General features: G+C 31.8%; 2 protein-coding genes across 6 annotated transcripts; both read left to right on the forward strand.

Annotated features, from left to right (window-relative positions):
* The first annotated feature begins 11,104 nt into the window (after nt 1-11,104).
* Nucleotides 11,105-35,120, forward strand: LOC143044295 (uncharacterized). Its single transcript, XM_076216231.1, has 11 exons — nt 11,105-11,268; nt 14,987-15,208; nt 19,617-19,744; nt 23,397-23,571; nt 25,510-25,647; nt 26,700-26,870; nt 27,975-28,076; nt 30,998-31,069; nt 31,732-31,797; nt 32,596-32,674; nt 34,245-35,120. Exons 1-11 carry the CDS (start codon nt 11,208-11,210, stop codon nt 34,654-34,656), a joined length of 1,626 nt encoding a protein of 541 aa, XP_076072346.1. The 5' UTR covers nt 11,105-11,207; the 3' UTR covers nt 34,657-35,120.
* Nucleotides 35,121-44,383: 9,263 nt separating this feature from the next.
* LOC143044298 (uncharacterized) lies at nt 44,384-60,724 on the forward strand. Of its 5 annotated transcripts, none has more exons than XM_076216237.1 (7): nt 44,384-44,487; nt 45,254-45,357; nt 46,198-46,268; nt 46,872-47,228; nt 54,293-54,430; nt 57,383-57,466; nt 58,871-60,724. In XM_076216237.1, the coding sequence occupies exons 2-7, from the start codon at nt 45,341-45,343 to the stop codon at nt 60,100-60,102; spliced, it is 1,899 nt and encodes a 632-aa protein (XP_076072352.1). In that variant the 5' UTR covers nt 44,384-44,487; nt 45,254-45,340; the 3' UTR covers nt 60,103-60,724. The 5 variants fall into 5 exon arrangements, with proteins under 5 accessions (XP_076072352.1, XP_076072356.1, XP_076072354.1 ...); XM_076216241.1 differs by having other exon boundaries at nt 59,693-60,724; XM_076216238.1 differs by lacking the exon at nt 44,384-44,487 and having other exon boundaries at nt 44,553-45,357.
* Nucleotides 60,725-62,218: the final 1,494 nt, after the last annotated feature.

Consider the following 62,218-nt stretch of genomic DNA (forward strand, 5'->3'; position numbering starts at 1 on the left):
TGCCTTAATGGTTTATTAATACATTCATATTTGTTAAGTGTCAATAGACAATTGATATTGACATGCTAAAAAGTAAAATCACAAAAATACTGAACTTAGAGGAAGATCAATTGGGAAAGTCCATAATCACATGGCAAAATCAAATAACAAAACGCATAAAAAACGAATGGACAAAAACTGTCATATTCCTGACTTGGTACAGGCATTTTCAAATGTAGAAAATGGTGGATTAAACCTGGCTAACCAACTTTGTCCCTATGCTTGTCTACTTGGTCGTATATTGTTATGAGGCAAATTTCATACATAAGCTTCGAAACGATGTAAAAATCTGGCTATTCCCCCAAAATTCACTCATCTTTTGTTGTCATGTTGTAAGTCTAAGTTTAAACTTACATATAGTATCGTCCTTTGCTATATTCTTTCTCTTTATAACTCATGATTATGTCATGTCGAATTGTATTTGAATTAAATCTTCATCTGAGGGGAACATATACTTTAAAACAATGACATCAGAAATCGCAAAAAAATATTGCACAGTAAAATGACCATCTCTCAAAAAAACACAAAACAAATCAACAATAAAAGAGAGGCGCATGAGGACATTCAAATTCATAGAAAGAAAATAAAATTACAAAGTTGCTAAAATAAGAAAATGATCAACAGACAACCAACATAAGAATGTAAAGACTGAGGGAAGCAAACAGCAGGGATTGATCTCAAGTTCTCCGGATGGGTAAAGATATCTTGCTCCAATTCAGATCACATTTGAGGAAAAGGGGACGGGATTACAGTTACTTGTTTGGCTTTCTTTACTTTTTCATCTGAGCGTCACTGGTGTGTCTTATGTAGACGAAACTCACGTATGGCATTTATTTGTACTGTAGTCCTGCCATGTAATGTTGTCATTTTAGTGTTATATTTAACATTGCCATGAAAGCGCAAGGTTTGGCTAGTCACAAAACCAGGTTCAAACCACATTTTTTTTCTTATAATGTCCTGTACCAAGTCAGTAAAATGGCAATTGTTATCTTATAGTTCGTTTTGTTTTTTGTTGCACTTAAGTGTTTCTGTTGTTTCGTTGTTTTCCTCTTATAGTTGATGTGTTTACCTCAGTTTTAGTTTGTAACCAGGATTTGATTTCTCTCAATCGATTTATGACTTTCGAACAGCGGTATACTACTGTTGTGTTTATTTACGACAAATGGAAGATATAAGCTATCATGTGTGATATCTTCAGGAAACCGATTTTTTTAAAAAACACGTTCTTCAAATTAACAAATATGTTCTCCATCAAGAAATCAAGCTTCTCACTAATGTCAGTATCAGAGACAAGATACTTGGAATATCCGTTTCACAGATAATATCGTATATTTTCCTTATCCCGAAGCAACAATCCCATTCCCTTTTCCGACATTTGACTGGGTTCGTAATGACATGAGCAACATGACGGATGTCAATTGTGGAGCAAGCTCTTCTTACTCCTCCGGAGCACCCAAAGTCATCCCCCATTTTTTTTGGTAGTGTTCGTGTTGCTTAGTCCTTAGTTTTCTGTGTTGTGTCTTGTGTACTATTGTTTGTCTTTTCCTATGTTAAACAGCGTTGTGTGTTTATTTGGATCTATGAGTTTGACTGTCCCTCTGGTATCTTTGGCCCACTTTTGTGTTTACAGTGACCATTCCTTTTTGTTAAACAAAACATGACCAACTAATCGAATGTGCCTTACTAACTTTGAAGTACGGCTTAGATTTCTGATAACATTGATGTTAATAATGGCGCTAGAGGTTTCATGGAGTATTTGGGAAATCCAGAAATACAACGTTGTTTGTCAGGACACTATTGTAGTTTAGGTAGTTAGTAATGGAAGATCCAGTTCTTCATCTTTGGTTGACATCTTAAAGGAACATAAAACAAGGCTATGACTTCCTCCTTGGTATGTTATTGTGGATATAAGTTGAGTTTCAAAGCGAATTGTCGATATCCAATTCATGTCAATGTGTTTTAAACACAGATACGATGTTTATTTGCAGAGACTGGTCAAAATAGCACGACTTGGTAGAGTGAAAATGTATAACAGATTAGTCAAAACCATGTACACAAAAACCATTCCACTCGCCTTTCTAAATTCGGAGATCAGTATTTTTGTGATTAAATTTTTTCCATAAGCCAAACAATTCTTAGCCATGTTGTACACGGAAAAACAACAAGCACCTGATTTTTTGTGTAAAGTTAAAATGTCCTTGCTACTTCCAATATGTTTAAGAATGCATTCAAACACGACTACTGGTTGGATACGGTGGCTGAGGAAAAACAAAAATAGTTAGCACATTACATTATGTTACAGGTATTGCGTAGAATTGTTAAATACTCAATATGCCATGCTTGAATGACTATTTGATTCTTACTTATGTCGTACTTGACTTTCAGCCTATGACATCTGGACTATGTCATCTGGACTTTAGCTGGCCTGGTTAAAACGAAGAATTCCAAAATAACTATATTTTATTACAACTGAGATCTCATGGCAACTCTTATAATACAATTTCAAATAAATGCATACAATATATTTCACAATATATAGTTCATCCTACATAGATAATATTGTCAATCTGTAATATATGAAATGTTTCTTTTGTTTAACATAATACGCAAATATTTCTTTTCTGGAGATCAATCCTGCATCGGTACGATTTCAATATACATGAAACAACGAATATTTTCATTATGTTCTGTTGCGTTGTCAAGGTAAACCAAAGCGACAAACAAAGATTTCTCTAAACTTTGTTGAATATTAAATATAACCAAATAACAGAATTAATCTTTACTACGAATAAATTATGCTTCAAATTAACAAATCTCCTGTAAACAAATTCGCATGTAATAATGAATATTAATGAAATAAATAACATTTAGGGAATTAATGTTTACTGTACATTTTCACTTAAAAATCATCTATATTAATCGTAATGTAATAAACTAAAAACGCTCATTTTAAATAAATAAAATTAAATAAATAAAACTAAATTAAATAGTAAATGTGAAATGTAATTTTCATAAAAAGAAGGCTTTAAAATATTAAATATGAATTACCTGGTTAAAACGAAGAATTCCAAAATAACTATATTTTATTACAACTGAGATCTCATAGCAACTGACGAATAGCCCAAAACACTAGCTTAAAAAGGTCGTTGCTCACGTGCTTAGAGATCCCAGGTTTTCTTCGTTTTACCAATGAAAATTATCGTTACATAATTTCGTAGCTGACCACAACATTTTAATTGGTCACTCATAATTTTGTCTTGTCAACCAAGCTGACACTTTAATCTAAATTATTGATTTTCGTATACCTATGTTACGACAATCTATATAATTTTGACAATAGGCCTAATTGCCTACACTCTTTCTTTTATTCAAAATATAGCATGTATAATTAATGAATGAATAATTATCAATATTTGTCAAATATCTGTAAAATCTATTTTCTTCTAAATTGTCCACTTTTACAAATTCATTTTGAGAATAAAAAATAAAATATTTAAGAAAAGAAAGTTTGCAAAGCTGTTATATTTCTTATTTTGCAAATTCGGAATTTCAAAATATATCTATAACATCTCCCCTCTGCCTTAATTGGCTTTGACCCCAAAGCCACATAACATCAACTACAAATATAAGACATATAAGATTAGAAAATCAAGTTAATCAATTTTATATACACTCATAAAATATATATACATTGTCACAAATATAATGTTCTATTGTTTTCTGCTATTGTTGTGTAAGGTAGTATGCTCATTGAGCCACATTAATAGGTGCTGAATAAATGCCATTTATGTTTGAAAAAAATATCGTGAGTTTGCTGAATTTAAGCCAATATATAAGATACTTTAAAAACTCCTACTCTGCATTGCTGGACATGGGTATCGTGAAATCTGACATTTGACAATTTACTCACTTTTGTCAATACAATGTTATAAATACAGTGAGGTTTAATAGTAAAATAGGATGGACACAGAGGCAGAATAAGGACTGGTACTGTAACACATGTACTATCCACGGAATTTTTGTTTTGTTTTCTGAAAACAAATTTGAATTTGGTTCTACACGCAGTTTGCCAAAAAAAATCAACCAAACTAAACCAAAATAAAATAGTCAGTTGAATATTAGCATTGTTGCTCAAAATTATAGAACCAATGGCTCGGAAGGAAAAGCCGTCCCGGCTTGCAAAAATAAAAGAAGGTACAAACGCACATGTTGCTTTCTTTTGCACTGTAAAATAACAAGTGTTGCAGTAAACGTTCTTGCTTTTGAAACACAAAAATAAAAGAAAATTATCATATTATATACAAATAAATTAAACGAAAACGTAATTCAACGTTAGTCATGACTCTATGTAGGTCTTCGCTAAAAAAAAAAAACTGTTCACTATGTTTGTGTACTTTCTCTTTATGCTTTGGCTTTCAGTCTGTATCATTCAAGAAAATATTAACACAATAAAAAAAAAACTGTCATCAGTGAAAAGTTTCTAAGTGTCCTTTAACCTTAACATATAAAAAATGAAAAAAAAATGTGATGAGTTGTTATATGAGCATGCGTATACTCCTAGAACTATTAGACAACAGATATAAATCTGTCAAGGGTAACAAAACACCACAATTTTGAATAAATAATTTATGGTTTTTGAGAACAATCTAAAGTTCCTAAAAGATATAATCTCGAGAATAACACTATAAAAACAATTCAAAGACTTTAGCACTGGTGCAAAAGAAAAAAATGTGTATATGCTAATGTGCTTTATTATATTTTTTTCTTTTATTTCAAGGAATGAAAAATACTTTAATAGTTTTGTGTGACTAGTTTTGCCGTATGCATGTTTTTCTCTTTCGTTTAGCTCCTGTATTTGTATGTGTGCTGAAATATACTCTGATTAAATGTTCTGAAACATATTCCTCTGGTTCCCATGTGGGTTTTGAGCCGTCCGCCCATTTTACAAGGAAATGTCGTTTACCTTGTAAGCGCTTTAACTTCAAAAGTTTTTCCGCTTTATAAAACTGATGATCATCATTACCATCAGTGGTTTCATTCTCCCTATTTTGTGCTTGAGGCACATTCTCATCACCTTGATCATGCTGATCTACCCTATCAGCATTATTAGCTTGATTTTGTACCCCCTCATTGGGTTGCAGCTGATGATCTCTTGGATCCTTGAAAAGGATTATTTCTTTTGCATTGATCATCGATTTTACCTCTTTATTAATGCTGCACATTCTCAATTTGTATGTGTACTTTGGTCCCAACTCAGTTATGTAATAAGGCCCTTTGTACTTGTCTACCAATTTCGGTGAGCGACCGACGGGAACCACATGTTGCCGAAGTGAAACTAAATCCCTTACTTTAAATTGTGGAATTTTTGAATTTCGGTCGTATCGCTCTTTAGATTTTAACTGTTTTTCTAACATATTTTTAGTGGCAAGATCTTATGTGATCTTTAGATTTGATAGAACTTCTTCCATTTGAAGCTTGGCATCTGATGACAAATTCTGTTTAGGTGTAACAGAAGTGTCAAAAGGTAGATTCATTTCTCTACCAAACAGCAAATGAAAGGGAGAATTGCGTAAAGCCATTAAAATTCCGGGTAATTTATCGGGCCAATTATTTTGAGCCTTATCACAGTATGCTCTGAAAGACTTTATCAGAGTTGAGTTGCACCTTTCTACTAACCCATTTGTTTGAGGATGGTACGAGCTAGTATGATATCTTGTAACATCAAATATCTCACATAACGACAGACCTAAGTTATTCATGAAGCTTTTTCCACGATCACTAACCAAAAACCTTGCTGCACCAAATCTAGAGAAAACCTCTTTGAACAAGACCTTTGCAACTTCATAAGCCTCTTGTGCAAAATAAGAAATATATCACTTACTTCACCCCAGACGATAGTTGGAGAATATTTGATTATTTAAAAATTTAATTGTGCCACATACATCACAATTAAATCGAAATTATCTCAGAAATATTTTAATGTCTCATTCATTAATTTGTAACGTGAGTAACAAGGATAAGATTATTTAATTAACCTGTTTTGGCAAACTTTTTTTTTAAATTTCGGGTTCCCAATGTTTTTCAACTTCGCACGTTATTTTCCCACCATTACTTTACGTTATCTTGATCGTCTCCGATAATTCATTTCTAGAGGAAACGCAGGGGCGGATTCAGCCATTTGAAAAAGGGGGGTCCCAACCCAGGACAAAGGGGGGTTCCAACTATATGTCCCCATTCAAATGCATTGATCGTCCAAACAAAGGGGGTGTTCCAACCCTCCCGAACCCTCCCCCTGGATCCGCCACTGAAACGCGCGTAAACGACTTAGGTTATCTTAGTTTATTTTTTGTTTATTTTACTTGACGATTGTATTGCATGCACTCGTGGTCTGTCTCATATAATATGTGGGACAGTCATATTTTACATTTGACTATTAAAACGTTTTTAAAAGACAGTTTGTAAATAATGCATTTCTGACAGGAAACAAAAGACAATTTTACCGTTAAAATCGTTAAATGTGTTTGTTTAAAAACATTAAGTCAGAATTTTTCTGACGATCAAAATGAAGAAATCTTTTTCACTTTTTACGATACGTTATTCCTAACATGCATAAGATGATTGTGTAGAACCACTGATACCCGATTATTTTGAAGATAGCCTAATTGTACAAAAGGGACATCGTTGTCTGATAACTCACAAATGATATATGGGTTTAAAATAAGACTATTATTTGCGATTATGTGATAGCATATTTTTATACTCTGACATTTATTTTTTTTCTAACAGGTTGATATATTCATAAAATAATACAACACCTTTGATCTTTGTTTCATTTCCTGTCTATCTGCCAATATTTGTGTTAGTAAAGTGAAATGACATGAATCGCTTCATTGCATTTGTTCCTGGGAAGGTCAGAGATGGACCGGAAAATATCACTTATAAATAGTGAGCATAAAACTTCCTGGTTGTATGCATTTCTGATTTAATGGACGACAATAATATTTTGATATCTGAATGAGGACTAAACACATGTTTCGATTATGTTTGATGTTTTCTATTGTGTTATTCTTAACACCATTGTATATAGATTTGTAAATGGGGGTAAGTTTACAGAATTTCAATATTTACATATACTATATATGTAGGTTAAATCACCAAATATTTTTTTAATGGGATGGTTCATGTGATTGGTAAATATAAAAATGATATCAAATGGGTTTTATATCAGTTATCTATAGTATGTTTTCATACGGACAATCAATTGTGAACCTTCAAATATTATCTTGAAAAGATTAAATTTAGAAAAAAGATATAATAAGAAAATAGATATTTTTATGTAAATAGAATGTCATATCATGTACTTGATACTTGTATACAACATGGATTTTATTTAAATCCGTAATTTTTGGTTTGTTTCTAAAGTATTACGATCATACCTATACGATAGGAAAAGAGTTATATAAAGAAAAAAAATCTAAATATCAAAGCTATTGTAATCAAAGTTTTAAATTTCACAGACGTAGACTAGGAGGTTTCAAATACACGCCCTCGACATTTTCCTGATAAACTTCATAGTATCATCATTATATATATATTTTTAATGGACAAAACTCAAAGATTTGTCTACTGTTTCAATTCAAACCACAACATTTGTTTGGTTCTCTTTCGAAGTATACTTTTGTGCAATACATATAAATTGCACAAAAATATCTATATATTGTACAAACGTATATTTCGAAAGAGTACCGATTTAATTATTTGTTTTGAATTGAAACAGTAGACAAATCTTTGGGTTTTGTCCATTAAACGACCATACGTTCATTTGATTTCTAATAAAAGTATTATTTATAAAGTGCCTTATTTTAACATCTTACCTTTAATTAGTTTACGAACCAAAAAATCGACAATAAAATATGTAAGTGGTTTTTTTTTCAATACCAACCTCCTTATATATCAATAGTCATGATTTTAAAGTAAAATGACACAATAAACACTTAATTGTCTCTGTTCGTAAGAAAGTAATAGATGAACCGGAAAAACTCTTGTTACTACATTTCTATATTCAACATCCGTATAATGTATGAAAACATGTGAAACCGGAAGAAATAACTTGATCATTATTTGTGGATGACACACATTTCCAAAAATTATTGATGTTTTCTCTACCTTGATTCTTATTATTATTGTATACAGATATTCGAATGGGGGTAGGTAAACACTACACATATTCTATATTAATCTTATATCTTGTTTTTCTGTTTTGTTTTTCTTAAAGAGATAATACATGTGACAGGTAAACAATACATTGACATCAGTTGGTTTTAGCGTTATTTTAAGCCTGATTTATATGATGAACCTATCTATCTATATAACCTGGTTAGCAATCAAATGATAAGCGTCAGTTATTGTCCGAAAATGGTCATATTAAAGTAGTAGATGGAATCATAAAATAGATAATGGTATATTAATAAAATGCATAGGAAAATTTAAATGTCCTAGTTCAGATGCCGTTAAAATTAAACTCAACACCTTTTTAAACAACTTAAATTTTGTTTACTTTCGTAATTCTTTTTTGTTGAAGGTATTTTTGATTCAACCCATAAAATAGAGAGAGAAAAAATGTAGTAACTGCATAAACGGGTCGTTGCGAGTATGAATGTTTACAATGTGAAACATTCATTGTACACATGCATTATCCAGATTTAGGAAGGGTCCTTGTTACTTAGTCTTTGGTTTTTTATGTTGTGTCTTGTGTACTATATAATTTATATTATTTGTCTGTCTGTCTTTTAATTTTTAGCCATGGCGTTGTCAGTTTATTTACGATCAATGACATTGAATGTAACTCTGGTATCTTTTGCCCCTCTTTTGTGAAATATGGGTGTTTTTTTGAGATTTTTTATTGGATAATTTGTAACGAGACAAGCATGCAGACCAAATAAACTAGATCCATAACCGTTATGGAATGATTAAATCTTTCATAATGAATTCATTGTACAATTATTGAAGTTGGTCTCATATTTACCACTAAAGGAGTAGGTCCTCATTAAAAATGCCCCGATTCCAGCTTAAATATGAAAAATCTATCAAATATGCCAAAAAACGTCACTTTTCAGATGTTTTTTGTCAAGATTGAAAGTGGCCGCATCTGTATATATGTTATGTAATAACATTAAATACGACTTACATTTCAATATTATGAATGAACACGAATGCGGCCAATTTCATTTAAGACGAAAACCGTCTAAAATTTAACTAAAATGCTAAAATTGGGAAGATTTCAGTCATTTATCATGACTTAATGATGCTAGTACCCGATATATGTGCATTGTATAGTCAAAAACAGCCAATATTTATGTAGCAGAAGCATTCTACTTTCCAGTAAATAGAGATTACATGTTCTCAATTTTGTAAAACTGCTATATTTTGGGGCCAAAAAAGGGTCTTACTGAATCTACTCCTTTAAAATAAAGCTTACCATAGGTACATGTACAGTTTCATCAGTTACATTATCTTACCTTACTTTCTGCCACTGACATTGAACCTTGGATGTGAAAAAGCCTTTTCAACAAAAGGGATGCCTGTAATCAGTTTTCCTATTGTCATTTTTCAATTTTAGTGCATAAATATTCAAAGCAACGGTGAATGAAGTATAACCTTATACAGAGTCTTGAATATCTATTGAGAATGTTGTTCACTATCAAACTTTTTAACGAAGAGTAGTCATGAAAAAGGCGAGGTTTCCTCGGCGCATTTTAAGGACTCGATTTTGTTTTTTGCCGTTGTTGCATATCATATGATTGACACATATATTCTTTTCTTTTTTTTTGTCGTTTGTTATAGTTACAAAGCATGTCAGTTCCTAGTTTGATTTACTGATACAAAGCATATTAGTTATTTATAAATGTTATTGGCTCTCAACTAGTTGTCAGTAACATCGAGTATACTCAGAACTGTATCTTTTTGGTTATTGTAAGGGATGTATATGTATGGATACCCTACAATGTCCGGTCTGTCTTTTTGTGCTAAATTTTTTATGATGTTGTACTGTTAAGCCACTGTTCGAGATTATATTAGGGTTGATGCCTTTGAAAATGTTAAGCCCTGACATATTCTTCATGTTGCCTGTTCGAATTCAGGATCCTGTAGTTCGGTGTTTGTCGTTAGTTCATGGCTATTGTATTTATTTTTCGTAAATAGTTCGTTATACATTTTGTCCTTAGTTACTCGGGTCATATTAAAGCCTATTCTATGGAACGGGTGTTTGTGATTGTTGATTTTGTTAATTGCCTACAATTTCTTAAAAACCACTACATTTGAACATGGTAGTTATCTCCTTGTTATTCATACCACATCTCAATGTTTTTTTTATAACAGTTGATTAATATGTAAACATTTGATGGTGATAGAAATCAATTTTAATTATTACCAAAGCTGTTTTACGTAGTATTATGTTTAACTATATGTTAGACGTGCAGCGCCTTCGAAAATTAAAGTTCCAATGAACTTGACATGAACATGTTTTAAATTACTTGAATATCAATATTGTTTCGGAAATGTAAATATCAAACATTCGAGTAAATTTTATTTTGAAGTTAAATAGTTAACGACACTATGTCAAAAATGAAACATTAAAATATAGTAGAGTTTATAATAGCATGTGAAAAAAATGATTGCAGTTCAAACATATTCTTAAAATTGTCATTTGGCATCGTAGGTGTTTTATATTGTATATTGCCAAATGTTCAATGATATTAGTTTATTAAAAAAATAATAATTTCAATACACATGTACATGACAATACATGGTTTATTTTCAGATCAACTGAGTCTTGAAGTGAGTGCTGTTCAATCAGAATGGAAAAAATCTTTTGATTCCTGTAGTAATCCTACATACTGGCATCAGATATTCAATGACTGTCAGCCTGAATCATGCAATGTCTCAAGTGTCGCAGATAAAATTTCCTGTCTATCTGCCAATATTTGTGTTAGTAAAGTGAAATGACATGAATCGCTTCATTGCATTTGTTCCTGGGAAGGTCAGAGATGGACCGGAAAATATCACTTATAAATAGTGAGCATAAAACTTCCTGGTTGTATGCATTTCTGATTTAATGGACGACAATAATATTTTGATATCTGAATGAGGACTAAACACATGTTTCGATTATGTTTGATGTTTTCTATTGTGTTATTCTTAACACCATTGTATATAGATTTGTAAATGGGGGTAAGTTTACAGAATTTCAATATTTACATATACTATATATGTAGGTTAAATCACCAAATATTTTTTTAATGGGATGGTTCATGTGATTGGTAAATATAAAAATGATATCAAATGGGTTTTATATCAGTTATCTATAGTATGTTTTCATACGGACAATCAATTGTGAACCTTCAAATATTATCTTGAAAAGATTAAATTTAGAAAAAAGATATAATAAGAAAATAGATATTTTTATGTAAATAGAATGTCATATCATGTACTTGATACTTGTATACAACATGGATTTTATTTAAATCCGTAATTTTTGGTTTGTTTCTAAAGTATTACGATCATACCTATACGATAGGAAAAGAGTTATATAAAGAAAAAAAATCTAAATATCAAAGCTATTGTAATCAAAGTTTTAAATTTCACAGACGTAGACTAGGAGGTTTCAAATACACGCCCTCGACATTTTCCTGATAAACTTCATAGTATCATCATTATATATATATTTTTAATGGACAAAACTCAAAGATTTGTCTACTGTTTCAATTCAAACCACAACATTTGTTTGGTTCTCTTTCGAAGTATACTTTTGTGCAATACATATAAATTGCACAAAAATATCTATATATTGTACAAACGTATATTTCGAAAGAGTACCGATTTAATTATTTGTTTTGAATTGAAACAGTAGACAAATCTTTGGGTTTTGTCCATTAAACGACCATACGTTCATTTGATTTCTAATAAAAGTATTATTTATAAAGTGCCTTATTTTAACATCTTACCTTTAATTAGTTTACGAACCAAAAAATCGACAATAAAATATGTAAGTGGTTTTTTTTTCAATACCAACCTCCTTATATATCAATAGTCATGATTTTAAAGTAAAATGACACAATAAACACTTAATTGTCTCTGTTCGTAAGAAAGTAATAGATGAACCGGAAAAACTCTTGTTACTACATTTCTATATTCAACATCCGTATAATGTATGAAAACATGTGAAACCGGAAGAAATAACTTGATCATTATTTGTGGATGACACACATTTCCAAAAATTATTGATGTTTTCTCTACCTTGATTCTTATTATTATTGTATACAGATATTCGAATGGGGGTAGGTAAACACTACACATATTCTATATTAATCTTATATCTTGTTTTTCTGTTTTGTTTTTCTTAAAGAGATAATACATGTGACAGGTAAACAATACATTGACATCAGTTGGTTTTAGCGTTATTTTAAGCCTGATTTATATGATGAACCTATCTATCTATATAACCTGGTTAGCAATCAAATGATAAGCGTCAGTTATTGTCCGAAAATGGTCATATTAAAGTAGTAGATGGAATCATAAAATAGATAATGGTATATTAATAAAATGCATAGGAAAATTTAAATGTCCTAGTTCAGATGCCGTTAAAATTAAACTCAACACCTTTTTAAACAACTTAAATTTTGTTTACTTTCGTAATTCTTTTTTGTTGAAGGTATTTTTGATTCAACCCATAAAATAGAGAGAGAAAAAATGTAGTAACTGCATAAACGGGTCGTTGCGAGTATGAATGTTTACAATGTGAAACATTCATTGTACACATGCATTATCCAGATTTAGGAAGGGTCCTTGTTACTTAGTCTTTGGTTTTTTATGTTGTGTCTTGTGTACTATATAATTTATATTATTTGTCTGTCTGTCTTTTAATTTTTAGCCATGGCGTTGTCAGTTTATTTACGATCAATGACATTGAATGTAACTCTGGTATCTTTTGCCCCTCTTTTGTGAAATATGGGTGTTTTTTTGAGATTTTTTATTGGATAATTTGTAACGAGACAAGCATGCAGACCAAATAAACTAGATCCATAACCGTTATGGAATGATTAAATCTTTCATAATGAATTCATTGTACAATTATTGAAGTTGGTCTCATATTTACCACTAAAGGAGTAGGTCCTCATTAAAAATGCCCCGATTCCAGCTTAAATATGAAAAATCTATCAAATATGCCAAAAAACGTCACTTTTCAGATGTTTTTTGTCAAGATTGAAAGTGGCCGCATCTGTATATATGTTATGTAATAACATTAAATACGACTTACATTTCAATATTATGAATGAACACGAATGCGGCCAATTTCATTTAAGACGAAAACCGTCTAAAATTTAACTAAAATGCTAAAATTGGGAAGATTTCAGTCATTTATCATGACTTAATGATGCTAGTACCCGATATATGTGCATTGTATAGTCAAAAACAGCCAATATTTATGTAGCAGAAGCATTCTACTTTCCAGTAAATAGAGATTACATGTTCTCAATTTTGTAAAACTGCTATATTTTGGGGCCAAAAAAGGGTCTTACTGAATCTACTCCTTTAAAATAAAGCTTACCATAGGTACATGTACAGTTTCATCAGTTACATTATCTTACCTTACTTTCTGCCACTGACATTGAACCTTGGATGTGAAAAAGCCTTTTCAACAAAAGGGATGCCTGTAATCAGTTTTCCTATTGTCATTTTTCAATTTTAGTGCATAAATATTCAAAGCAACGGTGAATGAAGTATAACCTTATACAGAGTCTTGAATATCTATTGAGAATGTTGTTCACTATCAAACTTTTTAACGAAGAGTAGTCATGAAAAAGGCGAGGTTTCCTCGGCGCATTTTAAGGACTCGATTTTGTTTTTTGCCGTTGTTGCATATCATATGATTGACACATATATTCTTTTCTTTTTTTTTGTCGTTTGTTATAGTTACAAAGCATGTCAGTTCCTAGTTTGATTTACTGATACAAAGCATATTAGTTATTTATAAATGTTATTGGCTCTCAACTAGTTGTCAGTAACATCGAGTATACTCAGAACTGTATCTTTTTGGTTATTGTAAGGGATGTATATGTATGGATACCCTACAATGTCCGGTCTGTCTTTTTGTGCTAAATTTTTTATGATGTTGTACTGTTAAGCCACTGTTCGAGATTATATTAGGGTTGATGCCTTTGAAAATGTTAAGCCCTGACATATTCTTCATGTTGCCTGTTCGAATTCAGGATCCTGTAGTTCGGTGTTTGTCGTTAGTTCATGGCTATTGTATTTATTTTTCGTAAATAGTTCGTTATACATTTTGTCCTTAGTTACTCGGGTCATATTAAAGCCTATTCTATGGAACGGGTGTTTGTGATTGTTGATTTTGTTAATTGCCTACAATTTCTTAAAAACCACTACATTTGAACATGGTAGTTATCTCCTTGTTATTCATACCACATCTCAATGTTTTTTTTATAACAGTTGATTAATATGTAAACATTTGATGGTGATAGAAATCAATTTTAATTATTACCAAAGCTGTTTTACGTAGTATTATGTTTAACTATATGTTAGACGTGCAGCGCCTTCGAAAATTAAAGTTCCAATGAACTTGACATGAACATGTTTTAAATTACTTGAATATCAATATTGTTTCGGAAATGTAAATATCAAACATTCGAGTAAATTTTATTTTGAAGTTAAATAGTTAACGACACTATGTCAAAAATGAAACATTAAAATATAGTAGAGTTTATAATAGCATGTGAAAAAAATGATTGCAGTTCAAACATATTCTTAAAATTGTCATTTGGCATCGTAGGTGTTTTATATTGTATATTGCCAAATGTTCAATGATATTAGTTTATTAAAAAATTAATAATTTCAATACACATGTACATGACAATACATGGTTTATTTTCAGATCAACTGAGTCTTGAAGTGAGTGCTGTTCAATCAGAATGGAAAAAATCTTTTGATTCCTGTAGTAATCCTACATACTGGCATCAGATATTCAATGACTGTCAGCCTGAATCATGCAATGTCTCAAGTGTCGCAGATAAAATTATTAGGAAGCCAACTGTCGGACGGCACCAGTATTGGATCTATGGTTATGTACTACGATCACCTGTTATCGTCAATATAGGTATTGTTTACAATTTGTAGGTGTTATGTTAATTTAATGGTTTACAAATGGTTAACTGGTCGAACAGATTTTAAATTTGTTTTCTCTTATGTTGTTTTAGTTTAAAAGGAATGTGTCACCATTTATTGCTAATAGCCAACTTGATAAAATTATGATTACAAGCATATCTGCAATTTAGCAGTATACTACTAACTACAATATCAAATAATATTCAACAATAGGACGATATTTATATTCTATTAAGGTAGTTTGGGAATCTTCCTCTATATTCGATTTGATTTCGGTTTTGATTTCGATTTGATGCAATATGCAAATATGAAGAGTAGTTAGTAATTCATGTGTTAATAATTATCAAAGGAACCAGGATTATAATTTAATACACCAGAAATGCGTTTCGTAAACTTTTTTGGATTCGAGCGTCACTGATGAGTCTTTTGTAGACGAAACGCGCGTCTGGTGTATAAACAAAATTTAGTCCTGGTATCTATGATGAGTTTATTTGCTACCACGTGGTCGATGCCACTGCTGGTGGAGATTTATTTCCCCGAGGGTATCACCAGCCCAGTAGTCGGCACTTTTGTGCTGACATGAATTATCATTGATATGGCTATATTTATAAATTGACTGTTCTCAAAATTTATAATTTTTTAAATACTAAGGTTTTTCTACCTCAGGCATAGATTACCTTAGCTGTATTTGGCAAAACTTTTAGGAATTTTTGTCCTCAATGCTCTTCAACTTCGTACTTTATTAAAGGTACCAGGATTATAATTTAATACACCAGAAATGCGTTTCGTAAACTTTTTTGGATTCGAGCGTCAGTGATGAGTCTTTTGTAGACGAAACGCGCGTCTGGCGTATATACAAAATTTAGTCCTGGTATCTATGATGAGTTTATTCGTCTACATAAGACTCATCAGTGACGCTTAGATCAAAAAAGTTATAAAGCCAAACAAGTCAATAGTGAGGCTTTTTATTTTAATAAAGAATGTTTTAGAAATACTTTATTCATGTCATGATTTATGCTCTTTTGTCGATATTTCACACTGAGAATTAGCAAGGTGTTAATTGTGGTCAAATATAATGCCTACCCATTTAAAAAGGAGCATAGAGCATGGCATAAATGATTTATATCGGTTCGAATAGGACAAATACAGTATTGTATATGCCGAAACGTACGAAAGTAACTTCAAACTGTTTGACGGTTCTCGTTTCCTCCCTGTTTGGTTAGTACATTATTGATTGACAAGGAGATTATTATGTACTTAATAAGTTTAAAAACTAAAAGGAGGGTAAATATATGTTGTTTTACAATATATAATAAAAGTGTATGCTAAAACGTATAAATGTTTTCGGAGGTTTATCTAGCTGTACAACACATAATTTGTTTTATTGCCTATACCAAGTCAGAAATATGACAGTGGTTTTTCACTCGTTTGATGGTTGATAATATTATGTCATTTTTATGGACTTCACCTTTTTGAATTTAACTAAAAGTTCGACCTTTTTTTTATTGAGCCTTATTAACAAAAATGTGTATCCTTGTTTAGTTTTCTTTATTCGAGGTCAAGTTTGGATTGAATGAATTATTTGCCACAGATCACAGATCATTATGTTGATATAATTAAATTAGATGTATGATTCATTATAATACGTTACTCTGGTTGGCTAACTGCAATCTCGCGTTATTCTTCAATCAACTTCATTTCAAAATGAATGTTAACATTCATGTTGACGGAAAAACTTGATAGGAATCGTGTTTTCATGATCATAGCGAAAAAATGTAATTATAAGATAAGATAAGATTGGATTTTTAGTTACATAGTGTGCTAGTGACCTAATACGGTATATATGGGGTCAGTAAATTCCATATGGGGTAAGAGGAAGGTATTAGAACAGGTCATTCTTCATTAAGTGGCAATAACTTATATATAAAAGCGTACAACGATCTGAGTCTAGTGTAGGTGATATATTTGAAGTGTTGATATCTTTACATAATGATAAGCTCAAAACCGCTACAATACTATATTGTAGAAAGAAAGATGGAATTGTTTGCATTAAACAAAACAAAAAGTTTACTTATTGATTAGACTGACCATACTGTACTAATTGTTTTCCATTTGCATGCAACATAGTAAAGGAAAATTACATAATCAAAACCTAAATGAACATTTACATTACTATTGTGTAGGACCTTATGCATCTAGGTCAGTTCGATTAAAAGTTTTGAAATGAGCTTTTAAATGACTTATAGTTGGAAGAGGTTTTTTTACTGTTTCCATATGTTTTGGTCTTAACGAATCTATATCATAAATACAAAATGTTATAATGTAAACATTATAGTGATTCTTTTTTCTTCTGTAAAATCAAATTACGTAGACTATTTGACCGTTTTAGGCCGTGTTCACACCAAACTCCGTGTAGAGTAAACATGTTTACAATTAGTTTAGTGTAGTGTGCACTGGTTTCACATTACATTTGTTCACATCTATACACCTTGTTTAGCTACCTGTACATAAGATTTGTTCTCACTTGTAAAACTATGTGTCATTTAAATGTTCATTACGTAGAACTGAATTCAAAATTTTGGGACAATTTTTCTAGCGGTAAGGGAACAACCATTTGACTTCAAAAGGGTGGGGGAGGGGGGTGGGGGTGGGAATGGAAATATTCCGATCCCCAATTTGATAAAAAAAAATGATCATACAGATGATAAAAGAAATATTCTGAATCAAAAGGTTTCCCCATACATTATAGTGTTGAATATTGAAAAAAAAATGTATTTGATCACCAGCATCGAAAAAAAAGGAATAAAAACGTACGCGCGAAAAAAAAATCTTACTCAGATAAAAAAAAAAATAACCCTCCCCCTTTTTAAGTTAAGTGGTTACTACTTTATGAAAGCCATTTTTATAATTTGCAGTAGTTTGAATATACTAGAGATGTCTCGATTACGCACTAGAAAACGTTAGCTGCAGCAGCGTGCTTACAGCCGAAAAAAAGGATTGAGTTATTAGGGATCTCTAAATTTTTATCTTTTCTGTTAGTTTCAAATGGTATTTCTTTTCCAAGGAGTATTTGGTAAAAAATAGGGTCACGTTTTTTTTAATTTATTTTAAGTATTATTTAACGGATCTGAGATACTAGACAAACATATCATTTACCCCACACTTTTTTTAGTCATGCATTTATGCGTGAATCGTTGTTTAAGTAAAGACCAGTGGCAAATATTTCTATGTACGTCAAGTCGATTCGGGAAGACCTTTTCAAATGAATTAGGCAGCAACTATTTACTTCATTTTTTAGGGAGGGAAAAGGGGGGGTAGAGGGGCGTGGGCTATTGATTTTTCCAGGACAAATTTTGGTGACAAGTCGAAATCAATTTTAGCATTATATATATATAGTGGCAGCTGAGGGTGAAACAAACAAATTTTTTTTCAGGGCCAAAAACTGGAAACATTTTTTGTTTCCAAAACAAAATCCATAGCTCACCACCCACCCCCACCCCCTTGCCTTTATGTTTTATACTCAACTATAATAGCCCCATCCCCATGCCTTTATGTTTTATACTCAACTATAATAGCCCCCCCATGCCTTTATGTTTTATACTCAACTATAATAGCCCCCCCCCCCCGAAAATCAATTGGTTCCTGCCTTCTGGGTTCGGCAATGATGCTGCTTTGAGTCTTAATCAGGGGTTAATAAAGTACGTGAATTTGTTTTTAACAAAAAAAAATCTGTAAAATTTAGACAACAATTTCTGTAAAGAACTATACTAATAATTATCAAAAATATCAATTTTACTCAAAAATAGTTTCCTCCTTAAATATATACACGGTAAAACTAATGTCCTAAATGCCTAGTTTTGTGTACACTTAACCTACACAAGGCCTACATTGACTATCGACTGTGTGTAGATAAAACATGATTTAAACTACATGTAAACATTGAGTTTTATCAATGGGAACGCAATTGTGTTTAGTTTACGTGTGAGTTACACTAACACAACACCGAATTTAGGTCAATGTGAACACGGCCTTAGTCAAAGTCTCATATTTAACTCAAAAATAGCCTTTGCTTAAAAATGAAATCAAATCAAAATTCGGAAAAAAACAGTACTTCTAATGATTAAAGATAGAGGCGAAAGTACCAAAGGGTAATTCACACTCACATGTCGAAAACAACTTAAAAAGCCATTACAAAAAAAAACAAAAAAAACCCGTATACAAACATGACAAAACAATACAAAGAAAATAAAGACAAAGTCACATCGAACAAATCAAACACAGGACGTGATCTCAGGTGCTCAGGAAGGGTAAGCTTATTAGCCAAATTATTTATTCAAGATATAAGCTTAGTTCCTTTTTTGGTGTTCTATAAATTTATAATGCTAATTTTTGTTCTTTAGGATGTTATAGTTTGAAATCTAGTGTAAAGAATGAATTTCATCGTGGTATGTTTTTATCTGAGCACAATTCTGCTTTGGAATGTTCACGGGCCTGTCCGAATGCTTTAACAGACTACATCTTTCTAAGGGTGAGGGAAGTAGTAACAAATACGTCTTTATCTAAGGTTATGATTTTGTACAAATATATTAAGAATGGAAATGGTGAATTTGTCAAAGAGACAACAACGCGATCAAAGAGAAGCTGAAGGCCACTATGTTTCAATATTGAATTTTACCTTCATCCATTTTCAATTGCTGCATGAGCATGTCAAATAAATCAAGGCAATAGCAGTGAACCGTTGTTCAAAAGTAATAGTGTTGTCAGTTTATTTTCGACTTATGAGGTTGAATGTGTCACTGATCGCATCTATTTCACAAAATTGCACGAAAAATATATGTAACAGAATTATCAACTCTAATAAGAAGGTATTTGTTTTCGCTTAAAACTACTCTGATTTACAATTGTGAAGAAATAAATAAATTGATTAGGGAAAAAAGAAATTCTGATTATTTTTCCTTAAATGTAACGGTAATTTCTGAGGAAAAGATTAAGCAACAAAAACAGTTAATAATGAGATGCTTGCGTGAAAATTTCAAAACAAATAAAAATATATTAAAAATAGTCATTCCCTTAGCGAACAAATATATTATTATTGTTCAAAGAATCATAATTCTGGAATAACATCCCAGTAAATCCAATACAAATATTCATTCACCAATCAAAATACAAATTTAAAATCTGTAGTAATTTAATCTTACAACATACTAGAGATAAAGCATAAATATGACATTTTATTAATGACAAAGGAGTAGGTTCAGTAATACCCCTTTTTGGCCCCAAAATATAGCGGTTTTACAAAATTGTTAAAGTGTATACTTTTAGTTATTTATTGGACAGTAGAATGCTTCTGCTACATAAATATGGACTGTTTTTGACAATACAATGCACATATATCGGGTACTAGCATCATTAAGTCATGCTAAATTACTGAAATCTTCACAATTTTAGCATTTTATTTAAATTTCAGACGGTTTCCATCTTAAATGAAAGTGGCGGCATTCGTGTTCATCCTTAATACTGATATTAAGTTGTATTTGATGATAATACATACCATATATAAAGGTTGAGGATGAACACGGATGCGGCCACTTTCATTTTTGACAAAAACCAACTGAAAAGTGACATTTTTGGGCATATTTGATAGATTTGTCATTTTTAAGGTAGCACAATACAAAGATGTTTTTTACTTCCAATCACTAACCTTTAAAATGCTGTAACTTTCTAATGAATGCATACAAAATAATAAAAGAGGTCTATATAATAGTTAATAGATTAAACTTTTAAATGAATGCAATATTTTTATTATGCAATCATTATGTAATCAATAATTATGTAATTAGTGGCAAAATCTCGGTCAGTTCACTTGAACGAATTTAGCTCTTTCATCTCTTAAACTATACAGAAAATTTTAACGAGATCTTACTCAACACATCACGGGCTTCAAAAACGTGTCTCAAATTGTCCCTATGGTATTTCATTCTCTCATAAATCTCTAATTAGTGTGAACATCATAACCACATAAAAGAAGATAATGTTTAATTAAGTGTAATATTTGTTCTATACATTCTATCTGAAATCTGAGACATGTTTTTGTAGATAATGACCATAGGAACAACATATAATAAAAATCAATCCTCTTGGAATACCTCTGAGGAAGCTAATTTCAATTGAAAGTAGAAATTTGAGGGAAAATATTTTAGACACAGTTAACATTATAATTGGTTACATAATTGTTGCATCATACTAAAGTTGCATTTATTTGAAAGAGTAATATGTTAGCTATCCATAACTACCACTTTTATAAATTTACAGGCATTATTAAAAAAGTAAGAGCATTTTAAAACTTGGGAGTTGGAGTTACAACATCTTTGTATTGTGCTACCTTAAGCTAAAATCGGAGCGTTTTTTGTGAGTTAATCAGTCAAAATATCTTATATACTTATCGAATCAACTTAAAATCTTTCGTTAAATGAACTTGAAATTTGAGGCCAAAATCGGCCCTTACCGGACCTACTTCTTTTATCAAATCAAATGATAACTTACTTTTAACAGTAAATCAACCCAAGCATACTCACTGTAAGTTACAGGCTATGAAAGATTCACTCAAATGTGAAGTTACAGTCCCATATCTCTTAGATAATCATGATCACCAACAAGCTTCTAGTATATTCCAGTTTTTACCGCCTTTGTCAATAAATCTTAAGTGATCAATACTGGTTGATTGCATATTTTGATGTGCTCTTTACTATTTATTCTAATAAAACAAAATTCAGAGGTAAATCATTCACATTTTGTTTCTTTAACATAAATCAAATATAACAATTTATTATTAACAGATCTTATATAACTTGCTTTATTTGATTTGTATTCAGCAGTGTGAAGAAATTCTCGATATGTTTATACTCGACGCAGAGTCCGATATGTACTTATATAGTTATCAAATGCACCAGGCTTAAAACTTAATACGCCAGATGAACGTTTCGTCTTCATAAAACTCACCAGTGACGCTCAGATTAATATAGTTAGAAAGCTTAGTTGTCGGTTACAATTACCTCTAACGGAAATGCACATTTAATGTCACCTTTGCGCAAACATTTTTTGTCACTATGTATATTTTGGGTTTTTTTATGCCCCACCTACGACATTAGAGGGGCATTATGTTTTCTGGTCTGTGGCTCCGTTCGTCCGTTCGTCCGTCCGTCTGTGCGTCCGTTCAGGTTAAAGTTTTTAGTCAAGGTATTTTTTGATGAAGCTGAAGTCTAATCAACTTGAAACTTAGTACACTTGTTGCTTTTGATACGATCTTTCTAATTTTAAAGCCAAATTAGACTTTTTCACAGTCCACTGAACATAGCAAATGAAAGTGGGAGTTTCAGGTTAAAGTTTTTGGTCAAGGTAGTTTTTGATGAAATTGAAGTCCAATCAACTTGAAACTTAGTACATATGTTCCCTATAGTATAATCTTTCTAATTTTAATGCCAAATTAGATTATTACCCAATTTCACGGTCAATGGAACATGGAAAAGGATAGTGCGAGTGGGGCATCCATGTACTTTGGACACATTCTTGTTATGAAATAAATCTTTTTATGTATTATTTGCTGTGTATAAATTGAAATTGAAAAACAAACTAAGAAACCGCTATTCTTTTATCAAAATATAAAAAAAAATGCTAAAATGCTTGAAAAAAATGTGTGCCATAATTTTTTTACAAATAAATAATATTTTGTCTTTCAAAATGTGTCAGTGACATGCTCTGTAAATGTTGGTCTTTTGAGACAGAATAAAACAGAAATAAAATTGTGAATTACTTTTTAATTTTCATTTTTAGATGGTTGCTATGGATACAATCTATAATGTTATTTTGTTTGTCTACAATGTCAAAGTACCTACTGCATTTAATGATTTCGTTTTTTTTAACGTATTTTATGATTCCTCTATTTTTCAATTTTTTAAATGCACTTTTTGCACGTATTTCAGCAAAATATTGTGTTGTATGTTCCGCTGGAAACAAGGGTCAAAAGAAAAACAATGTATATGAAATTTTACTTTATACCGTACCTTCTTCAATCACAAAATATAAAGATATTTGAAGCGGGTTTATGAACCTTTAATCGACAGAAACCTGTATGATTCTTACCAAGAGCTCTACTTAGTTTAATGATTTTGTGATTATTTTAGAAAACCGAATGCCTTTGTATTCCTGAAGTAACATTTTACGGTATGCAGAGCATTTATTCAGAGGAAAATATGAAACCTTGCACAATGCGTTGTCCGGGAAACAATGGAGACATATGCGGTGGTGTTTCAACTGTCGAAGGGGTAGAGCTTTACAGCGCCTATAGTATAGTAAACAGTATGCATTGACCTTCTTATACACACACAAATGAATAAAATATTTATTAAAGAAATTAAAGATAAAACATGTATTTTCTGAAAATATATTATGACATTTATACCATTTTACGTTTAATAAAGCAATATTTGTACATTGTTTAAGTTAACTGTATAATAGATAGAAACCCACTTTTCAGAAAACATTGGACTGTCAAAATATATATTGACATTTCATTTAAAATATCAGATAAATCTTTAGAAGAAGGCTTATAAAAAAAGAAGATGTGGTATGATTGCCAATGAGACAACTCTTCACAACAGACCAAAATGACACAGATTTAACAATAGAGGTCACCGTACGGACTTCAACAATGAGAAAAGCCCATACCGCATAATCAGCTATTAAAAGCCCCGAAATGACGATGTAAAACAATTTAAAAGAGAAAACTAACGGCCTTATTTATATAAAAAAATTTAAAAATCATGCATCTAAGACTAAATTATATAAAACTATATAAGATCATTGAAAATTATTTTTATTGGTATAAATATTATTTTTGTAATCAGTGAATTAAAAGCAAATTTAATAATACTTGTATATTATATACATATACACATACATAGATCTGCAATCTGTCGATACATGTATCTTTGCATTGCACAAAGTCATGTTTTTCTCTGACTGTTTATGACGTCTTTACACTAAATCCATTAGATGTAGGATGTGAACGGATTGATAATTTAGTCTTAGATGCATGATTTTTATAAGTTGTTAGTGGCTTTGAACTAGCTGTCAGTTAATTGCGAGTACAGATTTGTACCTAGTGTCTTTTTGTTGTTCGAACGTATTAGTATCCGGCCACGTCCACTTGTATTTTTGTTCATCTGATGAGTTAAGCCTTTTTCAACTCATTTTAATAGTTCGTTCTTATGTTGTACTGTCATACAACTGTCCAAGGTTAGGGGGAGTGTTGGGATCCCGCTAACATGTTAAACCCAGCCACAATATGTATGTATGTGCCTGTCCAAAGTCAGGAGCCTGTAATTCATTGGTAATTTAGTTTGTTTATGTGTTACATATTTGTTTTTCTTCATTTTTGTACATAAATAAGGCCGTTAGCTTATTACAGTGTTGAATTTTTTTAAAGGGCGATAAGTTTGCCAGGATCATTTCTAAATTACCTTGCTTTAGTTTTATATTTATATATACATAAAGAGAGAGAGTCACATATGAAACCTTTCTCTAGAATAGGGTTGAAAGTCAGCTGTTTCTGCTCAAATCAAATAATAACTTATTTCACAATAATTAAACAAATCGAAGGTGTATCTGAATGATTGGACCAAGTCAAAATCCGGTCTACAACTTATGGAACAAACGGATAGGGATTTATTTTACTTTTTTGATTAACACAAAAGCCTTTTTATCACCTCTTAAAATATAAAGTTTAAAGTTAGATTCACCAACTTTCAGGAAAATACATTCATGATAACATAGAATTTCGAAAATTCCTTCCCCAATGAAACGTCATGAAACAACAAGGAAAATATAATAGACAAGTTGAAGATTCTCGTAAAAATTGTCAAACTGTCGTCGATTAGATTAATGCTGACTATTATACTTCAGTTACATGAGACGTCAGTATAGAATTCTCTTTAAAACAGAGGGTCGAAAAAAATTGAGACTGTGAGTCATCAGTTTATGAATATAATTTCTGTGGTCATGTCATTAAAGTCGATCTCAGCATAGTTAAAAGCCTACATTTTCACAATTATTGGAGTGCAAACGATTCTTTTGATGTTTTAGATAATATCTTAAAGCAAAAGTACTTACAACAATGTACAATATGCATTGTTATCGTGAAAACTAAAAGAAAAAAACCTGCTGACACGCTTTTTTTTAATGATGATTTTGTTAAAACATGCTGTTCGAAATATGTTCATGTAGTTTATGTTTTAGGAAAAACAAGTACCGAACCACAGCTTGAGAATGCTTGTTTATCAGCTTACTGGGACCATAACAGCAGTAAATATCGATTCGTTAACCAAATTTGTAGTACAAGTATGATGTACATATGCCAAGGTTATAACAAGACAAGTAGGTTGCAAAGTATACTGTTTTAATCATATTTTCCTATGTTCAATAGTTTACCAGGTTTAGAAATTTGATAATACTTAAAGACAATTTTGTATATATCCATATTCAATATTTCTACATTATTTAAAGTTACCGTTTACTTTGAAAATAAGAATAGGGGTAAAAGTAGTATACGGCTATTCATTAGTCAAAAATCTTTTAAGCAAAAACAAATCCGGGTAACAAACTTAAATAAAGAAAACAATAGAACAACAAATACACTGAACTGAAACAAAAACAATCGCCAGCACACGCAGGAACTCGGGGGTATTGTCCCTATTTAAAAAAAATCTAAGAAAGCAATTTTGATGCATCATAAGAATATTTTGAGACAAAAATGTCTTTCATATGTAAATCCAAAACATTAAAAACTGAATTTGCACGATTATTACCAGAAACTAGTTCTCCAATAGAATACTTATATGTTTAAATGAATCTTTTTGGATATATTGCCTTAAGTAGAAATCATAATTGTATCATCACTAAGATGAAATCCTTCCATCTTTCATTGTATTTTGTCTATGAAGTTTTTTAAAACATGTATTTGTTTCATCCCGAAACGTTTTTATATGCAATATATTCTAAACCTCAATCTATTTTATCCTAGATTTGTTGACATAAAAATATTCAGTCGAAACAAAACATTTGAGGAATTTCATATTGCTACTGTTAAATATGAAATTCAAACAAACGTAATGTCATGGTAAAATATGAGGTGATCTAACTTTTTTAATGTTGTATGTATTTCTTGATTGCAAGCAATGCATCTTGTTTATGAATATATGAATATATGAAGGTTTAATCCACCATTTGCTACATAAGGATTGCCTCTACCAAATCAGAAATATGACAGTTGTTGTCAATTCGTTTGATGTGTTTGATGTGTTCGAGCTCTTGATTTTGCATTTGTTCGGATACTTTCCGTTTCGAATTTTCCTCGGAGTTCAGTATTTTTGTGATTTTACATTTAATATACATTTATATGCCTATTGTTTTTCTTCATTGATTTTTAGGTAAATCATACGTCGCAGACGTCTGTAACAAAGACACTGTATCTTGGTTCGACGCCAGACAACTGTGTTATGAAAAAAATTTGAGGCTTTCTAGTACCATTCAAAATTCTTGTCCACCAAATCATTACTGGACTGGGATGCATGTCGTTGAAAGAATAACGTGGGGGAACGGTATGTTCCTCTTTTTTTAACTACAAGGCAATTATTCAAAATGAACGATTAACTATAAAAATGTATAAGAAAACCTTATTAAAAATATATCCAATATCTTCATTAAAATGACGTTTGAAGCTAAAATATTACTTACGAATAGATCTTGCTTGCGGGTCGCACTGGAAGGTTTTTTTTTGTCCTTCCAAACATTTTAACCAGAAGTGTAGGATGCAAAATGAAAATAGTTGCTTTGCGTCGTCTTTTTGTTTTGTATTATTTAGTTTTACTTTTGCCATATACTTTTCGGTTCTGTTATAAAGGAGCACTTTGTACAATGTCAAATAAAAGGTTTATAAAACCTTTAAAGATATCTAGGTACCCTTCGAGGTATAAGTTTTAATTACTATCAGATATATTTACGTTTACTAGGGGAAAGACCTTTGATTATACGAGTCCGTATTCAGTGTAGAGCAAAGCTGACAGTGTATTCTATAGTGTAGAAAGCACCAGTTCATTTGCAACCATAATAATTCTTTAATTTGTCACATTTAGAAGAAGTTAACTTTTTAATTGCTTGCTTCCAGGAAGCAATTCGCCGACATATTTTCCGTATTCAAAGTGACCTAAGCGTGACCTTCACTAATATAACGGTGATCGCAATACGCATTGAACTGTCACTGAAATAAACCATTTTCTGATTGTACATGTTATACACGTGATCAATATCCATGCTATTTTGTTGAATGTATTTAAGGTGGAATTTGGTAAATTACGGCTTCAAAACACGACAATTAATGAGTTGCCATATTTTCACTTCATAACAGTCAGAGATAGAAAAAGATGACGATTACACGATATTTTGCGTAAAAAAATAATAAAATGGTGCACAGAAGACTAAGTTTATGATAAAGATACATGCATTGGTTAAAGAATTGGATAAACATTATTTTTCACCAGTCACTGGTTTCATTTGACTTTAATGCTCAATTATTTGATTGCTTATGCATAAGTTTTTTTTATCTTAATTTCTTTAACAATACATAGTGTACAAAAAATTCAAAACATATGCATGATAAGTTTTATCAATACATTTTGATACTATAATTCAGAATATCTATTTAGTTACTTTGCCAAGTGATGCATTATGCCTGATGCTAGTAATTGATGGATCTAGGATTAGACTTGAAACTGAAAAGTGCAACAGTAGTTTTTATTCTTTATGCTGTGAGTAATTATATAATTGTTGTAAACATTTAGCCCGCTTTTATTCGTAACAGTCGAGATAAGATTGCTAATATCAAATACAATTTCGAATGTTAAATACATGTATATAAATTGCAAATCAAAACAGGACAATTACACCATGATTCGGGAAAGAAACATCATATCCTTTAACTTATAAGACACATAGAACGATTGATGACACCTGAATATAATTTTTGTGGATATAATTTTTCATGGATACTCGTACATTCTTGTACAAACCCAACTACATTCCACACAATGATGAAAAGCTTTTTTGATTTTGAAGATTAGTCTTTTATGGTTCCAGTGATTTATAACGTTAATGAAGGCAATTTTGTATCCGTCTTTTTATTAAGCTAGCTGTACTCGAATTATGTGAAAAATACTATTAAGAGACTAATTGAAATAACTCTGTTTTACCTTTACGTTTTTTGCAAACAGGTTATGTGACATTCATAAAAAAAAAATTAAATGGTACTGGTTGTATAAAAGAGGGACAAAAGATACCAAAGGGACAGTCAAACTCATAAATCTAAAATAAACTGACTACGTCATGGCTAAAAATGAAAAAGACAAACAGACAAACAATAGGACACATGACACAACATAGAAAACTAAAGAATAACGTCACTGAAAAGTATAAGGATCTCAATAATAATTTACATAGTTTTGTTCATTTAAAAATATGTGTTAATTCTACATACACTCACCATTCTCGCTGATTTGTATTCCGACATGAAATGCGCGTTTTTTTTTTATTGATTGTTCTAACTTACTTCAATAGATTTTACCGCACATTTTTGTTTTAAATATTTTCGATAGTAATCATGAAGCATTCAGAAATTACAGATGACCTATTAATAGACATTTCTATAGCCATTAACTCCTTTCTCTGACGTCAGTCTATTGTTCTAACAGTGGTTTATTTTTTTACAAGAATCCACTTAACCACTAAGTTAACTTAAGATAACTTATAACAAAACTTTACACTTTTAAATTACGATATTTTATCTTCTCAAAAACGAGTGACAAATGAAAGATTCTAACTCGCGCGTATTTTCGTAAGTTTAGTCTGTAGACTATGTATGCTACCACTAGACCACGAGTGCTGATATAAAATAATATTTAATTAACACCCTTATAGCGTATATCTGTCAATAGATGTCCATAAACTGTTGGGTTTTTTTGTCTTTTTGTTATCGTATAAAACATATGAAACACTATTGAATCAAGGAATTGTAAATATAACTTATTTAGTACAATTCCTTCATAAATAAACATCCATGTACACATTACACTTATAACTTTTAACGTACGAGGCCTTTTCCTTTTCATCGTAGCAAATGCTTACTTTTGGTTTAGTATTATAATGATATCATACCATTATTAAGTTTTTCTATGTTTGATTATAGATGGTCAAAATATACATCAATATTTAACTGATTCTTATATGAATAAAGTGTGATAGGCTTCGACTGTAAAGCTACTTCTTTGACTGTAAAACCAGAAACAAAATCGGCAACTACATATAAAAAATGAAATATAAATACCTCTTAGATTAAAAAAAATGTTTTTGGTAGAGAAAAACATTACAATAAGAAAAAAATCATTCCGGGTACTAGACTTGAACTTGGCACTGTTAATATTACAATCATTTTTTTTCGGTACCAACAACTAGACGATCACGGCTATGAACAGCTAACACGTTTCACTTTAAAATTGACACAATTATATATTGTACATTTGTAACCGGAACAATTCTGCTTGGGTTTTATAATGTGTACCACAAATAATACTAGTTTATTGACTGATTAAAGATGGATGCCAAATGTAATTACGTTAAAATAATCTAAAAATTATGAAAGAGAACCATTTAATACAACATGTATATGTAATTGTTCAATTAAGACAATTATTTGCATGGTATCATAACCAACAGATGTATGGTAAAGTCGTTTTTACTGTTCATTTACAACTTGAATGCCCTTAGTCGTTTAGGTATTTATAACAGATTCTTGGTTGACTATTCAGTTACAGCAGTTGCTAAATACTATATGAATAAATAGAAAAAAGGTTTCTAAATGTTGGTAATTATTTTTTTTTAACTTTTCAAAAAAGATCTAATCAATTGAAATAATTTGTTATGATTAAACATTGAATGAAAGAATTATTTCCGAATATAAAATCTGGTATTAAAAAGGGGAGATAACAACATATTTAAGTTAAATTTAACTTATATTAAGTTAAATACAAATGTGAACCGTGTGGATCTAATTATTTCCAGCTATTAGAGAATGAAACAGACAAAATACAAAATTATTTTCATGAAATTCTGTTGAATTATTGTCAGATCATACAACAGACTAAAGTCGCTCGTTGATTATCGTTTACGAATCCACTACTTCTTATCAATTCTCTACTACATATTTATTTTTTTTAATTTTCATTTTTTATTGAAATCTTTACATTTGCTAGTATGGAAAACATCGAATACACAGGCAAACGTGCCATGCATGATATACGCATGTAGGCTATAACATGCGAAAGTCAGGCTTGAATCATGCGATAATCATGCAAAATATGAAGTATTCGTAAATCGCACAATCTTCACATTCGGTTTTCGTACGTTTTAAACATGCATGTATCGCATATTTTTAACGCATGATTTTCGCACGATTATCATGCTTGGTACATTTACTAGTGTACGGTACATTATTCCGGCCTCTTAAATGTTAGCAATATAACATGTAAATATATATTTGTAAGCCAATATTTTAGTTTGACAAAAGGAATGGTTTTTTTTATCATAAATATGATAATGATTTTACTCTTTATGCTATTTAAACTTTGAGCAGTGTTCGCTCTTTTATTACTTTTGCTCTTTTACTTTTTGCACACAGATGTGTCACAGCACACGTCTAGTCAACAAGAAAACAGTGAAGCAACAAGCAAACCATCAACTATTACAGCAGGTACGTTTAGTATGGTAATCTTTCAGCAAGACTTATTTGACCTGCAATTGTACACGGACGTTTTAAGAAAGGTCTGTTATTGATATAGTTCAGTATCAAAGTACAAACTACTCCCGACGGAATGTTCTTGATTTAGATTAGATGTTTGCTGTTCCATTTCAATCATTGCGTCTCGTAATTTGTCGGATGATATTCATATTTGCCAGAAAAAGAAAAACAAACTGCTTTCAAATTCTCAAACATCAGAAGTGCATGACTCAGTTGACTCGTTAAATACTATATATACTAGATTTGTTTTAATTTGAGGTATAGCAATATATTATAGAATAATAGTTAATTTTACATGATGTTGATTCTGTTAATTGCACTCATCTGTCTGATACGAAACTTTTTACTCTTAGCGCCTAAAACGCTTAATACATGTATGTGTTATGTGTATGTTTTTTTTATATAATAATAACATCTTTTAAACTAAACTTTGTATTTGCAAAGCAACAACAGAACCAGATTATGTTACTGAACTATTACAGATAAATGTGAAAGCTTTCTTAGTGGAGTTTCCGATGAGTTAACGAGTTTAAGGTTAAAGGACTAAAAAATATATCAGTGTAAATGACCTATTTGAATAACAAAGGCTTAACGAATTTGCATTATATTTTAAGGTCGTACAACCCTAAGAGGTCCAGTAAACGCAGAGTCTGATTCAGATGACGATAAACCAGATTTGAGTAAGTCTTTAATTATGTATCGTTGTACAATGTTTTACGTATGCAACTTTGATGAGAGAGGTTAAGAGAAATACGTGTACAATTGTAAAACACCTCAAAATATTTATGAGATAAATAAAAAAGTTGCAATTACGAGAACAGTGGTTAATGATATTTTGTTCATCTTTAATTTCGTACAAAGTGCACAATTTCTGCATATATAAAAAAGCGACAATTTGCTTTCAAGATACTAATCTTTTCGAAAATTAATTAAATAAAGATTATATCATTTCTGTTGAAATTTTATAGTCAGTGTATGTTTGTTTTATCAAATAGTTAGCACAAAATCCGTAGATAGAAAACAATGCTTACGTAAGAAATCATGTAGAATTAATGAACATCAACAGTGAATAATAATTGGTTTTCCATCGGTCACAATTTGTATATTACACCTGTTTATCACTAGAAATTGCCATACACAAGACATGAATAAAATAATGAAAACATTAATCTAACTGTTTTCAATTTTTTTATTTATCATTTACATCAATATCAATTAAATATAACAGTAATTTGAAAGTGATTTTTAGGATGTAATATTTCTACTGGTTGACTAAAAAAAAAATCAAACAAAATATTTCAAACAAATGATATGAATTGGTGCAAAATCAAACTGAAATATACTAGACGTAGAATGTTCATGGGATGGCCTAGGTTTTTTACAATTATTCTTTCCATATCCTCGTTTTAAACCATGTATCAAATAAATTGTGTATTTTTTGTTTTGACGCAAAAAAAAAGTTAAACTTTTTCTTTTAGTTCCAATTGTAGCCGGGAGCGTTGGAGGATTTGTAGCACTTGTGATTGTCGTATTTATTGTGTGTATCGTTCAGAGAAGGTATGCATTAATGCATTCTATTTCACTAATGATTTCAATCGTAACGATATCATACGTGTATTATTAAAATGATGATACATTGATATGTATTGCCATACATTATTGTGAACAATGATTTCATTCGTAACGATCTCATACGTGTATTATCAAAATGAATTACCATACATTACATGTTCCAATTCATCTAGTTTCCTTTAAGATATAAGACTTATCATTTTGTACACCAGACGCGCATTTTATATATATAAGACTAATCAGTTCTGATTGAATCCCAACATTCGGATAACATAAAGTTTTATATCATACGTGCATTTCATTTGCATAAGACTCATCAGTTATGATCGAATCAAAACGGTCGGAATACCAAAACAAACATGATTTTTAAGAACAGCGGTATACTACTGTTGCATTTATTAAGAGCATAAAATTCAAAAATTCAAAGACATTATGCCAAATAAGGTTTTTGCCATCTAAAACCTTAAACTTTGCATTTTAAATCATATCACCTTTTCCATTTTGTTATTAACGTATTTTGTTCTTAGTCTATATTTAATTTGTTGGATTTTGTGATGTTCAAAGGAAAAATGTAACATGAAAAAGTAAAAAAAAAACATCGAACTCCGATAGAAATTCAAAACGGAAAGTCCCTTATCGAATGGCAAATTCAAAAGCCCTATCACATCAAATGAATTCAAACTACTGTCATATCCCTGACATTGTTAATGCATGAACAAAATGGTGGATTAAACCTGGTTTAATAGCTAGCTAAACTTCTCACTAGTATGACCGTCGCATAAAATTCCACTATATTGACAACGATGTGTAAACAAAAAACAAACATAATAGGCTAAAATGTCATAAAAGGGTACAGCAATCAACATTGTCTTATAATTTTAATCACTATTAACCAAACAACTATGTCAAAGGATATCTCTATTTACTTGTGACACACAACTTCTCAATAAAGGCGCGTTCTGTGTTTCTCTTCGTCTCGGTTAAGTCTTCATGAATGTACAAAGATTATGCAAATCTCCTTAAACAAGGCATAGAATTGAACGTTCCCATACAGATGTTAAATTAATCATTAAACACAACGGATACAACGGATACAACGCGTTTGCAAACTTCAAAGGTATTGTTTCAAGACGGAAGAAGCCCTTTGATTAACATATTTCTATACCTAATTCAATACTAAAGATTTATTTCACGAATATATTGAATATAGTTTTATAATTCAAGATTTAATTCCGTTATGGTCTTTTATAATAATATTTTAATAAAATGTAATGGAACATTATAAACTGGACATGACTTATTCCTAGAAATATCACAATATAATTAAATATAGCATAATATCGCTCATTTTCAAAGAAATTTTTACCGAAAAAACGTATTTTGGAGCAAAGTATATTCATATCGTTTACTTTTGAACTATTGAAAATATTGATTTTAGCGTTGTATATTTCTTGTTCTTTTGTCGTCGGGTTAGAGTGACTGGATTTGCTCTGTGAACCACATGTGTTTTCTTATTCGAACCACTTTGTATTAAGCTACTTTTTATTTCAAACAGGAAAAAATCCAACAACAAGCACTTGAATACAGCTGTTGATGAGGGAGAGCCTGAAACTTACTCAGAACCAATCAAGAATACCGTTGCAGAAGAAAGTAGGAAGTTAGTAGTCGAGAATACCATTCCAGAAGAAAATACAAAATTAGTAAACGTTACAGAAGAGGGAATTTACAATCATTTGGGAGACTCAGAGAAAATGATTGAGATGAAACCACAAGATTCCTCAATATATGATGTAACGGGAGATGATGAATACCACGTGTTTACAGGGAATGGAAAACAACAGATATTAAAAGACGATGATGACCTGTATGATCATGGAGCAGCAAGTGATGTTTACAACACATTAAATGACACAGTGACACCAAACAGACCGGAATCAGACACATACAATGTTATCAATGCAAAATGATGTGAACTAGCAATACGGTTGCCTGGTCTTCTTGGTTGACCGTGTAGGATTTCCAAAGAACCACATTCCTGTACGAACAATGGAGACGGCTATTCTTCATTTAAGTTCATACGGCTTTAAAGCTTTATAAATCATTCCTCTTTTAATCCTTTTAACTGATATGTTTAAGATAAATCTTTTCATTTTATAGAAGATATATAAATGGCAATAAGTGTGAATTAAAGGAGATGCTGGCAGAGACCGGGAACAAATGAAAAGATGTATATGTATAGTTCATTTTATGTAAAGGCACCCCATACATATTTTTACATTTCATATTCTTTTTATTTGTTTTACTAAAGCATATAGATTCCACAATTTTGAAAGTGTATATAGAAAATTGTGAAAAGCTGTTTTATTGTTATTGTCTGTGAAATTATGATGTAAACTAGATGAAAATAAATCTCATATCATGCAACATTAAATGTACGCAGATGGCTTCAATTGTGATCTCACAGAATTTTTTTTTTTTTTGTCTTGTAATTGTATCTTGAAGGCATCTGGAATAATCACTGTGCGCGCAACTTGCACTTTAAAATTAATACTGATCTTGGCCATGTAAGGTGACATACAATTTGAAAAGACAAGGGCTTAAATTTTTGTTTTTACTCTTCGCGACCTACAAAAGACTGACAAAAACCATTTAAGATCAATGACACAACTTTCCATCTAAGTAACAATTCATAAGAGTAAAACATTAAAGGCCAAGGTACGGCCTTCAACACAGAGTCTTGGCTCACACCAAACAGCAAGTTATAAAGGGCCCCAAATTACCAGTGTAAAACCATTCAAACTGGAAAACCAACGTTTTAATCTATATAAAAAGAGAAACGAGAAACACTAATGAACCACATAAACAGAGGAGAAACCATTGAACATCAGATTCTTGACTTAGGACAAGTGCAAACAATTGCAGCGGGATTAAACGTTTTAATGGTACCAAACCTTCTCCCTTTTCTAACAAGAGTATAACATCACAACATAGAAAGACAGAGGGTATGACTAATTTTTGAATTACTAATAAAATAGTGAAAAAATTGTCTGAATACCTCAATGTTTTAAATCACCTATATTTAACTTCCCTGTGAGATTATAACATTCTTCCATCATGGCATTGAATGATAAAATTGTCCCACCCAAGGGTCCACATTTTCAATGAGAAAGGTTGATTGATTGAGAAAAATTGTTTAGTTAGCTAACTATGCACTTGGTTACAAGATTAATCCACCATTTTTTGTTGTTGATATACAACTTTTACATTTTGATTTAATTCTCGCGGCGAAAGTCGCAGTAAACGAGACTAAGGTATTACTATCCGCTGGCAGCGGCGGCATAAACTATTTGTATAAAGCTATAAAGCTATATACACAAGGTAGAAGACATGCATTCTTCATATCTTGTATGCAGATACCTTAATTTGTGTTACAAAGTTTCCAGTTTTCATATGTTCATCGCCTTTGACCTCATTTTCATTGGTCAGTGATTGCTTGCTCTAAAGTGCCTGTGTCTCTCACCTTGGTCTATGTGCATATTCAACAACGGAAACTTACCAACACTGAAGACAACAATATAAATCTTGGCAAAAATCAGTTTAGATGATCTTGTATATACTTATCATTAAGCCAGTTTAGATTATTTTTAACTTCTTTAGTTTTTGCTCAAACACAAAAGAGGATAGATAAACAAAATCCTCATTTATGGGCAACCACTCCTATAAAGAGTCAGTCTTCATAACTATATCGGCAAAATTTGAATTGTTAGTAGATCTTGACTCACTGATCATTTTGTGGTTTTAAACTAGATGCATTTAGAATGGTTTAGGCCAAATTTGGATAAATTGGGCCCAGCTGTTCCAGTCTTCAAGATTTTTGTAAAAGCACAGATATATCTTCACCTGATGAACATGTGTACCCCATGTGAGATTGGCTTTAAATGCTTAAGGTTAGAGATATAAGTAAAAAACTTCATTTTACCCCCATGTCCTATTTTTAGCCATTGTGGCCATCTACGTTGATGGTCAAGGTCATCTGATACAGTTTCTAAACTAGATACCCTAAGAATGATTTAGGCTAAATTTGGATTAAATTGGCCATACAGTTTCAGTGTAGAAGATTTTTGTTAAAGACTTTAAAGGGCATTAACTCATTATGAGGTCAATTGACAACTTTGCTTTGCTGAACAAATTTTGATGTTTACAGTTTATCTCCATCTATTATAATGTTCAAGATAGTAATCAAAAACTGCAAAAGTTCCTTAAAATTTCAAATTCAGGGGCAGCAACCCAAAAACGGGTTGTCTGATGCGTGAAAAGTTCGGCACATATAGATCTTCACCTGATGAACAATTTTCCCCATGTCAGATTTGCTCTAAATGCTTTAGTTTAAGAGATATAAACTAAAACATTTGCATTTTACCCTCATGTTCTATTTTTAGTCATGGCGGCCATCTTGGTTGATGAACATGATCTTCGGATATAATTTTTAAACTAGTTACCGTAAGGATAATATAGACCCCTCGTGACATATCTAAAAAAGTGAGTGATGAGAGATCGGTTTTTAATAAGATTAATGGAATGATTGTACGAAGTGTATTCCCTATCACGATGTCATTGAAAGAGAGTTACTGCTCACTAGAAAGCTATTAAACCAAAAGTTCCAAATGGTGAAGTTGAAATCATCACTTCGTAAATTTTGCAGACGCCATCACGAGTTCGTTGACCGTCATGGAATAACCTTTTCACAGGTGATATTGAATGTTTTCTTTATATCGTAACTACAATCCCCTTCCCTTTTCACGAATGTGACCTACGAAATTATATTATTTCCTTGGTTTGTAATAACATGAGCAACAAGACGTATGTTCAGCAGGATCTGCTTGCTCTTCAGAAGCACCTGAGATCACCCCAGTGTTTTATGGGGTTCGTGTTTTTAAGTCTTTAGTTTTCGTTGTGTACAATTATTTGTCTGTTTGTGTTTTTCTTTTTTAGCCATGGCGTTGTTAGTTTAATTTCGATCAATGAGTTTGACTGTCCCTCTGATATCTTTCGCCCCTCTTTTGTATATGTCTGTCTGGCAGTCAAATTCAACTTTGACCTCATTTGCGTGCTTTTGTTTTTCAATACCATAAGCACTATGTCAACTATGTTTGGTATATTGAATAATAATTGTAAGGTGTAAATGTCTGTCAGACAGGATTATCTAACCTTGACTCCATTTGAAAATGTAAAGTTTTTGTAATACTCGTAGTAAAACTTTTATCTTTGAGACTTTTTATAAACTATCAATGTTCAGTAAAGCAGGAGAGACATTTCAACTTGTGTACTCCTGTTGATTTATCAATGAAAAGTAATAATCTTTAACATATTTTTGGTTTCAGAAGATTAATATGTTTACAAATCTTAAAGAGCTTTTGTTTAATCATGTTACAGCTAATGAAATCTTTATTACTAGTTCTAAATAAAAACGATAACGAAACGCAATTATGCAAATAATATAATCACGAGAGTATTAAAACGGGGTTTTATGCATATTTTTAACAAGAGGCTCTCAAGCGCCTGAATCGGTCACCTGTTTTTTTTTTTACTTAAATCTTTACATAAACAAATTGTGTAAAATTGTCTTTAAAGGGCAATAACTCCTTAAGGGGTCAATTGACAATATTGGTCATACAATAAATGACGAATTCACCGCTATATCCTGTTATCCTGATATCTTAGGTTATGAAAATCACATATTTTTCAAGTTCATTATCTTAGAAAACCGAAACGGGTGTTGCGAGGTCAAAACAAACAAAAAATAATAAAAACTCTTCTATCAAATACAAGCAGATTTTGTTACGTTTATACGGTTTAAACGTTATTGCCTTCGCAATTAAGGGTGAAAATAAGCTTTTTAAAAGAAAAACATGAAAGATTTCCCCTACAATACCATATGCATAAAGCTATTGATAGATAGCAAACTTTGTTAAAATGTGCGATATCAATATAGAAATTGTCGGATTGTTGACTAGCTGAAGGTACCTTTATTGTTATTTATAAATTCGCCATAAATCCAACATGTCCTAGAAGACGATTACTGATTTTTTTGGGAAGAAAATATGGATTTTGTAGAAAAATCATGAAAAACTGGAGATGACATGTTACACACTCCCCTATCAAAATACAAGCAGAATTGGTTAGGTCAATAAGAAAAAAAACGTTCTTGTCGTCGATTCCAATACAATTATTTGCAATCAAACGCAATAGTGTTGCAATTTTGGGTGAAAATAAGCTTTTCTTAGCAGAAAATCATGAAAAATTGGGAATTTCCCTATACTCTCTTAAAGTAAAATAACCAGCAAACTTGGTTAGTATATGCAATATTGATGTAGAAACTGTATTTCAAAATTATTAAGTGATACAAAAAGAAAATAATCACAAAAACACTGAACTCTGAGGAAAATTCAAAACGGGAATGTTCGCCGTCTTAACATGTCCTATTTAATGTGAAAGATTCAATACTAATTCGTTCAAGGTTTGTTAATATCGTGACCTAATTGAGAATAGTAACAAATATATGTATAGAAAAAGGAAGAGGAAAGATCAAAGGTCATTTTTATCCCCGCACTTGTTTCTTGAATAAGATATCAGACAATTTGTCATAAATCGGAACAAAAATAAATATCCTTCACAATAATGTGTGTAAACTGTTCCTGGCATATTTCTATAAGTTATTAAGGGTAAAACATTGTGTGCGCTCATTTCAGCGTCAGGGATTTTAAAAGTCTTTTTTCATAACAGCTAGTTCTTGTTTGTATTTAACATACAGCTACACATCTTGTTATGTATTAATAAAGGCAACAGTAGTTTACCGCTGTTAAAAAGTTATAAATCGATTGAGAGAAAAGAAAAATCCTGGTAACAAACTTAAACCGAGGGAAACACATCAACAACAATGGGAAAACAACAAAACAAAAGAAACACTGAAGTGCCACAAAAACAAACGACAACGCAACATACATACATAGAAACGAACTATAAGATTACAACTGCCATTTTTCTGACTTGTTACAGGACATTTTAAGAAAATAAATGGTGGGTTGAACCTGGTTTTATTGCTAGCCAAACCTCGCGCTTTTGTGGCAATGTAAAATATACCACTAAAATGACAACGTTTTTCAAGTTTCATTAATTTATTTTGACATAAACGAGGTATTTCTAATGCAATTCAAACATAATGGAAATGTAAATTTTTTTTAGACTGAATATCATACTTGTACATGTTATTCCATTTGTAGTTTTGGTAATAATTTTAAAAAAAATATCCCTAGCATCTAAGAGCATGACATATTGTTTAAGGTTAAGGAACAGTAAATGGACTATGTCACAGATTTTTAAAAAGTTTGACATTCAACTTTGGCTCGATGAACTTAAACTGAAAATTAAAAAAAAAATATGCATTTATCTTTTTTATCATTTGAAATATTACTGATTGAATACTTTGAAAATGGGTAATGATTTGTATAGGAAGCGCATGAAATCTGTCAAAAAATCATCAATACGTATTTATAACACATAGACATTTCTTGCAAAAAAATATATGTTGTTGACACATAAATTTCTGTTTTTATGATCATTAGAAATTTGATTATAACGTTGAATAATAAACCTACAAATGTTTTTAATGTTATACATAAAGGCCAAATATTGAAGTAGAAAGTATATGTGTTTACCCTGATCCGTGCAGGAGATCTAGTAATTTCAGTATTGACTCATATAATTAAGAGAATACGCTATGCTTTCGGTTCAGCAGCGTTAAAAACGGTTTCTTTCAAATCAGTACATCGATAAAATTGTTGTTTTCGAATTTTCAGCAATGTTCAGTGCCAGGTAAATCTATCGATTTTGACATAAAAGAGATTTATTATGTTTGTCTCACTTCATTCGCGCTTTGATGATTATTTTCAGTAAATTGATTGATTTCTTAATGATTTCGATTTATTTTTTATGAAAAATAATTTTGCTTTGTTTAATTATTCAAAATGAAATGTGTTTAACATCACTGGGTCGATACCTCTGCTGGTGGACTATCAGTCCACGACGGTATCATCAGCTCAGTAGTTAGTACTTCGGTACCGACATGATTTAACAAACTTTACTAAAATTGTCCGTTTATAAATTTATGAAATTATTAAGAAACTAAGGTTTCCACTTCCTCAGGCAAAGTTGACTTTAGATGAATTTGGCTATTTATTTAAGGTATTTTTTGTTATATAGCTCTTCGACGGTTTCGGTACTTATACATCCTCGGATTTCAAATGTTTGGCCTTGAGCGTGCCTGTTGAAGGTAAATCCAGAAAAGCGCTTTGGACGCATGGACTTATTTAACTTGTTGTTTTCAATTTTTTAAAATTTGAAATTATTAAGAAACTAAGGTTTCAAAACCCTCAGGCAAATGTTTACTTTGGGTGAATTTGGCTAATTATTTTAAATATTTTTCTTATATAGCTTTTCAATGGTTTAGGTATTTATACATCCTCTGATTTCAAATGTTTGGCTTTGAGCGTTCCTAGTGAAGGTCAATCCAGAATAGCGCTTCGGACGCATGGAATTATTAAACGTGTTGTTTTCAATTTTTGACATCACTGGGTTGATACCTCTGCTGGTGGACTATTAGTCCCCGAGGGTATCATCAGCTCAGTAGTCAGTACATCGGTATCGACATGATTCAACAAACTTTTCTAAAATTGGCCGTTTATACGTTTTGAAATTATTAAAAAACTAAAGTTACAACTCCCTCAGGCAAAGTTGACTTTAGATGAATTTGGCTATTTATTTTAGGTATTTTTGTCATAAAGCCATTCAGTGGTTTCGGTACTATATGTATACATCCTCGGATTTCAAATGTTTGGCTTTGAACGTTCCTGATGAAGGTAAATACAGAAAGGCGCTTTTGGACGCATGGAATAATTAAACGTGTTGTTTTCAATTTTGAAAACGCAAACCTTTAAACTGGAAATTTTACTATATATCTTGCTGAATAAATCGCTAATGTCAAATTTGTTTGTTATTGTAAATATAAATTTTCTCTGTGACTGTGACACGTAGATTTATGATGTAACAACAAACAAAAGAGCTCTGTCAATTTGACAAGCTGTGATTACTAAAACTCTCCATGAGTTTTTATTAGATAACATGTGTTTTCGCTTTGGAGATTCTGTATGTCGTCAATTAAATACAACTGCTTCTCAAACCACGCCTCTTTTGGGGAGATATACAATATTCATAGATAATTAATTTTGTTTCATACTGGTTCCCAGTTATGATCTCTATGTTTCACCTCAGTAAATATACATATGTATATTGTTTATATTGAAATCTGTAGTAATCCTACAGGTAAGGGTAGTTAGGAAATTTAGCGTAAGTTAAAACTCTTATAAGTTCGGGGTAAATAAACGTTGAAAATATGCTGCATAGCGAGTCCTATATAATTGAAACAAAATAGTAGTGCATATAAACTTTCTATTCTAGGATATGATTTTTTTTCAAAACTTCATAGCAAAAGTGTTACAGTGTTAGCCTTAGCCGTAAAAGGAGTTCCTATGAGAAATTGTATTTCAATATTTACAGAAAGGCAACCTATATTGGGTGAAAAAAGTTTGGTTTATCTCACAGATTTTAAAGAATTTAACTTAAATATGACGTTTTACAAATATTTCATAAAGATTGAGAAAATCCTGGGCCTTAACTATGATGACTCATCATAAATTCTCAGTTTACAGTATGCATAGTTTACTTAAAGCCCTGAATGCAAAATTTTTTATAATATATGCATATTTGTAAGTTGAATTGTTTAGAAGTGCTTATATTTTCGCTTCATTGTCATTGAAACTCATAGATCCTTCTTCAATATTATTGGTGAGGTGTTTTTGTCCTGTCGATAACCCAAAAGTAAGCCGCAACACCTAAATCTGCTTTTTTGGCCACCGCGACATAAAAAAAAATACAATCTAGAAATACAAAAATATCACAACAAAACTTACAAAATTGTGCCCTATCCTGAATATGTACTAAATATTCCATTTTGCTAGAAACAGCAGAATAATTTAGGAAATTTGAGGCCCCAGGGGAAACAAACAGGGAAAATTGCATACCCCCTGGGTCATAAAACAAATAATTTAATTTGTAAATGTTATGATTTTTTTTATCTTAAAGGTCTTTATATAGAAAACAATAACTGTGCTTAGAAGTTTTGCAAAAATCAGATGTTAGCAGTTATTTCCATAAAACATTGAAGTGAATTTGTACATCAGACTGGTATTTACATGCATACATCTATTGCAAATATGGCTTTGTTTTAACACTTCTAGTTCATATATTAAATAAATTATGTCAGATATATGGTTAGAGACGATACTGTTGTGACAAAAATTCTAAACTGACCATTTGAGGCAGAAATTGTGAACTTTCATTGACAAATAATCATACAGTAAGATGTGGACTGGAAACAGAGGCAGGATTGGATTCTTTATATAATCTTGAATGTTGGAATGATTGACTGCTAAACATTACATTTACAGTATTCTTGAATGATTTCAATTTGCTATCAGATCAGTTTTAAACAGGTTTGATGTGTTTTGTCATTTGATTTTGCCATGTGATTAGGGACTTTCCGATTGAATTTTCATCGGAGTTCAGTATGTTTGTGATTTTACTTTGTTCTATGCATTTCATGTCAAAATACATGCAAATAGGGAATGCGGCAATTATTAAAGTCTTGTTTTCAAATCCTTAAATAAAATGAAACAGGGGAGGGGACATAAAATGTACAGTTACAGAAAACTTATGAGTATATGCAGTGATTTCTTTCATGCTATAATTCTGATAAATAAGTAAAAATGTGAGAAAAGTATTTTTAGAGATTTTTCTTTTTGAATAAATGTATAGGTGGTACTTTGTAATTACAGCTGTTTCTCAAACCACGTCTCTTTTGTATATATATAGAATATTCGTAGTAAAAGTGATACAGTTTTAGCCGTAAAAGGAGTTCCTATGGGAAATTGCATTGTCAATATTTACAGAAATATGACTTTAAAATACGGCCAAGTGTCGACGTCCCCCTTGCATAAATTCGACGTTATAGTTACCAAAGACTACAGAAACTTGAGCAAAAGGATCTATGAAGTAAATCTCAATCAATCAATGCTCCTCATAAAGTCAACTCCACAAAAATAAAATTTAAAAGTCATTGTGTGGATGGACCAGCATCTTCAGTGTATGACACATTTTGCGATCCAAGTGTGGAGTGTAAGTAAATTATACATACAGAGACTACCAAACACTCAACCTTTTATTTATGTAAAATAATTACAACAAACAACTGATTCAGCGTCGTGTTTATAGTTTCCTTAAAGTTTCAATATACGTTGTATGATATTGTCCGATAAGACTTTATATCCATAAGAGCCAAAACCAAATAATGGGAAATCTAATATTTAACTTGTTGAGCTGTATTAATAATTTAAACCACAACAAAACTCGCTATAATATAGGATTCATACATCTTATTCTTGCGAAATGTATTATAATAGTAATTGTGAATGGGTGCAATATACCTAAAACTGTGTACCTTTATCGTGTACCTGTATTACCTGCACCATTAATACCTCGTTAAAAGAACTTGAAGTTGCTATTTTTAACACAATTGATAACAACTAAACTGCGCAAACCCAAGTATTTATTTTATTATTAGATATTGAGATCAAAAATGGCGATTGGTAATTATCTTACCTGGTTTACCGTCTTCGGAGTGATAGGTAAAGTTTCCTTTTATTTTTCTATTTTTTTAATATTTATTTAATATACTTATTCTCTAATGTAATTAACATGCGTTTTTATGCAGAAGCAAGAACTGGTCTTTCATCTTCTTTTGTAAATCCAGGTGCCAATGATAATGTCCAGACAAAATTATCGATCAGCTGAGCATAAAAGTTACTTTACGCGCGTAATTTTTGACAATTTCTATGAATTTTTAAGGGGCACTATCTGTCAAATTCATGTTTATGATTTGAATTAAGTTCTAACATTTGATTTATAAATACTTTTAAAAACTATTTTAAAATTTATAAAAAGTTTTAAAAAATATATATATATAACACATGGTGTATCGACATTTCATGTAAATTTTAGTCCAGACGCCATCTAATAAACCATCGAGTTGTCCGCTAAAGACTACCGACGGTCACATATCCCGATATAAACATAAACATAGATATAAATATATAGCAAACTCGAGCAATTCGATTTTTCTTCCTTTTTAGCTGACTGTGCGGTAAAGGCATTGCTCATTGTCGAAGGCCAAACGATGGTCTATAGTGGTCAATTTCTGTGCCAAGCGGTCTCTAGGGGAGAGTTGTCTAATCGGCAATCATACCACAAATTGGAAAAGACTTCTGTGGACGCTTACATGAGAGTGAGACCTTCTTGATTTTATAAGATCTATACAATTTGGGTCACAGTTAGGCAAGGCATTGACATTATAACAATTGAAAAAAAATATATATCTAAACAGTTTTATTTTAGGGGAACTAAAAGTTTCGATTTTCTTTTTTAAAAATCAACGGAAAATGGCCAGAGGCATTTGACGGATCCCCTGATCTTGCAATCGTCATGACATTTAGCAAAGAGTAAGTTTATATGTAATTACCGATTGATTTCTTTTGGGGAAACTGTTTTCCTTTAATATGTATCGAGGGCTCAATAATGTATTACTTCATGAAAAAGAAGAAAAAAGATATAAAAACTCAACATTCGTCTCTGATTTTATCCGTGAATAAGTCGTTGGTATCCGTGTATAACTCGTCAGAGCTATTCATACACTCGCAGAAACTCTAGATAGGAGTCAGTTTTTTTACATGCCAAAAACCTTCTAAAGATTGTTAACGGATTGATTTCCCGTTAATAATTTGTACCATCTGTTCGCAAATCGTAAGCAACAAACCTGTACCATCCGTAAACTGATCGCACGAAATAATAAATTAGTTTACGTTTTATTTTCAGATTGTTTACGGATTATTCCGAGTTCTTATATGTAGTTTACGATTTCATTTGGGTCGATCACGATGGCTTTATGGATTATAACTAGTTATTATGACCTTTTTATTGGTAGTCACGAAAACTTTGCAAATCATGAGATACGTTTACTTTAAAAATCATCAGTTTCTGGGGGAAAAGTTGATGAACCAGGGTTATGTCAAATACAATCATCATAGATACCAGGATTCTTATATGTCGAATAATAGTATATCAATTTAATCAAATAAATGCTTGAGTAAATCATATTAATAAGTTGACAAACAAGTTAAGTAATCTTTATTCAACGTACACCAGTAACACATATGATATCTTACAATTAAACAATAATTTACATATGTTCGACTGCGTTTTAAAGATCTTTAAGCATATTAAAGAAATCGGTCAATGTCAAATTTGTTTTTAAATAAGTAGGTGCTTTTAATTTATTAAAGAAATCTATCAAGATCGATTCCTACGATGGAGTTACAATTACGATACTTGGCTTTTGTCTCCACAGTAATAGGTAAGATTTTATATTTTGAAATTACTTTCAAGGTAGTACAAAGGAAATTGCAGTACATAGAACTGTAGTCCTCCATTATGAAATATCGATCTGTTTACCTGTTTAAACACTACAAGTATGACTGACCTGCACAGTATAAAATGTTTGCACGTATGTGCTTGTGAGTTCGTGAGTTCATATTTTTAATAGAAAATGATAACACCTTTGTATTGTAACCGACCTCTGTCTACGTTTTTAAACAAGTTAACACTTCATTAGTATAATAAACAGGTAGACATAAGTATAGGGTATAATAACTGAAATGAAATTTAAACTTAAATATACTTCATGTTTCTATCATTCCTTTTTTCAAAATACAGAGGTTAACTGAAATGGTCCTGACTTGTTTTGAACCTGTGACACAGAAATATTTTTGTTAAAAAAGAAAACTTTAAGAAATGTACGAACTAATCTGCAGTCTAAGTGGGCGAGTGGTCTAGAGTGATGGACACAGTATAGGTGGTGTTGTTTCGATATCCCAATAGCATGAGTTTGAATCCAGTCGAGGGAACAACAAGCTATTTAAAATCCAAAATAATTAATAAATCGTTTTCTACATTTAAGGTATATCTACAACATCAAAGAATATACCGGTTTTCCTTAAAGCTGACTACCGTGATGGAAAGTTGACATTGATCTGTAGTGTTACCTCGCTTGTTTTTAAAACTGTTATTCATGATCCACGTGGAAAGATAGTTGGTAGCTGTTCAGCACCGATTCATCAACTTGATGTTAGAACTTGTTCAACACCAGAAACACTGCTAGACCTAGATCTAAATAGAACAATATTAACAATAAATAATCCGGAAAACAAAAGCATCGAAGGTGTGTGGAAGTGTTCCCATGGCACCAACCGTGGTAGTGACGATGTATATGTTCAACCATATTTTAAGCCATATAATTTCTCTCAATCTGAGCAAGGTAAATACTATTATTATAACAAAATTTCAACTGAACACAATCGAAATGTAAAATACACATAGTTATTTTTTACGTTTAATTTTTAGCTCACCTGTCCCGAAGGGCCAAGTGAGCTTTTCTTATCACTTTGCGTCCGGCGTCCGTCGTCGTTGTCCGTCGTCGTTAACTTTTACAAAAATCTCCTCTGAAACTACTTGGCCAAATTAAACCAAACTTGGCAACAATCATCATTGGGGTATCTAGTTTAAACAAGAGGCTGTTACAACGACAGCAAACCGGATTTATTAACATTTATTTGTATCCTGCCAATATCACAAGAACCATAACTGATGAACGGTGAAAGTGAAAATCGTCAATATCAAATTTGACCTCCATTTTATCATCAGTATCAACATATTAAAATTTGAAAAGCTTAGGTTGAACGGTTCATGAGTAAATGCACGGACACGACTGGAAAAGCCATTTTTCAATCTTTCAAGAACCATAACTCCTGAACGGTAAAAGTCAAAATCGTCATTATTGAACTTGACCTCCATTTTGTCATCAGTAACAACATATTAAAATTTGGGAAGCTTTGGTTGAACAGTTCATGCGTAAATGCACGGACACAACTGAAAATGTCATTTTTCAATCTTTCAAGAACCATAACTCCTGAACGGTAAAAGTCAAAATCGTCATTATTGAACTTGACCTCCATTTTGTCATCAGTAACAACATATTAAAATTTGAAAAGCTTTGGTTGAACAGTTCATGAGTAAATGCACGGACACGACTGGAAAAGCCATTTTCAATCTTTCAAGAACCATAACTCCTGAACGGTAAAAGTCAAAATCATCATTATTGAACTTGACCTTTATTTTGTTGTCTGTAACAACATACTAAAATTTGAAAAGCTTTGGTTGAACAGTTCATGAGTAAATGCACCACGGCCGACACTCGGCTAACCGAGAGATAGGTCGGTTAATCTATATTGAGTATGCGGCTATATCGGCGGTTGGTCTGTTAATCGGGTTGGTTATACGTCTGTTAAGAGTAAAACGCACAATTTTAATATTAAAATCTATTTAATATACAGATTTAAGGTACATTATAAGAATCAAATCAAAAAAAGAAAAGTGTCTGACAAAATGATATATATCATAGAACATTTTCCAACTGTATAAAACATTTCATAGTCTGCGCAGTTTCCCGTAAAACTAAAAGGCGTCGCGCAAGTATGTAGTATTTAAGCTTATACGCATAGCAATTTTTGTAATGAAAGGCGAAAAAAACAATTTTAGATATCATTTAAAGGACACAAAATCGTACTTTGGTTCTAAAATATAAATTGAAATTAGTAAATATTTCATAATTGTAATATAACGTGAGTAATACCACGTTTTAGTGAACATTATGGGAATAAAGTCTGTTAATGGGTTGGACAATTGAAATTGTGTCAGTTAAGAGTTATTTAGCCACGACAATAGTTGTGCTACCTATATATTTTCCCTTTGAAAAAGTTAAGAATGAGATGCTCTTGGGGAAAAAAAAATGACAATACGCTGCAACAGTATCCTTCTAGTAAGAACATTTTTTATTTTGACTTCATTTGCATTTTATTAAGGGGTGTGTCACTTCAATATATGGATATGGATTGCCTGCTGGAATATGCATGAATCTATTATTAACGTTTTCTTCAGCCTTAATTTTTGTGTCTGTTCAAAGTAGCACGTTCTCAAATCCGTCCGAAAGTGTCTTTCTAATACAACACGGGGTACATATAACGTGTTGTCGTTCTCATATGCACATGATATGTGTCACTGGACGTTAAACTCTAAATCGTCAACATCATCCGATTGGTTCTTTTCTTTTATTACTGAATCATCTGTTGTTTACAAATCAGTCTAAAGAAGTAAATGGAAAGTAGCGAATGCAGCTACATTTGGTTATCTTAAGTTTTAATTTATTTTATTCCGTTTAGTTCCTTTCTACATAAGTGCAGAGGAGAACTGCAGTTGTCCGCATGTAAACTTTTAGCATTTATTACCAATATGAGTACATAGCAATCCGTTACTGTTTCAACACCCAGGGGTGTTTCATGTCTTTATTCTCAAACAGTTATTATTTTTTTCTATTTTTTTTTTATTAATGCATCACTTCCTACTGTCCTTATCTATTATTCTATATATTCTGTGTTTCCATCCAGATTCTCGTCTATACAATGAGGGTCCGGATTGGGAGCTTGTTTATTTCTATATTTTTTTTATATAATTGTCTGTTACTTTTCTCTACATTTTATTTTATCTTACTCATTATTATTTCTTTATTCTTTATATATTCTAGCATCCCAATATATTTTACTTACTGATGTTTAGTTACATTACGACGTTTATCTCTGATTTATATACTGGTTAATACCAATTTAGATACAAATTAGTGTCATTCATGACAACCTTAACAGAATCCACATGATATAGGCGACCATTCTTGGATGAAATCAATATGTATAGATTATAACATGCCCTTTTCTATATTAGCCCTGGTATCATCCCGAGACTCCCATATCGGCCCCGAGGCTTTAGCCGAGGGCCGATATGGGTCGAGGGATGATACCAGGGCAAATATGGAAAAACATGTTATAATCTTTAAGCTATTTATCACATATTTAAGTGTTGCAGAAAAGAGGGAAAAAAAGTTCAATTATAACAATTTAATGAAACATAACAGCTAAATCTTAAAAATTTATCCGTATCCGTAACAAATATGTGATAAGATATAAATAACACATAGCTGAGAGGGTGATAGAGCAGATTGGGTCCCGAGAAAAAAATTGTCAATTGCGGCGAAGCCAAGGTTGACAATGTTTTTTCGAGGGATACCGATCTGCTCTATCACCCTCTCAGCTATGTGATATTTGATTTATTATAATGAATGTCCTATCATCATTTTCTTTAACAGATGAGTTTTATTATAAAGTATTTTCTATGTAGTCACGTACTTGACAGCGTAACGGGTATTTGAAAAATCATTAGAAGTGAAGTAAATAGACAATAGTAGTGCATTGACTTGACATATAAACGATACAACTTTGAAGGATTAGGCCCGAAACGGGGAAAAAGCTCTGCTATCAAGAAAAAAAATATTTTCAATTGTTGTTATTTTGTTATTGTTATTTATTTTATTTAAATTTTGGGTAAATATCCCTTTCAAAAGGCCTCATATCTGGCTGCGAAATATACATCACAATGAACATGATGAAATGTACATCACCAGTTGAAACCCCATCGATGGTGAACGAATGCGTTTAATATCAACAATAAGCATAACACACAATGATTTATAGGTTTTAAAGTAAAAATATTAACAAGTGAAATACGTTTTTCCAACAATTGTAAAAGAAATAAGTTTGAGTCGTTCCACGCTTCGTTGTATAGTAAATTAGAACTTTAAGCATTGTCTATAAAATAACTTGATGTATATTCAATTCATTGTCAAACTGCCGATTTTTTGATTGGTCTAGCCGAGAGGGTGACATTCCAAAAAATTGTCACCCACTCAGCCATGTGATAGAGTAAATTAACACCTTCGTATTAGGCAATCAAAATATGGCATTTTAACATGATGTATAATAATACTTTAATATTACACTTTTTTATATCAGTTTTCAATATTCATGGCCTAAATTAATTGTTCATTGTCAGTGTTTCCGTATATATTATGTTTCATTGCTCATGTGTTGTTTCCGTATATTTTAGCCACTCGTCTTGAGCCTACCCATTTGATCCGATAACACACCATACAGCAATAAAATTATACTTTTATTGCCATTCATAACTCTTAACAGACCAATTAACAGACCGGGTTTTATACATCCGACCCATTAACAGACCAGGTTTTAAATAAAGATTGATTTTTGTCACCAAAATACAGATTTTTGTGTAGATTTTTCACACAATGATATCAATTTGGTTGACAAACATAATGCCTGTCTTTGTTCGATGTTCAAAATATCGCATGCAAGTAAATTCAACCAACGTGTCTTTTTGTGTACATTTTTTGTGTGTAAAATGTGTATAAATTTATTGATGAGTAGCACGCCTTTTCATTTTATAGATCGTACATCGAAGCTAGAAAAATAATAATTACACCACTGGATTCAGTACATTGAATTGTTTTGTTAGACATGAATAATTTTTATGATAAACATATATTTAAAAAGTTATACAATGAAACATGCAGAATTTCCAATGATTTCCTCGATAACACCTGATTAACAGACTTTAGCCAACCCGATTAACAGACCCACCGCCGATATAGCCACATACTCAATATAGATTAACCGACCAATCTCTCGGTTAGCCGAGTGTCGGCCGTGTGCACGGACACGACTGGAAAAGCCATTTTCAATCTTTCAAGAACCATAACTCCTGAACGGTAAAAGTCAAAATCATCATTATTGAACTTGACCTTCATTTTGTTGTCTGTAACAACAAATTAAAATTTGAAAAGCTTTGGTTGAACGGTTCATGAGTAAATGCACGGACAACATTTAGATATCCGCCCGCCCGGCCGCCCGACCACCCGACCGCCCGCCGTACATCCGCAATTCAATAACCGACATTTTTGTCACAAAAATCCGGTTAAAAATGTGTCCGTTGACCCAGCCAACGAACCAAGATGGCTGCCATGGCTAAAAATAGAACATAGGGGTAAAATGCAGTTTTTGGCTTATAACTCAAAAACCAAAGCATTTAGAGCAAGTCTGACGGGAGCAAAATTGTTTATCAGGTCAAGATCTAACTGCCCTGAAATTTTTAGATGGATCGGAAAACACTTTGTTAGGTTGCTGCCCCTGAATTGGTAATTTTAAGGAAATTTTGCCGTTTTTAGCTCACCTGGCCCGAAGGGCCAAGTGAGCTTTTCTCATCACTTGGCGTCCGGTGTCCGTCGTCCGTCGTCCGTCGTCGTTAACTTTTACAAAAATCTTCTCCTCTGAAACTACTGGGCCAAATCAAACCAAACTTGGCCACAATCATCATTGGGGTATCTAGTTTAAAAAATGTGTGGCGTGACCCGGTCAACCGACCAAGATGGCCGCCACGGCTAAAAATAGAACATAGGGGTAAAATGCAGTTTTTGGCTTATAACTCAAAAACCAAAGCATTTAGAGCAAATCTGACATGGGGTAAAAATGTTTATCAGGTCAAGATCTATCTCCCCTGAAATTTTCAGATGAATCGGTCAATCGGTTGTTGGGTTGCTGCCCCTGAATTGGTAATTTTGAGGAAATTTTGCTGTTTTTGGTTATTATCTTGAATATTATTATAGATAGAGATAAACTGTAAACAGCAATAATGTTCAGCAAAGTAAGATCTACAAATAAGTCAACATGACCAAAATGGTCAGTTGACCCGTTTAGGAGTTATTGCCCTTTATAGTCAATGTTTAACCATTTTTCGTAAATTAAAGTAATCTTTTACAAAAATCTTCTCCTCTGAAACTACTGGGCCAAATTAATCCAAACTTGGCCACAATCATCTTTGGGGTATCTAGTTTAAAAAATGTGTGGCGTGACCTGGTCAACCAACCAAGATGGCCGCCACGGCTAAAAATAGAACAAAGGGGTAAAATGCAGTTTTTGGCTTATAACTCAAAAACCAAAGCATTTTGAGGAAATCTGACGTGGGATAAAAATGTTTATCAGGTCAAGATCTATCTGCCCTGAAATTTTCAGATGAATCGGTCAATCGGTTGTTGGGTTGCTACCCCTGAATTGGTAATTTTGAGGAAATTTTGCTGTTTTTGGTTATTATCTTGAATATTATTATAGATAGAGATGAATTGTAAACAGCAATAATGTTCAGCAAAGGAAGATCTACAAATAAGTCAACATGACCAAAATGGTCAGTTGACCCCTTTAGGAGTTATTGCCCTTTATAGTCAATCTTTAACCATTTTTCATAAATCTAAGTAATCTTTTACAAAATCTCCACTGAAACTACTAGGCCACAATCATCTTTGGGGTATCTAGTTTGAAAAATGTGTCCGATGACCTGGCCATTCAACCAAGATGGCCGCCACGGCTAAAAATAGAACATAGGGGTAAAATGCAGTTTTTGGCTTATAACTATGAAACCAAAGCATCTAGAGCAAATCTGACAAGAAGTTTAATTGTTAATCAAGTCAATATCTATCTGCCCTGAATTTTTCTGATGAATTGGACAACTGGTTGTTGGGTTGCTGCCCTCCAATTGGTAATTTTTAAAGAAATTTTGCCGTTTTTGGTTATCTTGAATACTATTATAGATAGCGATAAACTGTAAACAGCAATAATGTTCAGCAAAGTAAGATCTACAAATAAGTCAACATGACCTAAATGGTCAATTGACCCCTTAAGGAGTTATTGCCCTTTATAGTCAATTTTTAACAATTTTCATTAATTTGGTAAATTTATGTAAATTTTTACCAAATATAGTTCTCTGTTACTAATGGGCAAAGTTCATTATAGATATAATTGTAAGAAGCAAAATCGTTCAGTAAAGTAAGAACTTCAAACACATCACCATCACCAAAATACAATTTTGTCATGAATCCATTTGTGTCCTTTGTTTAATATGCACATAGACCAAGGTGAGCGACACAGGCTCTTTAGAGCCTCTAGTTTGTTATTATCTTGAATATTATTATAGATAGAGATAAACTGTAAACAGCAAGAATATACAGCAAAGTAAGACCTAAAAATAAGTCAATATGTCCAAAATGGTCAATTGACCCCCTAAGGAGTTATTGTCCTTTATAGTCAATTTTTAACAATTTTCATAAAATTTGTAAATTTTCCTACATCTTCCACTGAAACTACTGGGCCAAAGTTCATTATAGATAGAGATAATTGTAAGCAGCAAGAATGTTCAGTAAAGTAAGATGTACAAACACATCACCATCACCAAAACACAATTTTGTCATGAATCCATCTTCGTCTTCACATAGACCAAGGTGAGCGACACAGGCTCTTTAGAGCCTCTAGTTTAATAAGTTATCAGTATTTTCCAGTGTACGTACTGTATGCTTTGTCTTTGTCTTTGTAGATGCTGAGGTCAGTACTTGTTCGGAATTTGTCTTCATCGCAATTTCTGTCACTTGTGTCGTCACTGTTGGAATATTACACATTAACACCAAATACTCTGTGCAAAAAAGAATTTGTAGGACAATATTTCAAAGTAGAGGTAAGATGTATCCATTTGAGTCCATGTTGGCCTACTTGAAATATATTTACCCTAAAGATTCAAGCAGATTTATTTTAAAATAAACCTTTATAAAGATGGAAATGTTACTAGTTATCAAAGGTACCAGTATTATAATTTAGTACGCCATACGCGCGTTTCGTCTACATAAGACTCATCAGTGACGCTCATATCAAAATATTTATAAAGCCAAACAATTACAAAGTTGAAGAGCATTGAGGATCCAAAATTCCAAAAAGTTGTGCCAAATACGGCTAAGGAAATATTCATTGTTGTACGAAGGTTTTCATATAAATCGATTCTAGTTGATAATAAATATATATAAGGGATTAAACTGTAACAGGTCATTTGCTGATACTATATTTTTCATACAAGGTTAGGAGTCGGACATTACTTTATGTTTTAGAATACATTTATGCAGGGAAATAGACAACATCGGCACTGACTTCATAAAATATGGCTATAGATGAGCATGGCAGGAAATTTTCGTATAAGAACCCACTATAACTCTTATGGTGGTATATTATAAGGAAAATGTGTTTTCATTTTGATTTGAGTGTGTTTTTGGAAACTTAATTATTTACAAATGAAAAATCAATCTAGAGGCTCTTCAGAGCCTGTGTCGCCCATCGGTATCAACTGTGGGTTAGGAAAGCTTTTAGAATAAGGTTAAAATCATAATAAATAGTTAATATCCTAATAATGATTTAGACCCAGTTTGGTTTAATTTGTCCCAGTAGTTAAATTTAAAACAGGTCATCCCAGTGTTGTGTTGCAATAGTCATTCAAGTCCCCTTATAACAATTTTCCCATAGACTTCTTTTAAAAAGTAAACTCCTATGTTTTATTTTAACCATGGCGGCCTTGTTGGTTGGATGAGAGGATCATCGGATAAATTTTTCAATCAAGATACCCTACTGAAAATTGTGGATAAGTTTAATTATATTTGGCCCAGTAGGTTAAGTGGAGAAAATTTGTAAAAGATTACATAAATGTACGAAAAATTGTTAGACATTTACTATAAAGGTGCAATAAGTTCTTAAGGGGTCAACCTAATGAATACTTTTTACCAATTGTATGATGTGCTTTAAATGCATTAGTTTCTGAGATGTTACCAATTTAACCCTGTATTTTATTTTAAGCAATGTCGGGGGTCAATTGACAATTTTGATCATGTTGAAATATTTGTAGAATTTACATTGCTTAACGTTATTGTTGCATTCATTTTTTCTCTATCTATAATAATAGAAAACGAATCCAATTGCATTTTGCACTGTATTACTCACTAGTCTTTCAACTTCCTGATTGAATTGCTGAACATTTTTTTGGGGGGATCATATATCAATTTAGTAGGCTGTGCTCGAATAGTGCAGCTATCCTTTTCGTTTGAACAGATTTCGAAAGATCGACTATATTGTATTGATAAAAAGTTCTTTTTGGATGAAAATATGAAATGTAAATAGACCTTGCTTGTTAAGATCATGAAATATTTCTTTGCTAACGAGCCTGTGCATGTCGGTCACCTAAAGGTCTATGTATATATTCAACAAAGGACAAACTTATTGAAGACGAGAATAAAATTTATTGTATAGCAATATAATATTTCCCACAGAACGTAACCAAAAGTTAGCGTGCAATAAATTCTAATATTGCACTAGTGCAATAAATCTTCAAAATTCATGACGTCATCAACGTTTTAATCTTAGTTTAAACCATTTTTTTACTTTCAAATATTATATTGCTATACAATAAAAGGGTTATTGCATGAATATTGGGGAATATTGTCCCTCGTAGAACATATATTGCACTCGCAAGCTCGTGCAATATAAAATTCTACTCGGGACAATATTCCCCAATATTCATGCAATAACCCTATAGTATGACACAAATGTTTTTATGATGATCTTGCACTGCTGATCGTTTTGACTGTTGAGTTTCTCTCTATCTTCTTAGCTTTTGCTTAAAACACAAAAGAGAGTAAATGTCTGATCCGATTCTCATTTAAGGACATTTATTCCCAAAAAGAGTGACAGTCTACCAACTATATACCGGTACGGTGTTGTCTATAAAGCCAACATTTGACTTGTTTTAGATCTTGCATTGCTGATCGTTTTCGTTTTTTAAAAGTTTCTATTTATCTATCATAATTTTAAATCATACAAGGCAAAACGAACACTGAGGAAAATTCAAAACGGAAAGTCCCTAATCAAATGGCAAAATCAAAAGATAAAACACATCAAACGAATGGACAACAACTGTCATTTTCATGACTTGGTACAGGCATTTTCTTATGTACAAAATGGTGGATTGAAACTGGTCTTATGGCGCTAAACCTCTCACTAATATGCAAGCCGCATCAAATTCCATAAATTTGAATATTGTTTTATTGGTATAAATATTGATTTTGTTATCATATCAGTAAATTAAAACCATACTTTAATCATTCTGAATACTACTCACTATTACTTTCACGGTTCTACAAACTGTCGAAACATATAGTTTGGCATTGCACCAGGTCATGTTTTTCTCTGACTGTTAATGACTTCTTTACAATAATTCCATAGAATGTTGAATGTGTAATAATAAATACTGTGGATTCATTTATATTCGTGGGTACCAAATGAAAACTTGAATGTTCGTGGATATTTAATTTCGTGGTTTTGCCGATGTAAAAAATGTATGCATACAAGCCTATAGAAAATTTGTCATTCGTTGAATATTATATTCCGTGATTTACCTGTATCCACGAAATCCGCGAAAATTGGTATTCAACGAATTATAATGAATTCACAGTATTTTAGTCTTAAAAACATAATTTTATTCATAGGTTGTTTTTGGCTTTACAATAATACCCCTTCAAGTCCACTCCGTGTTTTACCCCGATTCATTCTATAGCTGCCTGTCTGATCTCTATAATTATTCATATTCTTCCAGTTTTCAACACTTTAAAGTGGACATTTACGAGGAGTCGAACCCGAACAACATCCAGGGATTCAGAAATGGAGGGATTGATAGAGGGTGAGTTCATTTAGGTCAAAATATCTAACTGCAATGAAATTCGTAAATGTCTCTCTATTTTAAAGTTCTTTTTCTTTTTATTTTACTTCCCAATCAAAACAACTTGTTTTACCCCGCCTACAGAAGCCGGTAAGTGTCAGGGTGTATTCTATATTTATGTCGTTTTAACAACTTAACAGACTCGGTGTATCATTTGGTCTGACTTGTAATAACGAACTTCAAATTAAAAAAAAATGATTCATATGGTTTTTATAACTAAATTGGACAATTAAAAGAATTTTCATCAGAAAAAAAGTTTCTGTACATAGATTTAAAATTATAAATATCTTAAATGGGCACTAGCTGCCAAATTCATGTTCACCGATTATACTCAAATTCTCTTATTTTATTAATAACAATGTAAAACATTATTCCAAACTATCTAAAGTATCAAATAAACAATTTACACATGGTCTCAGTAAGATGTAGCTTCGTTTTGTGTGAAATTTAGCCAAGACGCCATTTAATTAATTTACCTTGTATGACCATATAAGCGATGTAAACATAAACATAAATATACTGTAAGTAGATTAAGGAACTCGTGTAATTGGATTTTTTTGTTTCACTTTCAATGTTGACATTCTTTTCCGTTAAATAACCGTACACGGACAATGCATGCGTTATTCTATCTTTTTCTACGGGGTTAAATTGGGGTTGAAATAAATACGGATTTAATGAGGTCGAATTCTTCACTTGCAAGTGAAAAAATCATTATCAATGTTTATTAGCTTAATTTGACAAAATTGAACCTTTTTAGCTGATAAAAGCAAATTTTTATTTCACTTTTTCACTTTCATTAACTTTCATTACTGCTTGAAAAAAATCATACTTTTAATAATTTTTTTATATCTCGTAGCTAGTGCCCCTTTAATCACAAATTACATATAATTACTTTCTTATTGGGTCGTTGTATTTTGTGTGGTAAAAGGGGGTGCGAATGAATTAATTACAGAAAATGTTTTTTATATAGTTTTACCAATGTCAGTCATGGTGTTTTTTTCATTTAACTTGATATGTTGAACGACGGGTGCCACATGTGGAGCAGGATCTGCTTACCCTTCCGGAGCACCTGAGATCACCCCTTGTTTTTGGTGGGGTTCGTGTTGTTTATTCTTTAGTTTTCTATGTTGTGTCATGTGTACTATAATAATTGTTTTTCTGTTTGTCTTTTTCATTTTTAGCCATGGCGTTGTCAGTTTGTTTTAGATTTATGAGTTTGACTGTCCCTTTGGTATCTTTCGTCCCCCTTTTTTTTGAAATCATGTTTCCCAACAAACCTGATATTGTTCTATATGATAGATCTTCACACTAATCATTTGTGACTTTTTTGTTTATATCAATTAATTTGAAATGTATTACTTTCAGGAGACACCAAGAAGAGGGCTGCAGAACATAATCGTTGTCATAATTGCGAAAAGGAAACTAGTTTCTCCCTATGTCTCGAGTGCAAAAAATTCTATTGTGAAACATGTGCCAATACTCATAGTAATAAACTACGTTTTAGAAATCATACAATTAGACAAACTAATTTATTTCCATATAAAAAACAACACGAAATGAAGTGTAAGAGTTGTCCAGAAAACCATCCTGAAATGGTCTGTAAGAAATGTGAAAATGTTCTATGCATAACATGCTCGTGTCCACATTCAAACGACAAAGATGTGTTCCATCCATTAATACCCCCTAGCAATCCAATTGTTCCAACTACTCGGTCAAAAAATCAAGACGATTCAGAGGTTTTGCGCAAAAATTACACCGTTTCTGTGTCAGAAGAGAAATGTGTTACACGAATCAGGGGAATTGCGTATCTAAAATCAGGCGGGCTTTTTGCATTGGCTGATTATAAAAACAAAAAGCTAAAAGTTTTCTCAAAATACAAACTTGTGTTTGAAAAGTATCTGAATATGGAACCTAGGGGTATGACTGGCATTTCAGGCAATAAGATTGCAGTAACGTTTGCTTACGAAAAAAAATTTATATTTTATGAAGTCGCAAAATTAGATGCTTCCAAATATGATGAATTCAATTTAAAACCAATCGGAAAACCGTTTGAAATAGCATACCACAAAGATCATTTCATTGTTGAATTAAATGAAGGTATTGACGGGTGCATCATCATATTGGACAACTATTGCAATACGATATTTGAAATTAAAAATCAAGATTCGAAGTTTGGTTATTTTACAGGCAATACTATTAGATTACAATTAGATATGGACAGAAAGGAGTTTTATGTTGCAGCCATAGGCAGAAAGGCAGTGTATTGCTTAGACGTTTATGGAGCTGTTAAATGGCTCGTAAAAGTACCGAGTCCTAGAAGTATTGCTATAGTACCAAATACTAAAGACACAACCTTACTATTTGCGAGTCATAAATCTTCGGCAATTTATAAGTTAATATGTAAAGAACAAAATGGAAGTGAACGGTATAAACCGGAACTTATTGAAATGGAAGCAGAAGACGAAACCGCATTGGAGGAAGACAAAATCAAATTGCCAGAATACATATCATACGATCATGATAACTGCTTACTTTATACCGAGGTAGCAAATGGCCATGTTAGTGTTTATCATTTGGAAAAACAAAAAAGAAATTGAAATATTATACACTAACAAATGTTAGATAAGTATCGCGCTCGCATATTTAGGTTTATGTTTTCAGTATTCTCTTTAGGTAACTGTTTATCTGTTTATCGGTTGGTCGTTTTTTCTTTGTTCAGTCAATTTAGTTTATTTTCGACTGCAAGTGGTTGTAATTAAACTTTTTTTTATAAACTACAACTGAAATAACGTTTTTATTAACGAGGTTTGGCATGCCACAAAACCAGGTTCAACCCACCATTTTTTTCTATAAAAATTTCCTGTACCAAGTCAGGAATATGGCCATTGTTATATTATAGTTCGTTTATGTGTGTGTTACAAATTTTACGTTGTGTCGTTTGTTTTCTCTTGTGTTTGAGTGTGAAGTCACATTACTATAAGAAGTGTCACGATACTTTTCTATCCCAAATTTTCTCCTCTTATATTTAATGCGTTTCCTCAGTTTTAGTTTGTTACCCCGATTTAGTTTTTTGTCCATGGATTTACGAGTTTTTAACAGCGGTATACTACTGTTGCCTTTATTTATATGTTAAAATGCGTGGGTTTTCTTATAATATCTTTGTTTTAGCATTGTATGATATCTATTGTTTTATGGAAATAAATTTATTTTGGAAATTAAGTTTTGTTTAGTTTTTTACTTTAATTATTTGAGATTCTTTTATTTTTAATATTTCTCTCCAGAACTTGTTATGAAACAAACTAAGAGCCGAGTTGGAAGCTTTGATGTAAATTTTAAATTGTTTACATTGATGTTACAAATACTTCCCTAATACAAATTACATGCAAATACTAGTAATGGACTTCTGGTAGTATTAATATAAAATGTTATGGTAATAGTTATCAAATGTACCAGAACGCCAGATGCGCGTTTCGTCTACATAAGACTCATCAGTGACGCTCAGATCAAAATAGTTGTAAAGCCAAAAAAGTACAAAGTTGAAGAGCATTTAGGATTCAAAATTAAAAAATGTTGTGCCAAATACGGCTAGGGTAATCTATGCCTGGGATAAGAAAACCCTTAGTTTTTCGAAAAATTCAAAGTTTTGTAAACAGGAATTTTATAAAAATGACCACATTATTGATATTCATGTCAACACCGAAGTGTTGACTACTGGGCTGGTGATACCCTCGGGGGACGAAACGTTCACCAGCATTGGCATCGACCCAGTGGTGTAAATAGTTATCAAAGGTACCAGGATTATAATTTAGTAAGCCAGACGCGCGTTTCGTCTACATAAGACTCAGCAGTGACGCTCATATCATAATATTAATAAAGCCAAACAAGTACAAAGTTGAAGAGCATTTAGTATTCAAAATTCCAAAAAGTTGTTCCAAATACGGATAAGGTAATCTATGCCTGGAATAAGGAAGTCCTTAGTTTTCGGAAAATTTAGTTTTGTAAACAGGAAATTTATAAAAATGACCACTTTATTGATATTCATGTCATTAATGGCATTTGGTAGAGTATCATACAAACTTCAGAGGTAAATCGGGTCTTTGACCTTTGCTGAGTCAAATTTAGAGGGTTATGTTGGGAAAAAAATGGTATCTTATTAAAGGAATGACTGAAGCAGGTCCCTCTTAGCCCCCTTATGAAAATTTATGGAAACGCCACAGAATGTATCAATCAGTGATGGTGATATTAGGCTGAAAACACATTCTGTATATATGTTCTGGACCACATGAGTATTTGGACCATACGCGTATGGTCATGACCATATGGATATATACTCATATGGTCCGACCGTACGCGTATGGTCGGGGTAATTAACTTCTAAACTCTTTATATGGTATGACCGTTCATTAAAAAGAAGCTAGCATATAGATAATCACGGCTGGTAATCTACACACGCAGAACATTTGGTTCTGCAATGAAAACCGTGAGAGGATTTTCCGGTTGTGCTTGAGTGGAGTAATTGTCACCGCTTCAAACGGAATGTACATTTCTAAATCTCAATTTTCTTATTCAACTGTTCAAAATATTAAAAATCAGAGAATTCTATGCTGTGGTGAATACTTTAACGAAGAGATACATGTATCCTTTACTGTTGTACGTAGAGTTGAACTCCTACAAAATCAGTTGCCCCACGAGAAATTGCCTAAAAAAGTGACA

This window comes from Mytilus galloprovincialis, chromosome 9 (genome assembly GCF_965363235.1).
Source record: "Mytilus galloprovincialis chromosome 9, xbMytGall1.hap1.1, whole genome shotgun sequence".
NCBI lineage: Eukaryota > Metazoa > Mollusca > Bivalvia > Mytilida > Mytilidae > Mytilus > Mytilus galloprovincialis.

Bases quoted from the DNA above. Each gene is read 5' to 3' on its own strand.
- LOC143044298 (XM_076216237.1), top strand. The intron at 47,229-54,292 runs GTAAATACTATT...TTGTCTTTGTAG, and splicing joins TTTCTCTCAATCTGAGCAAG to ATGCTGAGGTCAGTACTTGT. The intron at 57,467-58,870 runs GTGAGTTCATTT...TATTACTTTCAG, and splicing joins AATGGAGGGATTGATAGAGG to GAGACACCAAGAAGAGGGCT.
- LOC143044295 (XM_076216231.1), top strand. From the start codon at position 11,208: ATGTTTGATGTTTTCTATTGTGTTATTCTTAACACCATTGTATATAGA. The intron at 11,269-14,986 runs GTAAGTTTACAG...GTTTATTTTCAG, and splicing joins ATATAGATTTGTAAATGGGG to ATCAACTGAGTCTTGAAGTG. The intron at 31,070-31,731 runs GTACGTTTAGTA...TTATATTTTAAG, and splicing joins ACCATCAACTATTACAGCAG to GTCGTACAACCCTAAGAGGT.